Source organism: Python bivittatus, unplaced genomic scaffold (assembly GCF_059951505.1).
Source record: "Python bivittatus isolate LINGU-HERP-01145 unplaced genomic scaffold, Pbiv_v1 ctg000350_np1212, whole genome shotgun sequence".
Classification (NCBI taxonomy): Eukaryota; Metazoa; Chordata; class Lepidosauria; order Squamata; family Pythonidae; genus Python; species Python bivittatus.
Window position 1 is genome coordinate 24,658,838 of NW_028277074.1, and position 72,089 is coordinate 24,730,926.

General features: G+C 38.1%; 1 protein-coding gene and 1 long non-coding RNA gene across 4 annotated transcripts; one reads left to right on the forward strand and one right to left on the reverse strand.

Moving 5' to 3' along the window:
• Positions 1 to 412: 412 nt before the first annotated feature.
• On the reverse strand, positions 413 to 47,791 carry LOC103052968 (amine oxidase [flavin-containing] A-like). 3 transcript variants are annotated; one of them, XM_088144743.1, is made up of 16 exons: positions 47,625 to 47,772; positions 41,095 to 41,259; positions 29,932 to 30,026; positions 25,308 to 25,445; positions 22,317 to 22,421; positions 21,460 to 21,551; positions 18,547 to 18,688; positions 14,651 to 14,800; positions 13,830 to 13,989; positions 13,251 to 13,347; positions 10,997 to 11,050; positions 10,401 to 10,458; positions 8,048 to 8,145; positions 7,006 to 7,117; positions 5,789 to 5,851; positions 413 to 4,146 (listed from the first exon to the last, which is right to left on the reverse strand). In XM_088144743.1, exons 3-16 carry the CDS (start codon positions 30,022 to 30,024, stop codon positions 3,973 to 3,975), a joined length of 1,536 nt encoding a protein of 511 aa, XP_088000869.1. In that variant the 5' UTR covers positions 30,025 to 30,026; positions 41,095 to 41,259; positions 47,625 to 47,772; the 3' UTR covers positions 413 to 3,972. The 3 variants fall into 3 exon arrangements, with proteins under 3 accessions (XP_088000869.1, XP_088000868.1, XP_088000870.1); XM_088144742.1 differs by lacking the exon at positions 41,095 to 41,259 and having other exon boundaries at positions 47,625 to 47,790; XM_088144744.1 differs by lacking the exons at positions 22,317 to 22,421; positions 41,095 to 41,259 and having other exon boundaries at positions 47,625 to 47,791.
• LOC148215145 (uncharacterized) lies at positions 11,362 to 17,921 on the forward strand. The gene is made up of 4 exons (XR_015796811.1): positions 11,362 to 11,454; positions 13,162 to 13,263; positions 16,227 to 16,513; positions 17,361 to 17,921. It is a non-coding gene; the product is annotated as an uncharacterized LOC148215145 (long non-coding RNA).
• Positions 47,792 to 72,089: the final 24,298 nt, after the last annotated feature.

Genomic DNA, 72,089 nt, shown 5'->3' on the forward strand with positions numbered 1-72,089 from the left:
ACTTAAAAGCTTTCAGAAATGCCAGCAATTATCATTATGCGCAAACCCTACATGGGCATCATATATGCACAGATATCAGTTTCTCCACAGGTGTATACTGTTAAGCCTTCCAACAACTCCATAAGAGAAATTAGTGATTTTATAGATTAATGGGGATATGAAACACTCTTCTATCAAATCAAGCATTGCTCCCTCTCATTTAAGGTATTATCTGTAAGGACTGGTATTGTCTCCAAGATTTCTGGCTGGGCTCCTTTTTTTGGCCTACCTGGAAAAGTCAGATTTGAAAATGAGTGTGTGTTTTCGTACAGAGTAGCTTATCATTCCGATATTTGTTGACCCATCAGATAGTTAGGCTGTGATAAGAGAGGTAGGAAGAGCACTGTACTGATTTATATTAGTTTGTGCTATATGGTAATTTATTAAGGGGAATAGGAAGTTAGAGGTGGGAATGGGGGATGTGGTATGAAAGATAGCAGGTCAGCTGGAATTGGTAGGCTGGCTAGAGTGGCTTGCCACACTGCTGATAGACCAGGTTGTAAATGTTAACTAGCTGTAATGGGATAGGTTTGTCGAAGAGAGGTAGTATGGCTCAAGGTAGTTAGGTTCCTACAGTCAGCCGACTACCCTCAGCTGACTGTAGGGTTGACTTCAAAAGTGGGGGATACAGCAGGAATTGGGGATGGGGGTGAGCAAGCCATTCCAGGAGAAGGAAAATAAGCAATTTAGTGCCAGTTCTTTCTTCCTGCCCCATGTCTTTAATCTGGGTCCATGGGGCTGGATTCTTGGTGACCTTGGTCTCCAGTTGCTGCTGGTAAATGCCAAGTTTGTCTGGAATAAGACTGTGTTCATTCATGAATTGATAGTGGTCATTCATGAATAGACAGACATGGCAACTATTTCCAAGACCTAGTTAAGTGAGGAGGAGGATGTGACCCTCTTAGAAATTTGTCCTCCCAGATTTTGGATCTTGTAGCAGCTACAACATTGAGGAAGGAGAGGAGCAGGTGTGAAACAGTATTGTATCTTTGAGAATGGAGAAATCTGTGACTCCTGGACATTTTCCAACCAAAAATTGAACACTTTTGAGGCTGTAACCAGTGCATGTTTATTTGGAAAGTGGTCCTCCTATGCTCACAGGATCATACTACTGAATAAATCTGCACTGGATCAGGTAGATTTTCATGGAGGACATCCTTCACTTTCTCTTGCAATCCAGTGGGATTGAATGACTCTGAACAAAACTGTATTGTGACCCCAGCTTGAACAGTCCACCTACGCAAGATACTAAGCCTGGAGAACAGAAATGCCAAGTATTCTGTTGCTAGTTCTGAAGATAGCCAAGCATATCTAAGTGGTTGATTTGAATCCTTGCCAGAATGCTTTCCTTCAGTATCACCTGTCCCATTTCACTTCCGGATTTACAGAGATGGATACATCTCTCACCCCACACCCTCCATTAGGGGACAGTGTTGCTTATTTGAGCAGGGAAGAAATTCCTCTAATATTTGCTTACATATGTATGTCTTTGTACATATGTAAAAGGTTACATAAAGAGATACAAAGCATGTTATGAACAATAGGACTGTACAAAGGGTTGACTTGGAGATTTGTTCAAATTGTCTATGCAGGCCAGAGCCATGAATCAAAATGAAGACCTGATTTGGATCAATGGATTGAATTGGATAGCTTCAAATCTACCTGGAACTTTCCAGATTGAATTGTAACGGCTTTCTCAGATCCTGGCAAAGTGGATAGTGACTTGCAAAATATTACAGGGCTGGAACATTTGCACATTTATCCCATGCTTCTACAAGAGATAGTCAGCAAGAAGTTCAAATAACCTGCCCTGATGAATCTACTGTACCCTATCCTTTTCCCTTTCAATAACTCTGGTTAAAAAGACCGTGTTAGAATTTAAGTTGTGACTGGCTATGAGGGGCTTTATCTTAATTTTGTATGTGCTGGCTCAAATATTTACTTCTTTTAATAAGGGAGAAGAGGATTGGCTATGAATGCCATTTGTTCTGTGCAAAGCTCTTTCTCTCTAACCCACCTAGCTCTAACACTGTAGTTCACTGTGCTAGTCTTCTGCTGCGGCCTCAACATTAAACTGCCTGCAAGCCAGAACTCTATCCTGGGGGTGAAAATGTTGAGAGCATTTTTTCCTAGAGGAACCAAGCTTGCAATTTAATTTGGGGGGGGGGGGACTTGCAGTCAGTGTTGACTCATGGTGACTGCCTGGTCAAGTCCCTGCAGTTTTCTTGGCAACATTTCAGAAGTGCTTTGCCATTGCCTCCTTCCCAGGGCTGAGAGAGAGGGACTAGCCAAAGGTCATCCAGCTGGCTTCGTGCCTAAGGTGGGACCAGAACTCACAGTCTCCTGGTTTCTAGCCTCATGACCTAACTGCTACACCAAACTGGCTCTCTAATGTAACTATGCCACGCCAGAAAACCTGGGCATCAGAGGCAGCAAGGCACAAACTTACAGCACTCTAGAAAACCAAGTGAAAAGATAAGAACTTATTTTAAAAAACAAGTTCAAAGGTTTAGGTTTTAAAAGAGTTTTTGAAATTGATTCAGCCACCTTCTCTATAGGTTCTATGGTACACATTAGACAGTTGGGAGATTCAGGGCTTCTACAACCTAGTGAGCAAATTGTGCACTGCACAAATATGCTACATTGGAGGCGGTGCCAGTTCCAAGTAAAACAAAGGAAGCGTGTCACAATGAAAACTCCTTAATTTCACAACACATGGACTGTGATGGACTGGAATTGTGGGGGCCAGAATCGGGGAGTAAAGAATGCTCTTTCATCTCCTGAAGCGCTGGGAAGAGATAAGCGGATGAGGCTGCCACCTCCCTGAGGGATTCACTCTGTTTTGACTGGCTGACTTTGAGAACTGAGGTTTCAGTCTGGGAAGATTTTTGATAGAGGTTGCAGCTAATAAACCTTGTTGGATTGAATCTGTATGGTCTCCTGGAGTTCCCTGGGCTAAACCTGACATCAATCTTCCCAATTCTTTACTCCCCGATTCCACAATTCCAGTCCATCACATGGACAGACTTAACCATAGTTTCAACTGGGAAACTGTCAGCATCTTAGATCAAGCAAAATGCGAGGGAATTCCTGGAAGCTTGGTATTCAGACAAGGCAGCCATCAACAAGCACATAGAGATAAACAACATCTACACACTATTCAAAGGAGACAATAAAAAGGAAAACAAAAAGACCAGAACATCTCCTCACCAGCAACCATCACCCAGATAAGCAGAGATTAACACCAAGATTACCACCAGACATACAGTTAAGCAGTAAACAATACCCTAATCAAGGAACTAGCAGAGGAAAAAATAAAACAAAACAAACCCCCCACCAACACTGGCAGGGCATGCCACAGTATATAAACAGAGAGCAAACCCCATTCCATTCTAGCACTGAAGGTGTTACCTAGCTGGGTAACGAAACGTTTGCAAGCAAACAAGCAAGCTTAGAGAACCCCCAAGGACTCTGCAAAAGAAAAGAGAAGGAGATAAAATAGCAACAATGCAAGCTTGCTGACTTTGTACATTTGCACTTACCCACCAAGACCAGTGATGGAAACTCTACATGCAATCCAGCAGGCCCTCACATAATTCTTGTTAGGTAATTATACTTAATAAATTTTGAATATTAAAAAAAATGTTTTCTAGGGAGAATGCTAAGTGGAATTCTGTACAAGAGTGCCTTGTATACCAACAGCAACCCTTGAGAGATTTCTCCTGTTGAAAAGTTAAATAACCCACACGGTTCTATTAAAAAAGGCAAAAATGCATGTCAGGCAAGGGTTGTCAAACTCCCTAAGTCATTGTCTTAAACTTTTGTCATTCGACTTCCTTAAAACATTTTTAAATTAATTAACAAAATTAAAATGTTGGCCCATGAACAAAAAACTTACTGGGATAATAATAGGTTGTAATTTTATGTGAGAATTTAATTGGCCACTCTAGAACATGGTCGGGAAAGAAGTCCCTTTTTATAGGCAAAGAATCCAGTTATAGCCAATGAGGTGATGAAAGTAGACCATCCAAGGAAGAGCAGCAGTCCGGGAACAGATGGCAAATTTCTTTCCGAAAATGTAGTGGTAATTGGGAGCGCCGGAACCTCCTAGGAGGGAACACATTGTTAGAGCAGGGCAATCTGAGCAACTTAAGCTGCAAAATAGTGCAGTTTTATCAGGAAGCTTCCCTACCTCAGTTGAATCCTATTTAATTCTATGCAAATGCACACTCAGATACACTTCATTTTTAGAAACTGCAGAAATGCAATTGAGCATCTATTGTCTACTTCTGAACTGATGCCACATAAGAAATTGGTTCCCAATTCCTATTATTAGCTACTTGGTTTATTACTGCAAAACACTGGAAAATTAAAATACACATTTCACTGGATCGTATTTATAGGTATGGCACATCTTCCTCCTCATCAAAAAACAGTGAGTTTTGGAATACTTACAGTTAAAGATAAATAAATTCACATCTGGTTACCACTAATTAGGTCTATTACAGCCACTCCTCATTTAGCAGCTACCTCGTTTAGCAACTGATCACAAATTTCATTTTCCGACCAATGCACACACTTACAACCAAATTTCATGTGCCTGACAACAACGCACGCCAGAATAAGAGTAAGACTGGCATAGCTGTGCCAGAGAACTTTATTTGAATGAGATGGTAGCAACCAGTGATCTTGACAGTGTCTCTCTGTTACATATTTGCTTAGTGACTATTACGCTTCTGAAATATCACGAATATTTGTCCTGATTGGTCTGTACAAATGTCATTCTGGACAGTAATACTTCATATGGATTGATTAAAAAGCTTCTATTTCTCCTTAAGATCATATATCTATTAATATATTTATATGTGTTTCTGAGTTTGTAGCCTTAAGTTTCTATTCCCCCTCACCCTTTTTTTCTTTTAACTTTTTTAGTTCTTATTTTGTTTTTTCAATCTGAAAACAAAGAAAATGAAAGAGGCAAAAAGGAGTGTGACCAGTTCAAATTTTGATTCCTCAAAACACTGTTTTAACATGTGCTGAATAATGGCCCAAAAAAAAAAAAATGCTAAGAGACTTTCTGGGAGAACATAAATGAACTTAGGAAAAGGAAATAGCTATATAGTGAGAGTACAGGTACTGGTGGGCAATATGAAAAGCAGGGTAGGAAAAAGGTGAAGTACTCCTGCCTTGAACTTAACTCAGATATTCATATTCATAGCTAGAGGAAGGAAAGAGAAAAGAGATTTTGTCGTTTTATATGAACCAGCCCATATATTTCTTTAGTAGAACTCATTGTGTCCATCTATTAAATGCACATCTGAGGATGCTTCCTATCAGTAGCAGCAATGGACAAAAAACCCCTTCTATTTCTTTGATATCTACTCTCCATCTTCCTACCATAATACCTCTGCACCAAGTTGCAATGGTATCATAAACACTTAGAGTACCTTCAAAGCTATGTATTTATATTCATTTTCTATGTATGTGTGAGATGGTGGAAAAAGTAAAATGCTGCCAGAAATAGAAAGATTTTCAACTGTGGCTGTCTCTGTTCATAATAAATGCATTCTATAAATACATTCTCTACAAACTGGGTTAATATATCTGTTCTTAAGTCCACAGTCAATTTTCCATTAGGCATCTTCATCTTCCGTTAGGCTTAAAAATTAGAGTGCTACAGTCATATATACAGGCAATATATGAAGAAAGTATTCAGAGTTCTTAGAAGATCATTTGTGAGAACACTTGCCTTTGATTCTGGTTCTGGTACCCAAATTTCATCCTTTGAAATTTTTCCCATGATGTACAATATCTGGAAGAGAAAAGTTGCATTCCGGTAACAATAATCCTTTTTATATCACACACATCATGCAATTGGAATGGAAGAGATAAAAATATTGCCAAGAGAACATTTATCTACTGTATGTGCAATACAGATGCTATTTGTTTATGCTGAATTCCCAAACGACAAAAGTAATGTCTGAAACAGGGAAAGCAAATAGCATTGACTTCTGGGGAAGTAAAGCACTCATGTGGTAAGTATCTCATTTTCTGACCTTTCCATATAATTCCCAGATTCAAATATCACCAGTATGGCTGTGATGGGAGACTAGACAGCCTGGAAAAGTGGTAACACCACAAGAGGTAACCCATCACCCCTTAGGAGAAAGACACATAAGAACCAGTTCCAAGTTCACCATCCTATATCCAGGTCTTCCAGATCAGTCCAAATACAGTGTGTTCATAGTAGTCATGGTATTTACAAAATAAGTCCAGATGAAACTGGGGGCACATCCATCATATTTGCTACCTTCCTCCTGTTCTAGATCTGAGAGGGACTCCTTTGACCCTAAGCTTTGCTACCTCCACAGCCTAGTATCATGCAATTATTTTGGCACTGTTCCGTTAATACTGATGGCTACTCCATTTCTTCTATGGTCTTCTTGTCCACAGTAATAGATCTGTTACTCCTTTGATGGTAAATGACCCATTCCAGTCCATTTTAGTTTGCTGTCTTTCAGAATATCAGTGTTCAGTCTTGACATTTCTGCTCTAACAACTTCAACTTTGCCTTTGCTCATGGTATGCATGAACTACATCCCATCTACCAAGGATATACATATCCTTGCAGAAAACAGGTGGTATAGAAGACTGCAAAAGCTTTAAATTAAATAGCCTCTTCATATCATTCAAGTTGTTCAGGCTTACTAAATTAGCACTCTGGTTGAAAAATTAAGCTAGGCATGAAAAAATGCTTTGTCTTAGCAATTTTAGTAATGTATGAAAAAACTGTCACAGTATCTTGTTGTATATTTCATTGGCCTTTGGTCCTTCTAATTTGAAATGTCTTTTTCTTTAGTACAGCAATATTGAAAATATCAGTGCCAAGTTACCAATCTCCTTTCAAATAAAACTAGTTTAGTTGGGTCCTTAATGAAGGTGGTAAATAGTAGTGGTTCTGTTTACCTCTCTAGCAGCTCTCTCTCCAGCCTGCACAGCTCCTTCCATATAGCCACTCCACTGGGTTGCTGTCTCAGTGCCAGCAAAGTAGATTCTACCAGCTGGCTCACGTATTATTCTTTAAAGAAAACACATACAAATAAAATGGAGATAGTAAGCTCACTTGTAGCTAGTATGCTTTTATGAACAAAAACAGGTGCTAGTGCTATCTTAAATTTTCCATGAACTTTGACTAAAGTTTTGTTTCAAGGAACATGAACATTTTGCAACACCCTTTCTGTGATTGATTGATTGATTGATTGATTGATTGATTGATAGATTGTGGTGACTTTCTCATACTTAATCAAAATGAACACCCAGTATGCTGGGTTTTCAAGAGTAGAAGGGAAGTGGTACATCTTTGCTACCCATTTGTCTTATCATGCTGCTATATGCACCAAGCAGTAAGACTTTTTCCACAACTCAAATCTGTCATGAATAAACCTTTAATCCCAGCTACATCTGGGATGCTGGCAGACCTAGATTGGGAAGAATACTGGTATTGCCTTATACTTCAAGATCTACTTCATTCAAAGGCTGTCTTTTTCACAAATCAGTGAAGACAAAAGGAATGCATGGAGCAAAGCATCTGCTTATTTTGCAATGGCACTATTAAGTACCTGAATTTTAAATGTAGCCCAACTCCATCTGAAAGAAAGTGAAGCCATTCATTTATTTATCTTTCTTCCTTCCCACCTTTATTTTCCCAGAACAGCAAATACACTATCCTAAGGCATTACCACTTCAGCAATTTCCATATGATTCCAAGTGCATATCCACAAATAATCTGTAGTTAAACCCTGTTTTTGTATTTGAGTTTCTTCTATTCAACAGCACTAAAGTCAAAAGCACTAGCTGTAACTTTATTATTGCCAAATATGTAATATTTTTTATAAACCTTTCTTTCAAATGTGAGATTAGCTCACTTTTCTGGTAGCTGTAAAAATCCAAGATTTGGGTAACAATGCCGAGAGAGAGCGAGAGAGGGAACACTATTATCTTGTTTTACCTTCCATATTGGGACATAATGCCTGGTGGAAAGTACGCTGTATAACAGCCTCCAGAATACTGTTCTGTACTCCAGTTCTTTTCTTCATAATGCACTGGCTGTAAGAATAAACCAAGATGAAAAGTAAAGCAAATTTTAAAAACAAAAAAAAATGATGGCAGAGTTAAAATTAGGATTACTAGATATTTTCTCAGTTTGACTACATAGAAGCGGAGTCATACAAACTGAACAGTACTGGGTTAAACTTCACAGCCTACATGCCGATAGAGCTCTGACTCAACAATTTGGAAGCTAGATGTCATGCTTCCTGGCTAGTGAATAAACAATTGTGCAGCACAAAGCTTTGTTTTTCCAAGAACTGGTAGATAATGTTTATTGTTGCAACTTTTTAATGAAGAGAATCTGTAATTTCCAGAACTCATACTCTTTTCACATATTATAGTCCCATGGTGAGGAATCAGAAGTTATGTCCTATAGGTTCCAGCATAATATTCAGGAGAGAAGTGCAATTTTTCCCATTGGGAAAGAAAGTGAGTATTTTGATGAAAATAGAACATCAACCTGTTGTTTAATCTGTTGTAATCTTAATCATATCAATTTTAGAAGTTAGTTAGTCTTGTTCACTGAGTTCAAAAGCACCAGGTGGTTCTAGTGAGTTCCCATAAATGTGAGAAATTGTGGAGAGGCTGGGAATGTAACAAAAGAGAGTTTAGACATGAACAATCAAGAGAAAGAATACAAGTCTATTGGTAGCTTATCTTGTAAATACAGTACCAACTCAGGTTGCAAGGAAGAACTGTTTCAAATAATTCAAAGAGACTCCACCATAATGAAGTCACTAAAAATTAGATTGGAAATTCTTGGAATTTGCAAGATTTGGTACAGTATTTGCCCCAAGACTAGCAATAAAGATACCTTACTGTAATTCTTGTGTTCTTGCTCTTGCTCAGCTGTGTGGTGCTTGACACTAGTAAACAGCTTTAGGAGTTAAGAATAATTGTTCTTTTCTGCTGCCAAATGAAAGTGCAGAAACCCAAAAAGAGGAGAGGGGGCAGAAATGTATGGAACAGTGAGGACACAACTATGGGGAGAATGTAACTTTGGTACAATTCATAGCTTTGAAACTGGCAGTTGAATATTACATTTGTTCAACCACAAAATATTGCCCCACATTCTTAAGTTTGCAGTAAGTATTGCAAAGTCCAAGAACACTGCTGTAGCATTTAGCTGCCTTTAGAAAAGCAGGCAAACTATATTTGATTTGTTGATAAATCTTTGCAGAACACGATGATTCACCCAATTTAACTCAGTCAGTTGTCGTACAGAAAACTGGTGAAACTACTAATCCAGACAACATCAGGGACAATCAAGAAGCAGTTTTAACCCAAAACTGTATCAGAGCAATTTTGACTCAAACTGCTATTCTCTAGTCAGTGTGTCATGTGAGATGTAGTCAATTGTGGGGCAGTGACCAAATTTTGCAAACCAAACCTCCAGGAAATGAGATGGAAATGTATAATGAACTCTCCATTACAAAATGTGCTGTTGAGGCCTGACAACAAAGAAAATGCCTGACAACAAAGAAAATGCCTCCCAAACATCTTGATGCAATGCTGTGCAATAGGGAAGGGACAATTTATATAATAAGTGTTGGCGCAAGACTTCATAGGATATTAGGTAGGAATGGAGGAAGTGAATATGGCCTGCATATTTCCCAAAATAACACCCTTTGACCCAGCTAGCATGGTTATATATTGCTGGGTCCAAAGACAAAGCTATGAAAAAGCTAGTGGCTGACTGGTTTAAATGTGCTGTGTGAATCCAGCCAATGGATGCAAAAAGACTCCTCCAGCAAACAGCAAAATGATCAGATAGATCTCCAAGCCCAAATCCTATCTCCCAAGGCCGCATCTCATTTTCAGCAGTCCAGCCAAAGCTCACAGTTTTTTGTCAAACTCCTGTCTCTAAGAGATTCTAGAAATCACAAGGCATTACGCTTCTTCTGTTAAGCCATCATTTTGTTGCAGGTGGACTTACTCACAGTTATCAAAAGGGTTAACTTCATAATAAAAGACTATTCTTTCTAGTTACCCAAAAGTACCAGTACTTCAAATTTCCCGCCCTGCAGCATGATCTTCAAATCCTTCCCCCACTTCTCTATCAGCCCAAATGTACCTTCCACTGTGTACCTGAAATGCTTGGGAAAAAGCATCATTGCGTTGATCCTTCAGGATTTTATTCAAGAAGCTGTATTAAATAATTTTAATATGAGCATATACCCCAAATGTTCACATGGCCTGATCATAACGTTGTAACAATCAACACTCCACCAATTTTAGATGTTCTTCCTTACATGTAAAGCTTCTTCTGATCCCAGCACTTTAGCGTACAGTTCACAGATTTTTCTCTTTCTACGTAAAGAATGACAATGTTTAAAACTAACCTAAATTCATCATTAGCTTTTAAATTAACATCACAAGGCATTCAGTTTTGGCAGTATAGAAATGAGATGAATAAATAGATAAGTAAATAATACAGTTAAGCCACAATAGAAGTCAACTTTTGATACATAAATGCGTAATTCCAGAAATATTTATTCTACACTACACTGAAATTCACACACAAAAGTAGCAGATTTCCCCATCATCTTCAGTACTGCAGTACTGTTGGGGAGGGGTGCATCAGGAGCACTTCCATTTTCTCCTCTATCCCTTTACTATAACCCTCTGGTTATATGGTGAAATTCAAGATACCAGCTTTCCTCCTCCGAAATAAGTTCCCACATATGGGAAATCTGGATTAATAGCTTGTTATGTGAAGTTATTCTCTTGCAGCAGCAAGGGTGGAAAGCAATATTGTAGTTGCAGATTAATACAGAATTTATTATTGTTAGAGAATAAAAAACAAACTTTTAAATTAGAAAAGCTTCCAAAAGCTGCTGCTTCTTACCTCTCTTCTTTGCTAACATTTGCTAGTCTAAAGGCTTTTCTTGTAAGGATAAATCTAAATAGAAAAAGAATTGTCCATCAGTATTGCATAAATGAGCATATCTCAATGCAACTCACATGAACAATATTTGTCTTCCAAGAAAATACATACATACATACATACATACATACATACATACAACCAATGTAGTTTTTGCATGGCACTTGTTCAGCCACAAATATAGCAGAAAGTTAAATGCATAGCTGGCATTCTCAAACTGTAGATTGAGACTCCCTCTCTTTCCAGGACCAAAGGCAAATGTGAAGGCCTCAGAGTTTTTTTGGGCTTGCCCAAACTAGATCCCTGTGAGACCTTTGTTCCTGCTCTTGGGCAAAGGGAAAAGCTCCATGCCCAGCTAAGAGCAGATCAGGGCAGCAGCAGTGGGAAGAGAAGAATCACTTCAACATCCATGGTAAAAGGTAGTTTCCAGCTGCACCATCCCATCCTTGCCAAGCAGCTGCAGAAGGCCAGTGGGCTGTGCACATTGCTTTCAAAAGTAGGCATAGAGCTGTGAGAGTGAAGGGCCACTGCCAGGAGCACCAGTCCTTCATTACCAGCTGAAAGTTTAACCTCTTTGCCTCACAGTGGAGCAGCTTGGTGGATTATGGCTATCCCAATGCTTCTTAACTGAACTCCCACCTTAGCTTTGGCACCCATGTCTTCCTCCCTCAGCCTGTTATCATTTTATCCAGTGAAGATTTGGTTGCGGTCTGAGTCATGCTCCCATTTTGGGTTCAAGGCCAGTGGAGAGCTTCCAGAAACTTGACTGCACTGAGTCACAAGACAAGCCAGCTAGATTCTGCACGTAATCAGAGGAAATGCACTTGTTCTCCCCCACCATAAACACCTCTGAGCCATGCAGTGACAACCAGCAAGGGACTGGCAATGTAGCCAGAGATGGAGAAGAGCTTGGGCCAGGCTCAGCTGGACTTCTTCTTGGTGGCTGGTCTATGAAGAATGTTCTGCGTGCAGTTTGCATGGGGTACTGACACTATGCAATAAAGCAGGGACACCTCTTTTTTTGTGCGGAGGGATGCACATGTGATAGGAAAGAAAGGGAGTAGGAGGGGTCTAAGGGGAAGGAAGGGCATACGGAAGCAGTAGGCTCTGTATCCAGAGGCAATGGTGTGGCTGACTTACAGAGAGTCTCTGGAAGCTTCCATCTTTTCCCCATCCCTCCCTTTTGAGGGCCCATAATCCCAGGAGCAGAGAATCATAAGAAGGTGTTGCTATTTTGCATGGAGTTTAAAATGCATGGTGATCCAGTGCAAGATTGTGGAGTTAAAAGATGTAAAATACACGGTAAAGGCTTGAATTTCTTATTAAACCAACATACTCATTCTGAAAGGATTGTAACATTAGCACACATATCTTTCCTCACTTCTTGTGAGATAGATACAAAGACTGAGGCATTTGAAAGCTTTTGTATCTATTTCAGTTAAATATATCCTATCGTGTCTTCTAAACCCAATGAATGGTAGCTTAACTGTGGTTTGGAACAAGCAAGTTCAAACCATGAATTACGATGCTGAGTAGTTTCGACAAACTACAATTAAGGTTAGCCACATCTTAAGAGTCGACCACTCTTAATCAAGGATAGAAGGAAAGCAATTGGTTGATCTTCTCCACATGGAAAAACTAGAGTGGAAAGAGAAGCACATGAGCCCTCGGGAGGCTTGGTATTTCTCAAAAGATTATGCATGCTTGAATCTAGCTTTTGCTTCCGCACATCATGTCTATCATCATGAAATAAATTCCAGGACCCTGCATGATCAATTTAAACATATATAGGGAAGTTTTACTTGGACAATGTCTATTGCCTATGCAGTAGGCTGTTCTCCAAAAGTGGTGGGAACCTGAGGTATTCAGTACATGCCACAATAATGTCATGGCATGACATTATTGTGCAGCGTGACATGAAACAGATACACATTTCCCTAGCAGTGCTAGGAATGGAAGTAAGGACATTTCTTGCAGGCAACAGGACAGGTGTTCTATGTTCCATGCAGAGTTCAATGAGCCTAACCACAAGTGGTAAAAGGTCATGTTACATGAAGGAAAGAGGACAGAACTGAGAACATACATGTGGGAACTAATATGACACAAATCTGATTTTTTTTTGACAGGTTCTCTCAAGGCACATTCCTATGAGCAAATATTCAATAAAACTTTATTCATGTTTGGCAGCCAAAGACATAAATGCTGGATTTCCTACCCCATAAGAGCAGGTATGGATCCATCTGGTTTAGTATCATCTAATGTTACTGAAATGGGAGCCTCATCATCCACAATGATTGTGGCACCACACAAACCTGACAGGAAAAATAAAAGTAGGATGACCACCAGAAAAATGCAAACCAGAGCATAATTTCCTGGCAAATATTTTCAATGATCCTTTGCAAACTTTTACATTCCTTGTTAGCAAATAAACATTTAGAGATATCCTGCCAAATCTTCCTGTTTCTAACCTTCCAAGGGATTTGTGAAAGCAAATGGAACCCTTTAATCTGATAAAGTGTAACTAACTCTTACACTACAATTCACTATGTCTTGTGTAAAGAAAGAGTATATCAATGCTGGTGTTTGTAACACATCCATAAACCAGGCCAGGCCTATGCAAGGCAATCTCAGCCCCCTAGCCATATATTACAGCCTGTCAGATGGTTGCTGCGTAACCCCCCCCCATTTTGTTTTGCAGCAAAATCCGTTTTTCTGTGGTCGTTCATATTATGTGAAGTTTGGTCTGAAGGTATTAGAACATTCTTAACTGCCCTTAAACAGATTCCACACGTACCCAACTTCCTCCAGAAGGCTTCTTTATAGTACATCATGCATTTAATAACAGAACCCATGGGGAGGCGCTGGATTAATTGGTTTCTTATTGTTGGCAGTTCTGGCGTGAAATGAATCTTTTCAGTCAATATTGGTGGAATGGCGCTAATGATATACTTGCCCTGTTAAATACAACACAGGCAAACATTGGACACATTTTGAAAACCATTTCTATATTTTAATTTATTTTGATCCTTTTCAGAGTCTCTGGTGTTTCTAAAAGACTTTAAAACAATGAAAATACAATTGCAGTTCAAAGAGCTTCTTCTCCTTCACCTTCTCCTTTACTACAGCTCATTCTGGGATGAACTCATGTCTCTTTCAGGATGTATTTTCCAGAAGATTAATCACAGAAGTCAAAGATTAGCATTTCTTGCAATATGTTAAAGACATATCTACTGTGGCATAAGTACTTCATTCAAATTAGAAATACTGATGTGTATATAGCATGTTACAGCCTTCTAGATACATTCATTCGGTATTTCATTAATCCAATATTTATACTGGCATAAATGAAAGCTACAACTACTGTACTGATAGTCCAGTGATGCAATCAAAACAAGAAAACAAGACACATGGAAGACAGTGAAATGTCAGGAGCCAATTACAGTATCACATGAGAAGAATCTCTTATAAATATATCAGTAAAACCAACTTGAAAAGCTTCTTGAGTAATACGAAATGCAGAGCTACATACAATAGTGGGGCTAATTACATTGGGCTAAAAGCTGTATCAGGCATGTTCCCTTTTAAATGCATACTATTTTAATTTTATTTAATTACCTTATATATCTCATGGTTCAGTGTCTCCACAATGACATTATCACCTGACTGGTCAACGTGGACTACAGGACTCTCAAGTTTTACTTTATCTCCAAGTAGTTCCATTATCTTTTCTGTAATTTGTCCAGAACCTCCAATAAACTTCCTCTCCTAGGAACAACAAACACGTCAGCAAAATGAGAAGACAGTGTTAAGATACATAATTGGTACAGTGTAGCTCAGTTCAGCTTAGAGTAGGCTATCCACTAAGATTTTCAAGTAATCATAACAAATTAATATCGCAAAATATTTTGAGGAACTGGACTGCAAAATAAAAAGGCTTTTGCTAGAGGAATGACATCAAAGAAGTCCCAGCTGACTGAGGGCGGTTACCTTGGGTTTTATCTTTGCTTCTATGTGGTTATGATTGTTTTTTGATATTGGTCTGATTTCACTTTTTTTTTTTAACTTCTTTTCGCCTGACGTTATACACCAACTAAAGTCCTTTGGAAGTGGAGCAGGTTATAAGTATGGTTGGCAAGTAAATAAATAAATGTCAGCTAAATTCATCTACAACTACAAATCAAACTATTCCTGTGAATACTATATTCCTCTCTAGGAATATACATACGTAAGTTAGGCTTCCTTAACTTAGTGATCTGTCAGTGTGATGCGGCTACAATTCCCAGAATACTCAATCAGTATGTTACCCTAACTAGAAATTCTGGAAGTAAAAGTCTCAATACACCTGCAGGGCATCAGGTTGGGGAAGGCTACCTTCGGGTAAAAGGCCATAAATGATGCTGAACATGAAGGAAGAGTTTCATCATGATCACCTCATATAGCTGATGATCTGAAAAATAACCAGGGAAGAAGCTTGCTACAAAAAGACATGCACTGATGTTAGCTCTGATAACTCTGCTTATCAAAAGAGAGATGGGGATAAAACAGAGTGGCATCTGCCCAATCTTGCTGGGTGGCCAGCAAGGTTCATCAGTTGGGGTTCTAAGCACAACCCAGATCCTGATCCTCTAAAACCCAAGTCCAGGAACTATGTCTTATGTTTCTGATGCCTACGTTACTGGAAGGGCAATCCTTCTACAGAAAACCATGTCCTCCTACAGATTTATATCTCCAAGTGTGGGCTGCTAACAATCTGCTACAGTTGCTCTGGCCCTCATAGCAATAAATTGCAGGACAAATTTTGGGGTATGAATTTGGAAGAAACAACACAGGCTTCAGTGTTGTGTTTATCCGAGCTCTCCAACAGGTTTTTAGTTAAAAGAAGAGAAGGTCCGACTGCTTATCAGGAAATACGGTTGTATTGAGCATGGGAAGTAGCTAAAAGAATCATATTGAGAAATTGGAAATGTGTTATTATTCCACATGTCAAGGAATAGTTGTCAAAAATGTGTGATCTATTTTGGAAAAGGCAATATCCTCTATCAATCAAAGGATGCACCAATACGTGTTACCTTGGCAAAGATTTTGTGATATTTCACAATAATATTTTGAATTGATTGTATTATAGTAGGATATTCATTACTAAACAAGTGACTATTGATAAGTATAAAATATATTCCCTTTTCTTTCTTAGTTTGTATTTTTAGTTTGTGTCATGATAAGCACAAAGCTGAACTCCATAAAGCAGAAGACTCAGAACTCTGTGCCCTGAATAATTGCAGCAGGGACAAAATTGACCCTATGGCTACCAAATTGAATGATGGCGCTGGAAGCCCTCCCTCCTTGAACTCTGATTTCTTTGTTTGCTTCTTCCAAGCAGTGGGTGATGGAAAGAAAACTCCTAAATATTTAAAGTCCTTAACTTGTTCAATGTGAATACCAAGTGTTTTCTATTTCTGAAATAAGTTAACATGCCTCTTGGTAAGTATGAGCAACATTTTGGACTGCTTTTTCTCCTTGGGGGGATGCTGGGGGGTTCTCCTCCAATTTTCTACACTAACTTTTTGTTTGTTGATCGCTGAAAAAGAGCAGGAATTGTTCTGCAATGTTCCCTGGTTGGTCACCCAATTTTAAATGAAATTTAAAATTATGGGAGTTTTTACAATGACTTTTGACCAGCAATGAATTTATTATCTCCTAAGTTAGAAGCAGTGTGGTTTGGGGCTGCTGGAAATTATATTCATGAAAATGGGTCCTTCCTGAATTGCATACTTCTTTGTCTGACTCTGAGCATCCTCACAGAGAAGACTCGCTGGCCTAATAAAGATAATGTCTCTCTTATTTTTTAAATTAATTTTCTTATGGCTAAATTGCTCCCGTTGTGTTTTATTTGCTAAATTACCTTCAGTGTTACAGAAGTCTTTCTTGTGAACTCTTATTTCTATAAAACCCATTTACGAAACCGATTTGTTTCACTACATCAATAAGCAGTAGGAACTGAAAGATAAGAAAGCCAGAAGAGGCTAAGAATAAACAATGAGAAAGGTCTATTCCTAACAGGACAACACTTAATCAGGAATTAATGTGCTATAAAATTCTGACAAGCAACAAAAACATCAGCAAGCTCTGTAACAGTCAGAGGCATAATTTAATGGAGCTCATGAGAAAACAGACAGTAGAGAGTAGCATTTCTGCATGTCATTTTACCTAATGCAAGCAAAGAAAAAAAAAGATTTCATTTTAAACAAATGAAATATTAATGCTATTCAGGGTTGGCAGTAGCACTGTCTGTAAAATTCTCATCCTTTTCATTTTCTTATAAATATAGGGACTAAATTGAAGGATATGTCTAAAAGATAGGAACGACAGATGTGGAACAAATTTAATCGGACAAGGCAGAGAAAGTACCGAAAGGCCAAATGACAGGACAAGAGAAGGATTTGGAAAAGGACTCTTTACTGGATATACAAAAGAAGCTGGCTGAGGTTTTAAAAATTAAAAGGGAAATACAAATGATAAACCAAGAGAATGACCTGGAAAATGTTTTCTTACTGGATTTATGAAAGAGGCTTGTTAAAGCCTTGAAGAAAACTGTGTGATGGGACAGAGAAGAAATTAAGAGAAATCAAATCTTATGACAATATTCGAATGAACTAAAGATTAAGACTGTTAGAAGTAAAAGGAAGGAATATGAAGTTGGTTTATTGCATAAGACTTTTTTGCAATGTTCTGGCAATCTTTTATGGACTTTTTGCTGATACCAGGGTCGAAAAGTTGATGTTTTATGGATTTGCTTATAGATTAGGGATGGGATATGGGAGGACGAGATATCTGTTTAACCTTATAGGGGGTGAAGATTTATTAAATTTGTTTATACTTGTTGTGATGAAGGTTGGAAGTCACTTCTTCATAAATTTCTTTTCTTTTTCTTTATTATATTCTTTCTTTTATTTTTCTTCTTCTTTTTCCTATACTTTCTATTCTTTCTTTCCATTCTATTTTCTTTCTCTAAGTTTAGCTCATATTGGTTTTTACTATTGTAATTAAATTTCTTAATAAAAATTATATTTTAAAAAAAGAGATTCTGGTTGTATATGGGATTTTCAAGCATATAGTCACTGGCTAGTAACAACGGCAATTAAACAATGTAATTATTACAGTGCCACAGCCATATTGTACTGAACTTACTATGGGGTGAATGGTAGAAGGGTTGGCATAATATTCATCTAATTTCAGGAGAAATCAACATGCAGCCAATAAATAAAAACTTTATTTAGTTATTCCAGATGGAGGTGTCTGCAGGGGGAAGCCCATGAAACTCAGGATAGCAGCTGCCATCTTGACTTTTTTGATCTCCCACAATGGATACCCGTTTCCAGAACTGAAAAGCTTTTTTTTTTTTTGGTAAAGTATTCTTTGTTATGCTTCAAAACTCTTCCTATTACAAAAATGCAACATCCCATTCATTCATTCTGAACTCTCAAAAGGAAGGACAAATGAATCACTTGCTCTACCTGCCCTCCGTTGGTTACGGAAAAGATCCTGGTGGTTCCTCCACACAGCTTCACATACCACAGGAACCAGAGAGCAGAGACTTCATGTGTCTCTGAAGTGACATTGATGTTGACAAAGACTGTAGCAAAGTCCCTGACAGTTCTGTATACAATCCAAAGGCAGGGACAACATATATTAATTTTATTTTGCTAACAAATGAAATAGAACAGAAAACCACAAAAAGTATATTTCCTGCATTTGACAAGGAGAGATACGTTGCATAAATGACAGTTTCCTTTACCCATTACTTGTGTAATGTGTAATTGTGTAATGGACACTTCAAGATTTATTGCTGTTATTATATCCCCAGATGTTCCCATGCTACTAAACGTAAAAGGATCCAAGGCTTCTCTTTGTTGAGCCTTAGAGACATTTAAATTGCAAAAGCACAGAACACCATGCAGGCCTGGGTGGCATCTCCTCTAAACAGATGATTTACGTAGTAGCAAGAACCCAGAAACAATGGATTCTGCATACATATTCAGTAGCTGAAATACTCAATGTTCTTTGCTTTGGGGAACATTCTGTTTTATACTTGGTACCATTATTCTTCTTTTTCCAAATGAAGTCTTATTAAGCTTATCATGAATATCATTAACATGTGAAAACAATTCTTGGCTTTTTCTTTAACGGGCAAAAGAATGCCAGTAAGAAGTCTGCCATTTTCCTTGCTGAGAATGCCCAATGTGAGTAATGCGACACAGCCCCATGCTATAAGCTTTCTGGATCTCTTAAAAACCAAGTGGCCGGACTTCACAGTGAAATTTTGGAAATGAGGCAGGGAAGGGTTAGTAGTGAACTGACCCTGATCAGGAAACCTCAGGCTATTATGAACTGAATACACAACCAGGTTTAATATTTATTCTAGTCCCGTCCACTTCTTGGTCTCAATGACTTTTTGAACACATCTCTATCATGCCATTCAAAGGTCAAGTACAGCCTTCACCCCTCACCAAAAGCTCAACAACCTAATTTAGATCAATCCTCCAAATGTGATTATGACTGTTGATGATAAATTGCTAGTTTTCATTTTCATTCTGTTTTCTTTTCCTAGCTTTACCAGGTTGCAAGATGAAAAGGAGATATCAGCTTACAGTTCTTGACTCTCTAATAAAAATGTGTGAGTACATTCAGACCCCATAATGGAAAGCGCACAATGTGGGAAATGTAGCTTTTTATTTCTACTTTGAGCATGTTTCAAAGTCCTCAAGACTACAGCCTGGAGAAACACTCAGTTTTTGCAAGCACTATCTTTTCCCTTCTTCACATCATCCACAATTTGGAATCTTTTGGCAAAACAAAATACAGATCATGGAAGAAAATGAAAAACCACATGTGACTATCAGGGGAAGGCTGCCTCAGATAGAGCATGTCTCCTCCATGCTGAGAAAAGTGAAGCGTTTCAGAACAAAAACTTAATCCTCCTATTTTACAAAGGACCATAGAGTGGATATGTACAGAATGTGCAGAGCACCAGTACAAGTTATTAAGTAATACTGATATTTCCAATCAAAGGTTTGGCATTAGCAAGAGCAGTCTTAAACTCAGTAGCTAGATGGGTATATACGAAATCCAATCTCTTTTACTGAATAAAGCTATATTACAAGTTAGTAAGTACTGTTTCGTTAATCAGGGGTTTTCTTTCTTCAAAGGAAGACCAATACAGTTCCAATGTTATCATTAGTGCTTTTTTGCTTTTTGTTTCTTAGTATTTCTATAACCACACAAGCCCTACTTATGCATTCAACTGAAGATGTGCAGGCTTCATTTAACCTGGAAGTAGTCTGGAGGTTGAGTCATGGCAACTGGACTTCTTTTCTTTTTGGTTAGAGACGTTTTGCTACTTGTCCAACCAGCTTCCTCAGTCTAAAAAAGTTGGTTAGGGGGACCCCATAAAAGTCTTCCAGGGTGGCTGTGTTTCTTACTAGCATGATAGGCTTGTTGAAGGGACAATAGGAGATGTGATTAGTAGAGTCTTTGAGATGTAGATGCCTTACTCCTAATCCCTTACTCATCCCAGGGGGATGTTAAGTGTTGCCTTCCTGCTGAACTTTTGAACTGTTCTTAATCTTCCTGGGGACTGTTGAAAGGGCAGCCTGGAAAATGGGAGACAAGTTGTGTCTGAGGCCTCCACCTCTATTGAGGGAAGAATTTTCCACTTTGGCATAAATGGATTCCTTCACTCCTCTCTCAAACCACCTATCTTCTCTGTCCAAAATGTGAACATTATTGTTCTCAGATGACTGTCCTTTTTCTTTTAGATGAAGGTAAACTGCTGATTCTGGCCTTTGTTGTTGCTCTTCCTGTGCTGGGCCATCCTCTTGTGTAAAGGCTGTTTGGTTTCCCCAGTGTAGAGCTGTGAGCATTCCTCACTGCACTGGATTGCATATACTACATTGCTCTTCTTATGTTTTGGTGTTCAACGAGCCTATCATGCTAGTAAGAAACACAGCCACCCTGGAAGACTTTTATGGGGTCCCCCTAACCAACGTTTTTAAACTGAAGAAGCTGCTTGGACAAGTAGCGAAACGTCTCTAACCAAAAAGAAAAGAAGTCCAGTTGCCATGACTCAACCTCCAGACAATTCCACCTGGATGACTGAGAATCTTCATAAACAATCTGGAAGTAGAGCTGACAAGTGTGGGAATGCTAAGCTCGTCTGATTTTCCCCAACCTCCATTTAAATCTATATATGTTCGTTCTAACATACGATTGGAGATAAGGTTCTTATACAATTGGTTATCTCCCACTTGAGAAAAAAGAGAACATGGATAATCCAATGAAGCATGTAGTACAGTACAGTACAGTACAGTACAGTACAGTACAGTACAGGCATATAGTAATAATATTTCAACCAAAGTTGGATCGCTTACTTTGTCCAGCAATGTCTGTCAATGAACTGTTTCATAGTAATTTTGTCCCACTCTTTGGCATGTGGTGCATCCCATGGTGCTTCAGCAGGAATCTAAAAATAAACAAAGTGTTGCAAATATAACATAGTTTGTTTATTTGCTCATTGGGATCAGAACTGATTTTATTTTCATGTATTAATAGCCTTAACCCATTGTCCTTGCAATATGGTCATGAAAATAAAACAAGCACAATCATGTTGCAAAATTAAATTGGCCTTGTTTTTTTTTTAAAATGGACATGAGAGAGAGAAAGAGAGAGAGAAAGAGAGAGAGAGAATTAATTCCTTCCTTCCTTCCTTCCTTCCTTCCTTCCTTCCTTCCTTCCTTCCTTCCTTCCTTCCTTCCTTCCTTCCTTCCTTCCTTCCTTATATATATATATTTCAAGTGTAATCCACACTTGTAAGCAGCTTGTTCATGAGTGCGACTGCTTTGCTTAGCGATGGAGTTGCTGGTCCCAATTGTGGTCACTAATGAGGACTACCTATTTAATCATCTAACAAGCTTCCTATTTAAAAAGTAAAAGAATGAAAGTGCTATATCCTGCAGGGAAGGAAAGACTGATGTATGTCTCTGACATTTTTTTTTTCCAGAAATTTGTATGGCACACTGTAATATGCCTGTTAAACAAGCCCCTTTCACTTTACAATCAGAGATTTCAATATTTACATTATAGTTTGGTAAAAGTATTTCTGCTTCTTGAATACTTTTTGTCATTATACTGCGATTTAATAATTTTCCATGTAAGCTTTGATGAAACATTGCAAATTTTTATTTATTGCCCCAGTCAGTTGCATATATGTTCATTATTCCCAATATACCTCTTTTCCCAGTTTATCTACTGTTCTCCAGAAATTGTTGTAATCCAGATATATGAAAGGGTTCCACGAGGAAGGAAAGATATCATGCATTATATGGGGTTTTCCCTAAAAAAGAAGAAATTAACAAGATGTAAAAGAATAGTCAATGTTTTCCTCTGATATTAGTCTTAAGTCTCCATATGTAATAATTACTGTGTAATTATAGTAATTGCAGTCAAATGTCTATTAGAAATATATTCGGTAGCATTGAATATGCAAATCTAGAACTGAATAACACTTGCATACTAAAAAAGATGAAATGCAAATCTTGGCTTCTTCATTATCTTTCTTTTCCATATTGAGAAATACAAATTTAAGCTAAAGCACAAAAAAACCCTTCAACATCAGATTCTTCTTTTTACTGGTGTCTTTTTAATTACTTTCAGTTTATCAGTTTGCTTATGTATTGGTCTTGGAGGGAGGGACATAAATTGGGAAAAAAGCATCTAACTTCACATTGTTGTTATAGGAATTAAAATAAGAGTGGCCCTTTGAATGTTACCTTGAGCTTTAGAGAAAATCAGTGCATTACTTTAGCTGGAAACAAATAAATAGCTATCAAACTATTTTAGTTGAAACATGAATCATATAATCATGATGTTTTCCTTTGTGATCACACATATATGTACATTATAGAAAGTAGACTTTGCCATCCCCACCCAACAATTACTAGGGAATTGGAGGGGGAAGATCATCCTACATTTGCTGTTGAGTAGAAAGGAGCAAAGGAATGGTCAGAAATACAAATGGCTTGAGACAGAACTGCTGAAAAGCAAAGCAGAGTTGTCTCTGAAGATTAGCCAGTTGCATAAGAGAAGTTACTTTCCTGATGAATTTAAATCTTTTTGTAAAATCTAAGCAGAATTTCTGTCTTTCTTTTCTTCTCTCTGTACTTTCCAGTTTACTTTCTTCATCCATTTTTTTTCTCCTTTCCTCTTCTTTTCTCTTCCTTTTTCAGGGCAACTCCCTTTTACTTTTTTCCTTCCTTCCTTCCTTCCTTCCTTCCTTCCTTCCTTCCTTCCTTCCTTCCTTCCTTCCTTCCTTCCTTCCTTCCTTCCTTCCTTCCTTCCTTCCTCTCTCTTTCTGTCTTTTCTTCTCCCTTCTCCTTTTGCTTTGCTGTTTCTGCTGGAAGATGCAAGGCAAAAGTGACCATGTGTACTTGGCTGCGTGTGAGCAATATGTCCATAAATATGACAGAGAATATTTGTTACATGAAAATGGTACATCAACTGATTTTATTTTATAGGCAATTGAATTTAATAATACTAATTTCAGGGAGCTTACTCTGCCATATTTGGGAATGTGACACACTCAGACAGATATACATCCATACACATATATGACACATGACCACATTTGTTGGGGGGAAGATGGTTCTCCACAACTGGCTCTATCTCGAGTTGGCAACTAATTATATACAGAACTCAGCAATTCAGAACTGGAGCATTCTGTCCCCTTCTGGATTATGCCAGGCCTCCTCTAAATCATGACATTTGGAGTGTAGTTTGATGACTTCCAAAAGTTAATCCTCTAAACTGGAAGTAGTTCCTGATGTTCCAGGGATTCTCTAGCCCCGAAATAGTCATGTATGCCCAGAACGGATGAGTTATGTAAATACCTATTGGCAACCCTATGTTGACCTGATACAAAGTTGCACAGCACAGGATTTTTGTTTATAATTTTCTTCTAGCTTCTTTCTTTGCTGAAGGAATTGAATTAAATGTGTGGCTGTCTTCCTTTCAGATAAAGAGATACTCAAATGATGTTCCTTTGAAACAAAGGCTGTGCTGGAGGCTGCTTCTCTCATGTGGTCAGAATCCTTTAAAGAGTGGTCATCACCACACTGGAAGATAATATAAGAGCCATTCCAACATCCTTATGACATAAAAGTTCACCCAGCAGAGCAGAAGGGTATTCTAACTAGGGAAGCTGACAAATATTGCATAAACTATGCCAAAAGTCCATTTTCTCTTTACTCTATGTCTATCTTTTTTTATTAGGTGAATGTCTAACAGCTATAAGATTTTTATAGATGCTCATATAATTCATTTTGTTCAAATGTGAACACTTTTCTCCTGAGACAAGTTCAGCTGCACGCAGGGACTAGAAATCCATCAAAACTCTGCCTTCACTCGTAACATCAATCTAGCTTAGCCTTTCCCAAACCAGTGCTTTCCAGAAATGTTGGAGTATAATTCCCATCATAGTGAAAATTATAATCCAACAGATCTGTCATAGCTGCATAAATGTATTAGCAAAATAAATAAGGATCCACTTATTCTAAGGAGATAAAGATTATTGGTAGAACCTTCATATAGGCTTTTATTCAAAGTAGTTCGGTCACTTTTAGATATTCATCCAGCTGGAATAAGCAACAACTAATACTATTAATACAAACAAGTCTCCTGATTATATTTTAGCCCATAATGAGTTTAACCAATGGTGGTATCTATCATGTTGCAGTTAAGTAGAATTACTGTATCTGGCCTGCAAAAATCTGGAAGAATTTTCTGTATCTTTTCAATGCCGTCAAGTGGTCTTCTGGATTTTTACAGCCCAGATACAAGAGCCCTAATTTAACCCCTCTGCCTTTTTCTCCTCACAAATAAGTCTATGAGCCCCAATTCATAATGGGATCATGTATACAGGATGAGTCTTAACTTTGACTATGGTTGCTCGTGAGGGACACTAATCACACAACAGAAATCCAGATCAGCGACTATCAAAATATAATATTTTATCAGAAATGGCCTATTTCAACATAGTTTCTTTTGTTAAAACACCAGTGCATCCCTTCCACACTGTTTATTATCATTCCGTATCACAGGAAGCTAAATACAACATACAATCAGAATAAATGAAGTCCTGCCTAGGACCTAGATCCCCTACAACATAATCCATTCATTTATGTATAATGTTTCCAGAAGTAATCAGAGCAAATAAAATTCTTACCTTTGTATATAGGAGGGTAGCCTCACGTACATTCACTTTGTAAGTTTCTATGCCAAGTTCTTTAGCCAGTCGCAGGATCCGATTCTGTGTAGGTCCCACATAGGCTCCACCAACATCTACATACTTCACTTGGTGGTTCTGTCAAAACAAGAAACATCAGAAGAAATAATAATATATAAGTGATGTTCCAACAGCAGAAAAAGAACAAAAATGCTTAAGTTTATTAGTTTAAAAAATAGCTGAAAGTTACATCTAATTCACACTGGACAGTCTTCAAAGCATGACCTGTGTTCCATATTATTAAATTAACTTAACCATATGGTTAAATGCCCCCAGGTCCTGCTTTGCTGCCTCATTATGGAAGGGGTGTTCCTGGGAGAGATGAGCGAAGAACGTTGGGAGTGTATACCAAGAGTATATGTTTCCAGCAGGGTCACCCAAGGAGTGAAGGTCACCCCAGCTGGCCAGGTAAAGCAGGTAGGCACTATATTGGGCAGCAGCGAATATAGGAAGATGCTGGAGGCAGACAATCACTTTACTGACCACGGTAAAGGCATCAATTCATACTGTGTGGGAGAAGGCAATGGTAATGGTACTCCTGTCTTTTTCCCAAGGAAACCACATACATAAAAAATATAAAATGGTTGATGATATAGTGCCAGATGACTGGACCCTCAGATCAGATGGCATTCAACATACTACCCGAGGAAGAGCTAAGGATCTTTCGGAGTACTAATGGTGTTTATGACATGGCTAGATAAAGCCTTTGGGACATCTAGTTGCTGAGGTTGCCATATAGGAAAAGAAAATCTGAACCTGCAAAGATAGAATTACAGTACAGGTAGTCCTCACTTACCAACAGTAATTGTGACTGGGAATTCTGTCACTAAGTCGCTAAGTAGTGATTATGCCAACTTACAACCACAGTTCTGGTAGTCCCAGTTGCTGTTGTGAGGTGAATCCTGCATGCGCAGAGTCCCGCAGTCATGTGATCACCATTTGCAACTTCTTGCTGGCTTCCCCATTCCAACACCATTTGTCAAAAGCCGACAATGAAGGTCACAAATGGCAATCACGTGACCGTGGGATCTTGCAACATCATAATTACAAGCTGGTTTCCAAATGCCCGAGTAGGGATCACATGACCATGGGGATGCTGCAACAGCTGCAACTACAAGGACCAGATGTAAGTAATTTTGAATGGTCACTGAACGAGTGGATGTTAAATAAGGACTACTTGTAGGAACATGGAATATAAGAAGCATGAACACAGGAGAGCTCAGCATAGTAAAAGATGACTGAAGCAACTACAAATTGACATCTTAGGCATCAATGAATTGAGATGGACCGGAACTGGACACTTTCAGATCACACTGTTCACATGAAAAACAAAGGAGCAGCAGCATTGCTGTTATAGTAAGGAAGAGTATAGCAAGAATAGTACTTGGCTACAATGAACTCAATGACCAAATAATATTGATTAGACTTTGTAGACAACCCTTTAATATGACAATCATTCAAGTTTATGCTTCAACAACTAATGCAGAAGAAGATGAGGTTTACAAGTTTTATGATCAATTTGAAATCGACAGAAGATCAAGCAAGATGTGCTGCTTGTGATTGGAGACTAGAATGCCAAAGTTCGAAACATTAAAGAGGGAAATGTAGGTGGATTGAATGGCTTAGGAAACTGAAATGAAGCAGGAGACCAACTTACAGATTTCTGCTACTCCAATAATTTCTTCATAACTAATACAGTGGTACCTCTACTTACGAACGCCCCTACTTACGAATTTTTCGAGATACGATCAGCTCCGGCCCCAAAAATTTACCTCTACTTACGAACTCGCCTCGACTTACGAACCGGATCCGCGGCCATTTTCCACCCGTTCCACGTGGTCCGCGGCCATTTTCCCGCCCATTCCACGTGGTCTGCGGCCATTTTTCCGCCCGTACCACGTTGTCCGCGGCCATTTTTCCGCCCATCCCACGTGGTCCGTGGCTATTTTCCGCCCATCCCACGTGGTCCGCGGCCATTTCTACGCCCATTCCACGTGGTCCGTGGCCATTTTTCTGCCCGTTCCACGTGGTCCGTGGCCATTTTTCTGCCCGTTCCACGTGGTCCACGGCCATTTTTCCGCCCGTTCCACATGGTCCACGGCCATTTACCTGCCCCTGACACATGGTCCACGGCCATTTTTCCGCCCTGCCGTGTGGTCAGTGGCCGTTTTTCTGCCCCTGACGCATGGTCCACGGACGCCGGAATGGATTAACAGTAATTACATTGGACCTTATGGGAAAATTTACTTCGACTTGCGACCAACTCGACTTGCGATCAGAGTCACGGAACAGATTAAGTTCGTAAGTAGAGGTACCACTGTACTGTCTTCAAACAAAATGATGCCTGTATAATTGGATATCACGAGATGGAATATATAGAAATCAGATTGACTATATTATTGCTAAAATGAGGTGGAGGAGCTCAATTATAGCATCAAAGACACGGCCAGGTACTGACTGTGGAACAAATCACAAACTACTCATGTGTAAGCTCCAAGAAGAATAAGAAAGCCAGTCAGTTTCCACAATATGATCTTGAATACATACCCACCATTTTCAAGAGGAATCTGAATCATCAAGAATCACTTTGAAGTGCTGAACTCCATTGACAGAGAACCTGAGGAATTACGGAATAAACTTAAAGAAGTTATTAAGGATGTATGTGAAAAGAGACTGCCAAAAATTAAGCAAGAGAAGAAAGCAAACTGGATAAAAGAACAAACTATGGAAATTGCCTAGAAGAGAAGAGAAGGCCAGAGCCAAGCCAGACAAAAATCTCAGGAAGGGACTTAACAAAGAGTTTCCAAGAGCTGTTAGAAGAGACAAGAAGCAGTATTACAACATCTGTAGGATGGAAACTGACATGGAAAAACAAGGAAAGTCGTTCAAAAGATCTCTGAACTCAGAACCTCAAATTGGTATGCTGAAGGACTCCAATGGACAGATAGTACCCAATTCAAAGGAGATCAAACAAAAAAGGAAGGAATATACAGAAATACTGTGCAGTAGAGAAGTCAACATCCAAGATACCTTAGCAGATATTCCTTACTTACAAGAACTTTTAGAACTAGAAGATGAAGTTAGATCAGAACTCTGGTCATTACCAAGTCGGAAGGCTACAGGAACTGACCAAATATCCACTGAAATATGGCAAGCAACAGAAGAAGAATCAGTCAAGGTTCTAACTAAGCTATGCCAGAAAATCTGGAAAATGACATAGCATGCAACAGATTGGAAGAGGTCAATCTACATTCCAATAACTAAAAGAGCAGACTTAACGGAGTGTGCAAACTATTGCACAATATTCTTATTTTCACATGCTAGAAAAATAATGCTTAAGATCATCCAATGCAGGTTAGAGCCTACATGGAAAAAGAGATGCCATATGTTCAAGCAAGCTTCAGAAAAGGCCAAGGAACATGAAATGTTATTGCTGATGCACACTAGTTAATTAAGAACACCAAAGAATATCAAAAAGAAGTCATGATGTACTTCATTGATTATCGAAAGGCCTTTGATTGTGCTGATCACATCAAGCTGTGGAAAGTGCTCAGAAAAATGGGAATCCTAGAACATCTTATTGTCCTCATAAGAAACTTACACTGAATTCTGATTCTGAATATATATTAAGGGAAGCAGGATTTGAAGATGATGAGCATGGTTTTAGGAAGAAACATCAATAACCTGTGCCATATTGATGACAATACCCTGACAGCCAAAAATCCAAAGGATGTGCAAGCTCTAGTAATAAAACTTAAGGAGCAAACTGAAAAAATGGGACTAAAATTAAATATAAAGAAGACCAAACTAATGACAGCAGGTAAAACAACAAGCCTTAGAATTGGCAATGAAAATATCAAAGTGGTGGATAGCTTCTGCCTTGTAGGCTCAAACATCAATAGTAAAAGAACCAGTGGTCAAGAAATATGCCGCAGATTAGCACTTGGCAAAGCAAACATGAAGGCTTTGGAAAAGGTATTCAAATGCTATGATGCGTCTATACCTACAAAGAACAGAATAGTGCAAGCCATGGTATTCCCTGTGACACTCTATGGAAGCAAAAGCTGGACTTAGAAGAAGCAAGATAGGAGGTGTAGTGATGGTTTTGAACTTAGGGTTGGAGAAGACTCTTGAGAATACTGTAGACAGCCAAGAAAACAAAGCAATGGATCATCGAACAAATCAACCCAAAGTTCTCACTCAAGGCACAAATGATCAAACTCAAATATCCTACTTTGGACACATTATGCAAAGACATAGACCTTTGGAGAAGGCTCTAATGCTGGGAAAGGTGGAAGGAAAGATAAGAAGAGGACAACCAGCAGCCAGGTGAACAGATGAAGTTACGGTACTGATGAGTGCACCAATAGAAATGCTGAAGGACCAGGTTAGGGACAGGTCATCACAGAGAAAATCTATCTATGTGGTCTCTAAGAGTTGACAATTATTTGATGGCACATAATCATAAATCATATAGTTAAATAGAACTTTCCCAGGAATTAGCATCTCCTTCCAAAAAACGTAGCGATTAGTGTTTGTACATTTGTTTAAAAAAGTTACTTACCCTAACGGTGAAAGTCCGTCCCCCAACTCTGTCACGAGCTTCTAAAACCACTACACTAAGTCCAGATTCAAACAACAATTTAGCTGCTGACATGCCTAAAACAAAAATAAAATAATTTTGTCATTTGTTTTATTGTCAAGAATATCACCTTAAACATTTATTAACAGATAAGCAGAACTTTCAAATTCAATATACCACTAATATCCAATCTGTGGTACACTGATATAAGACAATGTTTTGCTTATACATTTCAATTTTTTTAATCTTTTCAACTTAAAGATTTCTACTGTTTTTAAATACAGGTAGTCCTTGTTTAGCAACCACAATTGGGACCAGCAAGGCAGTAGTTAAGCAAAGTGGTTGCTAAGTGAAACATCATGATTTTATGATTTTACTTCACCTTTCCTTTGCTTTACAGACCTGTGAAGGTCATAAATCCAAGGGCTGGTTGCAAAGTTACTTTTTCATCACTGTCGTAACTGAATGGTCACTAAATGAGTCAGTCACTAAATGAGGACTACCTGTACAGCATATTAAAGCCTGAATACATATGAACATTTTATTAATGTATTTATTTATTTAACCAATTTATCTACTCATAGGCAGGTTTCATATATTAAAATAGCAATAATTACATTTTAAAATTTCAATAACAAAATTATAAGCAGTCAAATTATTTATATATACAGAATTATATATACACCCAGAATATACATAAATAATATATATATATTATATGTATGTATGTATGTATGTATGTATGTATATACATTTCCTTTTATTTTTCTCACGGCTTTAATTTCGTGGGCATACTCTCTTTCTTCACTTTGCACAATGTTGCTTACTCGAAAAGGTATCATGTGATGGTTATATGTGTACACATGAAAGTTATAAAATCTATGCTTCAAGAAAGTATGGTTTAACAAGAACAATCAACAGAAGTCTCAAACATCTTGCTTTTAAAATGGAACTAAATTAGGGTCCCAACCTCAGCAAAGTCAACATTTTAAATGACTTATCGCCCCATTCAGAGACCAACTTCTCCCTGCATCAGCTCTCTCCACCATACTGTTGTTTTATACAGCCACTCCTTCTTTAGTGACCATTCTCAAATATGGTAATAATAAACCTAACCCCCAAAAAATCATTTTCCGATCAACGCGCACACTTACAACCAAATTTTTGTGCCTGACAGCAATACACACCAGAGTGAGAATAGCACTGGCGTTGCTGCATAAGAGAACTTTATCTAAATGAGGTGATCAACCAGCGATTTTTGCAGTCTCTCTCAATCTCAGTCACATAGTTCGCTTAGCGATTTCACTTCCGAATTAGGGAATGAATTGCAGTTGCTAACAAGGAGAGGGTGTACAACTCTAGAGATCATGGGGGTGGGGAAAATCTCTAAAATCCATATTATATAAGAACATGGCATTCAAATTATTTTGTGCTCATATTTTAATCCATCAGACATCAAATTACCTATCCAAACATACTAGTTTTGCAATGAGGAACTAACATACAAAGCATTTCCACATATACCCCATACATACATACATACATACATACATACATACGTATCTGGGTGGATATATGTCCTATGAAGAATTGATACAGTTAATATCTGTCCTCACTTGAGAATGAGACAGTTATAGAGATTTGTGGAATACAATATCAACAGAATAATTAAATGAGAAATAAATTACAAAAAGTTATATTTTATAATAGGTTTAGAGCATGTTCAACAAAGACAGGAAAACTGGTTCAAATTCTTTGGGAGTAACTGAAAACAGTGCTGAAAACAATGATAGGAAAAATAAGGTTTTGGCTATCAACATATCTGCTGGTAAAATAGAAGATATCATGTACTTTAGGAGAATTTCTTAGCAATTAAAAATATATCCAAACTCCTAACAATTAGAGGAAGGAAGCAGGGTTATTTTCAACCTTCTTTACAGCAATGGAAACATGATCCAGCCCTTGGCTCTTTTTGCTAGCTACTAGCACTGAGGAAGGATGGAAAAAAGTCTTTGGAGCTGTGTGTCTGGCCTAGATTTAAAACCCTGGAGAAGATCTCAGAATCATCCTATACAACACAGCATACAACAACAGCATGGAGGAAAATATCTGTATTTTCACCCATCACCTATTTCCCTCTATTCCACGCTCTCATTAGGACTTGGTAACTCCAGGAGGTGGAGTTAGGGTCTGGGAGAAGAGGTGAGAGAGCTTCAACCTTTTATCCCAGGGCTGAACTGTGCCACTACATACATACATACATACGTACATGCATACGTTTATTGATTGATTGATTGATTGATTGATTGATTGATTGATTATATTTATGTGCCACCCATCTCACAGAAACGTGACTCTCAGCAGTGACATATTCAGATTGTCAGCACTGTTGTGTGGAATTCAGCTATATTCCTTTGTTCTTTCCAATGTAACTCAAATTTTCAAGAGTCTTTATGCATTTATAATTTATTTGACACTTCAATGCCTCCAGAAGAAATTAGGACCCTTTTTCCATTATGTCAGTGAGTCATTCCTACTACAAACTTCACTAATTTTCAAGCTCTTAACATATTGTAGCTTTATTATTTGTTCAGCCTAAATAAGACAAAGCCCCTTTAACAGTCTCCTCAGGAGCTGAGGCAAAACAAAACTGTGCCCTAAATTAATTTTACCATACTATTAAAATCAGAGGGTGGAAAGAGACCGGTTAAGCCAGTAAAGCTCAATTCACTATTCGTGACTTCTAATTAAAGCATCATTAGCAAATAGGTATCTGGTCTCTGCTTCAAAATCTCCAGCAACAGGGATCTCATCACTTCCCTCACTAATTGCTAAAGTCTACACTGTTGAACTTTCTTACAACTTGGATGGTTTTCCTACAGTCAGCAGAAGCCTTCTTTCCTATAACTTAAGGTTATTTCACATTCTATACTTTGGGTAGATAAATTTATTTGTTACATCTATATATTGTGCCTTTCCTCCAGGAGCTCACACTCCTGTGGGGTGGACTGGACTAAGATATAGTGACTGGCCAAAATTCACCTAATGTCAGGCTTCATGCCAGACTTTGGCATTAAATCACAGCTGTCTAGACCTTAGCTGTTGTTCAGCACTTGACTTGGCAGAGGACTTACAGACATGACTGAGTTGGAATAGTTTTATTGAAGGTAGGAATGAAGTCTTAACACAGTAGTTGATTGCCCACTGCAGAGCAAAGAAAATTAGAGCTTTAATATATATATCTATGCTCCTGAATTCAAACTCTAGTACTCTTTTTCATAGTACCCTTCCAAATTCATGGATACTTGGTTGGTCTTTTGATAGCCTTGGGAGGCAGTGGTGATATATTTATCTAACAGTTCTTTCTAGCCTGGGGACTTTTGGTTCCTGCCTTGCCAGCCATGACACTAAGCAAGTATCAAAGGCTGAATCTCCCAGATCCTAGCTTAACACCTTAACCACTGCATCACAAAAAGAGGCTTTGCCTTTTTTTTTTTTTTGCTGATACTCCTTCAAGTATCTGACTAGTACTCCCATAACTTCATTCACTCATATTTTCTCAAAGCTAAATAGACTCATTTATCTCAATTTCTTCTTACAGGACTCTTTTTTTTTTTTCAGTTTCCTGAGTACTCCTTCCTCTTTCAATTCTTCTTAAAGTATGTCCAGAATAGAATACAGTCCTCATCTGGTTTAACCCATGAAGGATTACTTCCATCGATTTGCAAACAATACTCCTATTCATGCAGGCTAAAACTTCATTTCTCTTTTTGGCAGCTATGTCAAACTCAAACAGCATCTTAAAATGTTACATCATTTTAAGAGCCCTCACATTATTCATATGAAAATACATGATAGAATGATCAAATCACTTTCAAAACTAGGCTTCTACTATCAAATACAGACATTTTAAAAATCAGTAGGTAATTTGTATTCAGTGCTACTTCCCTAAATATTCAGCTTGTGTTCCACTACAATTCAAGTTCCTTTTCACATGTACAGTTCCTAAGTATCCTCATCCTATTCTTCTCCATTTGATTAGATGTGTGCATTTTATTTCATTCTTCCATTTCAATTGCTACTGTTCATTCTGAATGAGTTGCATCCTGTAACTACTGTTTTCCAATTATGATCTCACTAAGTCTCAGTTGTATCTAATATATCATATTTATTTTCTTCTATTAACAGTTCAAAGTTTTTTTAATATAACTTATTTCAATATTCAAAGCATTAGCACATAGACAACAAAGGTCATGAACTTTATGAAACAAAGTTCTTCCTGATTTTCACTGAGCACTGTAATATCAGGCTAAAGTTTCCAAAGTGCTCTTAGCAGCTGTTTAACAATTGTGACTAGTAGTCAGATGTTGAGAATTAATCTGTTTGAAAGTAAGGTCAGAATCACAACATTTGCAAATGCTATAAAAGTTATTAAGTCTATGAAAAATGGTGTCATGTACAAAAACAAACGAAAAAGAACTATTCATTTGGGCTGCACTTTGTAGCAATCCCAAATTGAGTGGATTTCCCTTAGATAAATACATTTGGGCCTTTATTATGACCTTGTTTTAAACATTGTGCATAGATTGTAAATGTAATGTGTTCCATGGGCAAGGAACCTACTATATGCAATTTGGGGTCCTGTTGCAACCCTTTCCCCCAAATTTATTCATATTAATTAAATAATAAATATTTTTTCTTATACATTATATATGTGGAATACTATCCCAATATTATCCAAGGAAGCCAAGGTTTAAGTAAGAATTTTTTATCCTTTTGATAGATAAGACTTCAAATTCTTAGCATGACAAACAGATTGGAAGAAAAAAAAAAATAAAGGAAAAGCCCACCAGATTTCAACCAATTTTAAGCATTACTAACAACAAACTTAATTATCAGTTCTAAAAAAAGAAAGGAGGTACCTTGATTTGCCTAGGGAGGAATTCATTTCTTTATACCACTTTTTCAGTCTATTGCTAATTAGCAAGATAAACAGGAACTAAAAGAACTCATGAATATGAATCATACTTTTCAGGAGATGATGCTTAATAGAGGGTATTAAAACATTATCAGGTGATTAAAGCATTGCCTGGCTAGCAGACCCTCAGCAATAGGTACTGAAAAATCTCTTACAGTCTTGTCTTTTTCTTACTCCCAGGCCACAACTGTTGCTTAATGTTTTACTTTTGTACTTCTTGAATGTCTCAAAGCACTCAGAGCAAAGTAAATGGCAGTGCAAGCTGGTCATCAATGTATCTATTACATTAAAGATCTACCATAGCAATGCACTTTTACTGTGATTTACTTATCCTGCTTCACTAATGGGAAATCTAATTACTTCTGTGCTCCACAGAGAAATGACATCTGGCAGTAGCCATCTTCATCTCAGCTCTCATTAGTCAAATAGGAATCTCTTGTGCAGAGAAGTTAATGCAGAGCTGCCAAAATAAGCCAGATAACATTTCTTCTATGCCCTTAGGGATAAATGTTCCAGCCCATGATTTCCTTTTCCAATATACAGTTGACTTTTACTGCTATTTTGTTAACAACAACAAATAACCCAAGTACGCTAGCCTGGTTCTTTTCCCAAGATTTCTTCAGGCATCAGCCCAGTTCTCAATACCTCCTTATTCTCAGAATTATAATTCCCAAGAGCATATTATGCATGAGGACTTAAGGATGCTGTGAAGAACACAGTGACTATCTGCAGAACTTTTGTGTAATATGGCATAATTACCGACTGCCTAGTGCAGCAACCATTCATGATGGTGCTGAAAAAATAACTGTGTGACCAAGGCGTGCATTTACAACTTTCACAGAGTCTCTCTCTGTCACGTGTTCACCATTACAGTCAGTTAGTACGTGTTGTCCTATGCCTGATCCATTTTTTTTTCTTTTTCCTTCCTCACAGAGCAAAGAGATTGCTGAAACAAGTGATCACTTCCTGAGCTGCTTTTCTCTGCAGTGGTTCCCCAAAAAGTGCTAACCTCAAGTTAACAAGCTCAGCTCCCTGACCCAGCAGCTGCCTGTAACTGACAAATCTTTAATCACTTTCACACCTTTGGCTTTTGTTTGCCTCCTAAATTGCTAGGAGCTCTGAGCACATTAGGCAAACAGCTGGCACTAGGGCATTCCTTTCAATGTGTATTCCTCACTGTGTCCCTGCATACTCTCTTGTAATCCCTTCCTCTCCAATGAATGCAAATGCAAACATTAATTCGCTTCTTGCTAATTATCCCAGTGCCAGGGTGAACACTCAAAGGGGCAGGGGAGTGGGAAAAAGAAAAGCTGAAATAAAATCATAAGCACTGTCACAGTCATGTGATTTTCCACTTAGTGACTACATCATTTAGTGACTCAATTGCCAGTCCTAATTGTGGTTTCTAAATGAAGACTACCTGTATAAACAGTCACAAAGTTAAACAAGTATAGAGTATATAATTATTTCAGAAGAGATTGTTGCTTATCACACAGCAATAAATCAGGGCCAAACTAGATTTGATCTTTAACATGCACACTTCAAAAACTGTGAGGGAGTGATTATTAAACCTCTTTTCTACCTGTGGCAATCCTAATGGCACTCTTCCTGGTGATAATTGGCATTTAGTAACATACAAACATACATTTGACAAGAGTTTTGGCTTGGACATGAAGTGGCCACTGATAAATAGACGGGATTATAAACTTAGTAAACATAGACATAAGATAAGGCTTTCCAAACACTTGGGGCAGGGTTTAGGCCCATATATGTTATTATACTGAAATTATTTCCTTCCCACATTTCCAGTTCTGAGGATAGTACTGCAAGCAGTAGACATCACGAAGAAAAACCACATACACTAAGAAACATCAAATAACAGCAAATGTAAATCAAATCTTTAAAACAGAAGAATAAATAGTTTCAATTTCTTTCTTTAGCTGCTTACTACATCTTTTTGTAACAACTATGATATTGGTATTTAAAGATTGACAATAAACGTCAGAAGGCTGATAATAATAATAATAAAAATCTTTATACTTGTTTATCTGCCTCTGACAAGTCCCTTAAAAACTCCAAATGTGATTATTTTTCTTATTTGTGGAGGTAAAAGAAAACAAGGAGCTGTGCTAATAGCTTATACAACAATGTGGGAAACTAGGACTTTTGGTTTCTAATAAGGAATTATATTGCAGGTAGTCCTCGCTTAGCAGCCACAATTGGGACTGGCAACATGGTCACTAAGCAATGCGGTTGCTAAGTAGAAAACATATGACCACAACTGGGCTTACGACCTTACCCCTTACCTTATCCCTTCAGTCATTAAGTGAAGCGACACAGTTGCTAAGTGAAAAATCACATCATGGTGACGATTTTACTTCTGCTTTCCATTCTATACAGTATTAATACTACTTGTCGCAAGTGAAAATGTGCACCGGTTGTGAAGTACTTGATCACAATCACATGACTGAGGGATGCTGCAACAGTTGTAAATGTGAGGATTGGTCACAATGTTTTTTTTTTTTTAGCACTGTCATAACTTCAAATGGCCACTACATGAGGCACTCAGTAAGCAAGGACTACCTATATTAAAATATATTATTGAAGCTAGCTGGTTCTTTATGTCTGGCTTAGTGTGCTATGAAACTCATAAACTAACCCACAATTGTAGGCTTTCTGCAAATATCAACTTCCTTTCAGAGTATATTTCTTAGCTTACCTAAAGTCAAATAGGTTTGATCTGAAATGAACAGATTTGAAATGAACACAAGATTCCAGTCATAAATATTTAACTGTCTACTTTAATCCTATTTGTTTAAGCCTTAGATCCAAGTTTTACTGAAGTATATCCAATATTTGATACATTGGCTGTTGAAATCAAAAAGATTGCTTTTCCTATGCTCTGGGCAGAAGCAAAACCTGTCCCCAAAACTATCCTGTAAACCATCAATAAATATGTGCAATACTAATGGGCAACTATCAGATATATGCAGATGTGTTTCCTGTGATCATCCCCAGACACATCAATACTTTCTGGAATAAAAATAATTCTCTTTCTCCTTAACCATTTTGGCCTTTGGTAGAGAAAGATGGCAGGAACCACTTTTATTTCTCACTGTCACCAGCAAATCTGAGTAGCCACTTGCCTTGACAGCAGGATGCCTTTGAATAGAGCAGTAAGTGGTTATTTGGAACATCAAAGTTGTCTTCATCAAATGAAAGGATTATCAATACTAATTATGAACACAGCTGAGAGTTTGTGTACCTGAGACTGACTGAGAGAGATATGAATTCAAAGTTCTTTTTGATGTTTCCAACCCCTAGTGCACAGAAAAGATCACAGCATCTTGGCCATTATCAAAATTGCCTATGATTGAACTCAGATCCTTCTTCACTAGCATTAGTCAAAAAGTATCTTTATTAGGTTCCTCTCTACCTGAGACAAGGGCTAGTTCTTAGATATTAAGCGCAGCAGAGAAGGAGAAAGAGGGGGAACTAAAGGAACGTTATTAGGAAATACATTTGAATACATCTTCTGCAATAATAAAAATGAAAGTTTCCTTTTATCTTTCCTTCTCAAAATGTTACAGCTTAAAACTATAACTCTGAGTTGTGCTAACCATGCTTCTAAGAACAATGCAGAATCAGAACTAAGCAAAGTATTGAGTCCCAACCTGATTTGTCCTGTGATAGTAACCACTAGCATAACTCATAGTGGAACACACTTATGAAATGACAGATCTACTTTAATATCCAATTAGAAAACACACAATCATTTCAATTAATTCATTTTATTAAGAATGCTAGTATGTCAAGGGAAGAATGTGGAGAAGCCCCAGGTCCAATGTTATTTCAGCTACAAGCCACACTTCCTGTTCATCTGCAATAGCCTTACTAGGCTGTTGTAGAGATTATGAAGAAAATATATGGGAACCTGAAATACTTTGAGCTCTCAGAAAGCACCATATAACTAAATGTAATCCCACTTGTTATTAATAGGGATGCTCCTTATCTTCTAGTACCGCTTTCTTAGCCTTTAAAATATGTAATACTGGACACAGGGATTATTATTCGTATTAATGTAGCACCTCAGCCAACTGCAATTTCCTTTGAGGAACTGATACACCTGTGATAGGGAATGGTAGGTGAGGCTGCTCTCTGTCTCATGGAAATCTGAAACGGTCTTCCTGTTCCCAATTCTAAGACTCTGGAGCTCAGAGATTTAAAATGCTGAAGCAATGGAAAAAATCATTTTCTTCCAATTCAGTTTTCCTTAATATATATTCATCCTATATGTTGAATAAGGGGAGAGTATATAGCCTTGTCTCACTCCTTTATCAACCTGCAGCTGTTTCACCATGCTCAGTTGTGGTGGGCTTTTCCCCCCAGAAAAGATAAACTTTTTGAGAAAACTGGAATACTGGCAAACTATTTTTTGATAAATAGATAGATAAATAAATGGATGCTGCTGCCAATATCTTCCTCACTTCCAATGTTTTGAGAAACAGATTTGCAAATTTCTGGATGAAAAGTCAACAAGTAGAAGTAAGCCCACAAAGGAAGAAGGTCAGAATCCTACTTTCTTTTTAAAAAATAAATGTCATTGTTTCCTGGAGGGAAAAATAAGAATATATGTTTTTATGTTTAAGAGCTGAATTTGTGTAGCTTGTCCTCTCTATGCAGGAACTGTAATGCTCTGATGTAGTGAGTCTTATATAAAAGTATTCCTATTATAGTTTTTAGAAGTCATGTTGGGGTGTATAGGCTAGATAGCAACATTTTTCTTAATTCCTGTATATATTATTTTAATATAAAATATTGGGAAACATTTCCCAATCTCTTTTCCTTCATTTTTCACATCACAAACAAAATAAGGCATAAAAATGTTTTCCCCTAATTCTTCTGTTTTCTTTTCCTATATCTTCATATCTTACTTTTGATGAGGTGACATGGGACATTTAGTGCATACTGAGCTTACATTCATATGAAATTCTCACTGTAAAATAATTGTTAATCAGTGCCTTTTATTAATGGTGTGTACATCTGTTTAGGAAAACAGTGCTTAGGAACATCCAAGATAGATTAGAGCCTACATGGAAAGAGAGATGGCTTTAGAAAAGGCCAAGAAACAAGAATTATTGCTCATGCAGGCTGGATAATTGAGAAAGTCAAAGAATAACAAAAATAACTCAATACTATAGAAGAGCAGAGCCTTTGATTGGGTCAACAATATCAAGCTGTGGAATGTGCTTAGGAAAATGAGAATCCCAGCACCTCTCATTTTCCTCATGCAAAACTTACACACAGGTCAGGAAGCTACACTCTGAACAGAGCATGGTGAAACAGCTGCAGGTTGATAAAGGAGTGAGACAAGGCTATATACTCTCCCCTTATTCAACATATAGGATGAATATATATTAAGGAAAACTGAATTAGAAGAAAATTATCAGGGTTTTAAAACGGAAAGAAGAAACATTAATAACCTTAAAAAGTACTGACACTTTTGAACTTTAGAATTGGAGAAGACTCCTAAGAATACCATGGATAGCTAAGGGAAAAAAAAAATGGATCACTCAACAAGTCAACCCAGAGTTTCATTCGATGTACAAGTGACCAGTCTTAAATTACCATACTTTGTATATATTATGCTCTTGGAGAAGGATCTAATGTTGGAAAAGGTAGAAGGAAAGAAAAGACAAGGACAACCAGGGGGATGGACTTAATTGCAGTGGTGATGAGTGCACTGTTGGAAGACCTCAAGCACAAGGTTAGGGACAAGACATCATGGAGAAAATCTATCTATGTGGTCGTTAAGAGTTAACACTGATCTGATGGTACATAATCAATCAATCAATTTAGGCAAATGCTAGTCTTCTGTTTTGCCACTATAAAATGACTGTGACCGATTTTCAGTATTGTCAATGATATTGCAGCTTTTGTCTCTGTTATTTTACACTGTTGTATCTACACCAGTGTTGGGAAAAGTCCAATTTTTCTGAAGAAAGAAATAAAAATGGCACTTTAATGGTCCTTTAAAAATAAGAATTCTGAGTATTCCTTTCTAAAGTTGGTTATTTGTTTAGTGCTAAGAGCATGATTTTCTAAAGAATAATCTCTCTTAAACATATACGAGGCAAAACAAAAAGTAGAACAATATGGGTGCTCACCAGATTACAGTTATCTCAGTTGCACAGTGATGGGCACTGATGGAACACAGACCTGAGCCTATGTTCAACCAAAGGGGGGGGGGGGAGGGAAGAAGGAAGGAAGGAAGGGAAGTGTATCTATGCTCATGATATTGTACTACTGTTGCACCTTTCTCACTGGTCTTTCTGCAGAGACAAAAATGAAAATTCTGGAGAAATAACAAAATAATAATATCACATTAATCCTACTTCTAAAATGTGAGCAAGTGTGATACGGCAATTCTACATTGAACATTTAGTGGAAAACAATCCTTGTTTTCTTTTTTTTAAAGAGTGAATAATAGCTATAACTCTGCTTAAAAAGTGCTGAAAGAAGCTCCTAATATGCTTTTGTAAAATACTGTACGAAGACTACAGCATAGCCCAATCTTTCTTTAACTAGTACCATATAACCCTTAATTCTTGGGAAGCGAATATGGTAAACAAGATACAAATAAAAAGAAATGTCTGAGTTATTTTTTACTGCTCTATAGTAATATCCCACATGGGCACATTCAGCTCTGTTCCACTGCAAGAAAATTAAATCATTTCTTGTGTTGGCAGCTGTACAAATCCCAAGCATGCTCAAGACAACAAAGGGCATTGCAACTTGTTCACATTTGTTCTGCAATGAGCTCTTGTTTTGGTTCACCACATTTTATCTGATGCATACTCTGAACCTTGCATTCTTATAACTGCACATTTCTATTAAGCGCTTTTAAAAAAAAAATAGATTGGACATTCTTAAAAAGATGCTTTCTGACCATACCCAAAAGCTAGAGGATAGATCCTGACTAAGTTATGACCTGTCTGAAAGCTGGTTGTGGTTATGACTGAGCATTATTCAGAAGCCATTCTACATCAGAAGTATTATTGGCATCATAAACTGATTCAGGAACCACATCTAAATTGAATTTATGACTGGCTTCCATTACTGTTAGAGAGCCTAACTGTTAAAATAAAATATCACTTTTTCTCTGAATAGTACATCTGATTCCCAGAAGTTTACTGAGATACAGAATTGGAGGATGGTCTTCCACATTCACTAGCTGTGGCAAGCTTTCAGAAAGCAATATGATGCTTCTGTCATGCTATTAAAAAGGTTGACAGTAATTTTGGTGCATAGGCTAATAAAGCCATTCTTTTGTGATCTGAAAGACTTGTGGAAAATAATAAAAACTGAAAGTGAAATGGATTAGTTAACTGAAAAAAATATTTACAGCCCAAAAAACATACTTAGGACCATTAATTCAATTTCATTGTTTTATTACTTTTTTCTTGGAGGTTAAAACAATGTTAGTAATTTAAATTAATTTTTAAATTAAATTGAAAATACTATTAATTTTTAAAAAATAACTGTTTGATTAGTGGGTGGATTACAAGCACAATTAATACATATAGGTACCTGGAATGCAAGATCTATGAACCAAGGCAAGCTGGATGTGGTCAAACATGAGATGACAAGATTGAACATTGACATCTTGGGAATCAGCGAATTGAAATGGACGGGAATGGGTGAATTTAATTCAGGTGACCATTATATCTACTACTGTGGGCAAGAAACCCTTATGAGAAATGGAGTTGCACTCATAGTCAATAAGAGAGTGGGAAAGGCAGTAATGGGGTACAACCTCAAAAACGACAGAATGATCTCAGTGCATATCCAATGCAAACCATTCAACATCACAGTAATCATAGTCTATCCCCCAACCACTGATGCCGAAAAGCTGAAGTTGACCGCTTCTATGAAGACCTACAACACCTTCTAGAACTAGCACCAAAAAAAGATGTCCTTTTCATCATAGGGGATTGGAATGCTAAAGTAGGAAGTCAAGGAGTAATCGGAATAACAGGTAAGTTTGGCCTTGGAGTACAAAATGAAGCAGGGCAAAGGCTAATAAAGTTTTGTCAAGAGAACAAGCTAGTCATAGCAAACACGCTTTTCCAACAACACAAGAGACGACTCTACACATGGACATCACCAGATGGTCAATACCGAAACCAGATTGATTATATACTTTGCAGCCAAAGATGGAGAAGCTCTATACAGACAGCAAAAACAAGACCAGGAGCTGACTGTGGCTCAGATCATGAGCTTCTTGCTGCTGCAAAATTTAGGCTTAAATTGAAGAATGTAGGGAAAACCACTAGACCACTCAGGTATGACTTAGATCATATTCCTTGTGAGTACACAGTGAAGGTGATGAATAGATTTAGAGGATTAGATTTGGTAGACAGAGTGCCTGAAGAACTATGGACGGAGGTCCATAACATTGTATAGGAGGTAGCAACTAAAACCATCCCAAAGAAAAAGAAATGCAAGAAAGCAAAATGGCTGTCTGATGAGGCTTTACAAATAGCTGTGGAAAGAAGGAATGAGAAAAACAAGGGTGAACGGGAAAGATATAAGCAACTGAATGCAGATTTTGAGAGAATAGCAAGGAGACATAAGAAGGCCTTCTTAAATGAACAATGCAAAGAAATCAAGGAAAACAATAGAATGGGGAAGACTAGAGATCTCTTCAAGAAAATTGGAGATATCAAAGGAATGTTTAGTGCAAAGATGGGCATGATAAAGGACAAAAAAGGCAGGGACCTAAAAGAAGCAGAAGAGATTAAGAAGAGGTGGCAAGAATACACAGAAGAGCTATACAAGAAAGATCTTACTGTCCCTGATGTCCATGCTGGTGTGGTCACTGACCTTGAGCCAGACATCCTAGACAGTGAAGTCAAGTGGGCCTTAGGAAGCATTGCTAACAACAAAGCTAGTGGAGATGACAGTATTCCAGCTGAGTTATTTAAAATACTAAAAGACGATGCTGTTAAAGTGCCGCACTCAATATGTCAGCAAGTTTGGAAAACGCAACAGTGGCCACGGGATTGGAAAAGGTCAGTTTACGTTCCAATTCCAAAGAAGGGCAATGCCAAAGAATGCTCAAACTATCGCACAATTGCACTCATTTCACATGCTAGCAAGGTTATGCTGAAGATCCTACAAGCTAGGCTTCAGCAGTACGTGAACCGAGAACTACCGGATATACAAGCTGGGTTTCGAAGAGGCAGAGAAACTAGAGATCAAATCGCCAACATTCGCTGGATCATGGAGAAAGCACGAGAGTTCCAGAAAAACATCTACTTCTGCTTTATTGACTATGCAAAAGTCTTTGATTGTGTGGATCACAACAAACTGTGGCAAATTCTTAAAGAGATGGGCGTACCAGACCATTTTACCTGTCTCCTGAGAAATCTGTATGTAGGCCAAGAAGCAACAGTTAGAACCGGTCATGGAACAACCGATTGGTTGGAAATAAGGAAAGGAGTACGACAAGGCTGTATACTGTCACCCTGCTTATTTAACCTATATGCAAAGTACATAATGAGAAATGCCAGGCTGGAAGAATCACAAGCTGGAATTAAGATTGCAGGGAGAACCATCAATAACCTCAGATATGCAGACGATACCACCCTAATGGCAGAAAGTGAAGAACTAAAGAGCCTCTCGATGAGGGTGAAAGAGGAGAGTGCGAAAGCTGGCTTGAAACTCAACATTACAAAAACTAAGATCATGGCATCTGGACCCATCAATTCCTGGCAAATAGAAGGGGTAGAAATGGAAGCAGTAACAGACTTCATTTATTTGGGCTCCAAGATCACCGCAGACGGAGACTGCAGCCATGAAATTAAAAGACGCTTGCTCCTTGGGAGGAAAGCTATGGCAAACGTAGATAGTATATTAAAAAGCAGAGACGTCACCTTGCCGACAAAGATCCGCATAGTCAAAGCTATGGTTTTTCCAGTAGTAATGAATGGCTGTGACAGCTGGACCATAAAGAAGGCTGAGCGCCGAAGAATTGATGCCTTTGAACTGTGGTGCTGGAGAAGACTCTTAAGAGTCCCCTGGACTGTTAGGAGGTCAAACCAGTCAATCTTAAAGGAAATCAACCCTGATTGCTCATTGGAAGGATTGATAATGAAGCTCAAGCTCAGATACTTTGGTCACCTAATGCGAAGAGAGGACTCTTTGGAAAAGACCCTGATGCTGGGAAAGATTGAAGGCAAAAGGAGAAGAGGACGGCAGAGGATGAGATGGTTAGATAGCATCACTGAAGCAACGAGCATGGAACTGAGCAAACTCAGGGAGGCAGTGAAGGACAGGAAGGCCTGGCGCGATATCGTTCATGGGGTCACGAAGAGTCGGACACGACTTAACGACTGAACAACAACAATAACAACAAGATGGGCTCTCTTTAAAAACAGTGCGTCCAAGACTGTAAACAGTACATTCTTGGAATTTATTTATTTATTTAAGACTGCTTTTATATTGCATTTTAATTGATTTTATCTTCACTGTAACCCGTCCAGAGTCGCTTTTTAATGAGATGGGCAGTGACAAATTTAATATATAAATAAATAAATAATTCTATGCAACTCAGAGGCAAGTTCTGGCAAGTTCAAGTGGATGTACTCCTACAATGCACAGTAGCCTTCCCAGGTCTGCTGCCTTCTAGATGCAATGCAATTCGATTTTGGAATTTCCAGCTAGCACAATTTTTGAAGCTGAAGTCCAACACATCTGGATTGGAGTACTCCACATTAATTGCCAATGTCTTTCCCTTTCATTGCTCTTTTAACAGTTTGCTGCCATTTTAATATTATCACTGCTATTGAAATATCTGATTGTAAATGTTTTGACAGCGGCTAGAATTGTATTTGCTAAGAATTGGAAGAATGAAAAAGTACCTATGCAGGAGGAAGTTATTAAGAAAATTATGGAATGTGCTGAGGTGAGTAAATTGACATTTGAAATTAGAGAGCAAGAAAACAAACAATTTTATATGATATGGGATTTGTTTTATCAATGGTTGGACGAAAAGATATAGTAATGTAATAGATTAGGAAATTATATAACAGAAACTCGATAAACTGATATAAATTACTATATATATATATATATATATATATATATATATAATCAATGGACAAAAATGATACAAATCTTATAATGAAAGCTGGTGTTATAGATAGACTAGTCACAAATGAATAATAATTGATAACTGATAAATATATAAATATATGTTGGATAGATAATATGAGATTCTATATAAATGGTGAGTGAAGACTATGAAAGGATGGCACAAATGATTGGTAACTGGCTGACACACGGTTTAAGATGGAAGATGGTTTTTATGTTTTTTATGTTCTTGTTTGTTTATGTACGTTTGTGTTTGTTGTAAAAAATAAAAAACTTTTAAAAAAAAGAATATTATCACTGCTGACTTTAGGAAAGCTAAATAATAAATATAAATAAATAAATGGAAAATTCATTTCACTTGTTTGAACAGTTCTTCAATAAAAACGTTCAGAGTGCCCCAGAAAACAACAAATATTTAAATAACCCATGAGGTCTGAATGGCATATGGGTTTTCTTTGTTGCAACTCTCATGTTTGAACATCTTTGAAAACAGAATATAAGAGCAAGATTAACATATCTGGGAAGAGACAAGCTGAGAACAGAACTCTTAGTGCCTACAGTGAGTCTTTGTGATCAAAGGTAGAGGTTACTCAGGTCTGACAGTATATATCCAAATGACATTTGTGATTCTCCGGAGTGTTTCGTGCATTTGATATGGACAAAAGGACAACTCCAGAAGAGCATAGGATTTATTAAATGTATTTGTAGAGAGAGATCTGGTAACGAAATACATGTTAGCCTACATGTTTTGTAAAATATTCAGAATCAAAATGCAAGAGTGTGTCTTATATATGCTATTCTTGGATAAAGACAAAAGATGCTCTATAGCTTTCCTAGGGGGAAAAAAACCCCAAACCAATATATTTTAATTTAAAATCCTGAATGTATTGCTTTTTGCTACATCTCAGGAAAAGGAATCAGAAAGAGGCCAAGGTAAGGAAGTAAATGAAATCAAATGGGCACAGTAGGCAATTTACACTTTGTATTCTCTCAGTCTGAAAGAACTATAACCTTGGGAGGGGTGTGTGTGTGGGTGTGGGTGGGTGTGTGGGTGTGTTTTGGTGCCTTCTGGCAACTTCCCTGCAGTTTTCTTGGCACGGTTTTTCAGAAGTGGTTTGCCATTGCCTCCCTCCTAGGGCTGAGAGAGAGGGACTGGCCCAAGGTGACCCAGCTGATTCCTGACTAGGGAGAACTAGAACTCAGGGTCTCCTGGTTTCTAGCCTGATGCCTTAACCACTCCGCCAAACTGGCTCTCAACGGTGGCAGTCCAGCAGCCGGAAAGCCTGTCCCTGCGATCTCCTCCTGAGACCTATCCCCCTTTGTCGTCCTGACCAGAGCTTAAAGCAGACAGAAACAAAACAACACGTAACGAAACAACACGAGCGCCCGAGCAAAGTTCCCGGCCGGGAGAGCGCCCGGGAGTTCCAGATCTGCTCGCCTGAGCCAGTCGCACGACTTGAGGGAGAAGTTTGCCGCTTGCTGAGGCAGGGAGCAAGAGGGGCGCCGCGGTTTACGGAAGGTGCCGCGGACGCTCACTGACCTGAGATGCCTCCCCCAATCACGATCACGTCGTAGCTGAAACTCATAGCTGCGCTCTTGGCGGTGGCGACTACCGTTTCTTCCATGCCCCCTGGCTAACTCTGCCGCCACTTTCGCGCGTCCGACGGCGAAGGCGCTACTTTCTCTATGGCCAGCTGGGCGCGGCAGGACGCTTCCCAGCTGGGTCTCCTGCTGAGACGCCCCGCCCCCCGTCGCCCCGCCAATCACGACCGGTAGAGATGGGGACGCCGGCTGAGAGACAGACCGTGCCCGCCCGGGCGAGGCGAAGGGTGGAACGGGAGTAGATGTGCGCAACTCGGGAATGGCGGGTTGTTGTGCAATCAGGTGCCGGGGAGAAGAAAGCGATGAAACCCAGATACATCCTATCGAGAGGCGGCCCTGCTTCTTCCTGCTCGCACTGGGCAGGTATGGGCAGGAGACAGGTCGCCTGGGAGAACAGATTGCGTGGGAATTAATTCTTCCGTCTTGAATCTTCCGAAATCACCTCCGGCCGAACGCCTTCATAAAATGGGTCATATCACAGGCACTGGGGGTCAAAGTCACTGGGGGAACAAGTGATATGCATTGGGGGTCTCTGGCTTTACTTTAAAGTCTAGATAAATCTATTTCTTTGATCAGTGGCTGGAAAATCGAATGCATATGGCAAGCTGAGCTCAGCTTCACACTAAGTAGTTGTGGTTTGATGGAGAAATCACCTTTGGTTTGGATTTGCGGAACACACGAAGCAAAAACCAAGTGAACCCCTGTATAGTTCAGCAATGTCTTCCCCATGATCATAATGACCACTCCAAGAGGCAGCTTCTTCTAGGGGGATATTGATGTAGCAGCTCCTACTGAGGAATGTCTGAAATGTGATGGAAGTGGACTGAGAATCAAGGGGAAGTGGGGGATTTTTTGTTTGCCTAAACTAAAAATCAAAATATTAATAATTTTTTAACCATTTAACCAGAGTCTTTTTTAGAAAACCACTTTAATTTTTAGTAGAGAAAAGGAAGGTAAACCAAAGACAGTTGTTTTAATTTCACAAGAATGGACTTCAATAAAAGCGGTGTAAGATTTGAAAGCAACTAAGGCATCAGCTGCTTACTTGAGTAATGCTGCTTGGCATATGGCATTTGAAAAGATAATCTACTGTATTTGATGATCAGTAAATTATAGCAGCAACTATATTGTTCTGGGTTATCAACTATAGGATGTTCCTTCTGGCTATCCTCTGATATGTGCATAGAAAAGGTCAGTGGGAACTCTTTGCAAAGCTGCTACCTTTTCATTTGGTTAAGCTTGGTGACTGCTGGCCTTTTGCTTCAGTGAGAAGGTAGGATATAATTCAAATGAAGTAAATCAATAAAATAAACATCCAAAGAGCTGTTCACCCTTTCCCTCAAAGGTAGGGACCTTTGGCCGTATGATTCAGAAACTTTCCAAATTAAGAAGACTGCTATATGGTGACCTGTCAGTAAGGCTGGGCTGCATGTTAACTGTCTGTCCTGATAAGTTTTGGAAACTCTGCATATCGCCTTTGCTTGGTCTTCAGTTGTAGCCCCATTTTTGCCACCATGCACCAGCTCCTGGAGTAAAGAGACAGAGGTAATCGTGGTGATTGGCTCATAGATCTGGATCTTTTAATAATACCTGCAGACGGATAGTTCAAGTATCCGTCTGAGCCTTTGAAGACATAAGAACAATTTTTAATACCATGATCAAAGTCTACTTGGAAAAGTACAGTCAACAGATCTTTGATCCCAAGAAATGCCAGTTATATATATGGCGTTTCCTTGGGAATGGTTCTGACGGGATTATACTGTCTGGTACCAAGCAAAATTAAATTATTTAAAGCAGTTTTTTTTTCTTTTACTTACTGGCTTGGTTGCTTTATGCTGGTTCCATCAACTTATTTGATTTGATCTTAACATTGTATACACTTAATAACTTTTATAAACTTTTTGGACATGTTGATAGATGCACGAAAGGTAAGTAAATATATCAGATGCAAGTTGTACCATTGTAGGATATCCATGGATTAATGGTAGCACAGTGGCTTGGGTAGAAGGCTCATCATAGTTCTATGAAGGACCTCAACTCAAGCATAGAGATTTTCTTTAAGGCATCCTTTTTTTCAAGGCAACTGATGTGATGTCTATGTGTGCACTTTTGATTGTTCAACTCCTTGTTCTTAAAAAAGTTTTCACTGTTAATACTGTCCTTCATTTCTCCTCCTTTTGTACCAAAGAAATCAAGTCTTTACTAAAGACTGCTGAACAGGAAAACAACACTTATGTGTTTTAATTTTTTATTCCTTTATTTATACCCAGATCAGGATGATTATAGGAGCTAATATCACCAAAAGTTTTGTAAATAAAAGAAAGCAGATTAAACTGGACACATTTAAAATGCATACACACATTACAATTATTTACAGCTGAAAGACTTTGTTAAAAAGATAAGTTTGCTCCTTTCTTAAAGGGATGGAATACAGTTTATGTTTCACTTAGACATCTGTAGTGTTGTGTGTCTCTGTGTGTGCATTTAAACAAATGTATGAGTGTTAAATATGCATATTAGTGTAGATGCATAGGAGTCATCTACACCATACAGCGTAAGGACTATACAGCCACTATGTAGGACCGACAGGCAGAAGACTAGCAGAGCACATCCATGAACACCAACTAGCATTCAAAAGATGTGATGAAAACTCCTTAATCTCACAACACATGGACAGACTCAACCATAGTTTCAACTGGGAAATTGTGAGCATCCTAGACCAAGCTAAGGCCAAAAACGCTAGGGAATTCTTGGGAGCTTGGCATTCAGACAAATCAGCCATCAATAGACACATAGAAATAAACCATATTTATACCCCGTTCAAAACAGACAATAAAAAAGCTAAGAAGGAAACAAAAAGACCAGAACACATCCTTTCCAGTAGCCAACACCCAGATAGCATGGATTAACACCAGGCAAACAATTGAGCAGAAAACAATACCCTAATCAAGGAACTACCAAGGAGAAAAACCACACCCCCACCAACACTGGCAGGGCAAGCTACTGCATATAAACAGGGAGCAAACCCTACACCCACTCACACTGATGATGTTACCTAGTTGGGTAATGAAACATCTGCAAGCAAACAACCAAGCTCAGAGAACAACAAGGAACCCATAATGCATACTACTGGATTGCAGAAGTTCTGTATCCATTTAGTGACTTTTTTCTATTAAATGATTAAAGCTATAGATGCATTGCTAAGACATTTTCTATGTTATTTAGCAAGCAATTTCTAGGCTCCCTACCTTTCTTACTTTGTGATAGTTAACATCAATCAAGTGATAACACCTTTTCTGGTACAGACTGTACTAAGAAGTAAAAAGTACCTTAAATATGTTCAAAGTTCTTTCAAATAGCTACAAGTAAATTGATAAGCTGTTTTCCCTAAAGTAACTTTATTATACTTAAGAGAATGAGTTCAAGCTTCATTCATAAGTAATGTATGTGTCAGCATAAATGCCCTTTGTGCAATCTGAAAAGGGATGCAAAGTGGCTTAGCAGCAAAGAACAATGGTTTTCTCCTAGATTGGTTTAGATAGACATTCTAAGATAACATAGCAGCTAGATGTCAACCTGGTGGGAGGCTTACGGGGGCTAGCTTGCTAGCCTGTTGGTTGTAAGGTTTTCTCTGTTTTGGGAAAGTGGGACGTGTTTGTTTGTTTCCTAGTTTCATTGCAAGGCCTTTGAATTGCAATGAGGATACACTTAAAAGAACCATAGTTATTCTTGCTACCCTTTAGATTTCATTAAACATTGCTGGAATTGGTTTAGATACCAGTGCCTGTTTTATGCTTGCAATCTAAAGCTAGCTAGAGTGCAGGACAGGGGGAGCCCAGTGATGTTTTTCCCCTTCAAAGTACAAAGCTCTAGGACATTTCACAAACTACACGTATACAGTAAAAGATTATCTGTTCTAAAAGAAGTATGTCATGTGACAGTGGATGAAGGAAGGAGACTATTTGAAAAATGCTTGTCCAAGTCTTTTGAGTGCACAGCACTGATTGTGTACTTCTTTGGATCCCAGCCAGTTAAACTGCTGGTCATGCCAGTGATTCAAAATGCAACCATACAGCAGGAAATGCTACAGTGCCAACTTGAAAGGCAAATGTTTTAATTCAAAAACTGGCACCTTGAACATTTAGGGAAAGAAAGCAGACACAGATCAAACAGTCTGTTCTAAGAAAGAAAAGCATAGTTAGACTAGAAGCTGCAAACTAACACTGCAAATTTGGGTATGCTTTTTTGATAGTTGTTTCTGTTTGCAAGTGCAGAGTTATTATGCAGAAAAAAGGCGTCATTCTTAAAAGAACTTCCCTTTCATTGTGCTTTGCTCTCCTTATGTGCCAATCAATATTTTAGGCCATTTAAACCCATCTACGGGAAAGCAATGTAGTTCCTTGTTCTGTTGGACATAATATTTATGCAATGTTATTTTGGAACAAATAGGCTATATAAAAGCTTAGTATGCTCAAGAGTATTAGAAGAATAGCATGGCAGGGAACCCAAGTTAGAAATTTTTTTTGTACAATTATAAGCAGATGCTATACATAAAAGCAATGAAATGGTTTTGTTGAACTATTTAAAACAAAGTCATCACTTTTCCCATGGACACTAAATGTACCATTTAAAATAGAAACCTGGTGCATACCAGGGATTGGAAATACTATGCTCTTTGCATAGCCCACACTCTGTTATCCACAAAATGTATGATTTCCCCTCTCCTAGTGTTCTCCTTGTTGCTTATTTGGTAATTTTATTACTACGCTTTCTTACTTACTGATTCTTCTTCTTGATGTTAGAAATACGTATTGACCTGTGTATCACGAACTTGGTAAATTGGGTGCAAAATATTCTGTCCTGAAAAATATTTGCAATATAATCAAAACATGCATCATTTATATATTCCCCATTTTGAAATAGCCATTTCTCTAGTTTTTTATAGTATGCATGCATGATCTTCTGTTTGCACATTGTACCTCCGGAAAAGAGCATCTTGTCTCTGTATTTTTCAGATATGAGTTCATATGTATGTACAAGTGAGAATACATCGTAACAATGTTCAAGGGATAGTTGAGTCTAAAACATGTTGTATGGAGCAGGAAAACTTTTAACTAACAACTAGCCAACCTCAGACCCATTGGGTCATCCTATGAGAGGACGATAGTGTAGTCTAGTGTGACCAGAAAGAAGATTAAATTTTCCTGAATCATAAGAAGACAATACATCATAAATAGAAGAAAAATTGTAGTGGCAAATGAACTTCAATAGTAAGTCAGAATTTACTGTGGCAAACAAACTTCAACAATGAGTTAAAATTGACTTACCTAAAGAGATCAACAGAATGACCAAGGATGGGCAAAAAACCAGTGGGAGTGGTTTCCAAGTTCCTGCCAGCTTCCCCACTGATTTTGCTTGTGGGAAGCTGGCAGGGAGCATCGGAAATTATGATCACATGACCGCAGCTGACCAAGGCAGTACAATGGTGCTGCAGCAGCCACAACTTTGCCAATACAACTGGTGTGAAGATCTTTGAAATTTCAGTTACACAGGAGTAATGGGTCCTGGATGTTTTACGCATTCTTTAAGTTAGCTGATTTGAGGTACCTTCGTTCAAAAATGGTTGCACTATGATGCACTGTTTTGGCTAACTGAAGGTTACAAACAGACCAACAGGAGAGTTTTAGTAGTATATAGATCATAAGATATATGAAATTAATCTGGACTTTATAAGAGGATAGCCATTCCATTCCTGTGGAAGCATTCCCAGAGATGTAAAGCCAGTACCATGTGACCAGAATGTTGAACTTAACCTCAGGAGTTCACACCCTTGTTAAACAATTAGCTCTCAAATATTCAGCCTCTTCTACCTTCCAGGGTAACTGTATTGGACTTCAGTATGCCTGTGAGTGATGAATCTCTTTAGAGGCAGGAAGTGAATGCAAGTGATAAAGATACCCCGAATTAAAATTGGTGCCTTAAGGGAATTGTGCTCTTTTAATAGAAAAGGATGGGTTTGCTAGCCAATTTTTATGGAAGAAAATGACAAGTAAAGTTCCGAAATTGCACCAATGTATCAGAATGAGAAATCAGAGTCATTAGCATTCTGGATAGCTCTCTGCCCTTCTTGACCTCTTAAATTTGTTTGAGGACAGAACTCCTTGGTTAATGTGTAAAACAAAACAGAAGTCCATAATAAAGTTCTGGAGTAAAGTCTCATCATTTAACTGTGGTATTACCTATATATTTCCTAGGGGTGGAAATATATAGGTAATACCACAGTTGCTCCAGACTATGTATCATTAGTGCTGAAGCAGAAGGTTGTGTATACAGTGGTACCTCGAGTTACGAACGCCCCTCACGAATTTTTCGAGATACGACCAGCTCCGGCCCCAAAAATTTGCCTCGACTTGCAAACTCCGCCTCGAGTTACATACTGGATCCGCGGCCATTTTCCCTGCTGCCACACAGTCACGGCTTCCTGTGGGCGAGATCATGGTAGCAAGGAGACGGTCGGTGAGGCTTGTGGTGTGTTTTGTGGCATTTGGAAGGTGTTTGGTGTGCTTGTCAGCATGGCTCCAAAGAAAATGCAGAGCAGGCTTGGCAAGAATAAGGCTTTGAAGAAAAAAGTGACGATCGAACTTAAGAAGGACATTATAGAAAAGCATGATCGTGGTATTCGTGTGACTGATCTGGCCTTGGAGTACAAGATGGCGAAGTCAACCATCTCGACTATTTTCATGTTTTTGTGGTTTAAAAATAAAATGCATATGTTTCAGAACTGTTTAACCGTATATATTTACATTGAAACTTATGGGGGAAATTTGCCTCGTGGTGCAACCAAATTCGGAGGGCGGAACGGATTAACCGTATTTACATTGAACCTTATGGGAAAATTTACCTCGAGTTGCAACCAACTCGAGTTGCAACCAGAGTCACGGAACGGATTAAGTTCGTAACTAGAGGTACCACTGTATTTCTTTTTTTTTTAATCATTTTAACTAAGACGTAAAAGCTTTCAGAAATGCCAGCAATTATCATTATGCACAAACCCTACATGGGCATCATATATGCACAGATATCAGTTTCTCCACAGGTGTATACTGTTAAGCCTTCCAACAACTCCATAAGAGAAATTAGTGATTTTATAGATTAATGGGGATATGAAACACTCTTCTATCAAATCAAGCATTGCTCCCTCTCATTTAAGGTATTATCTGTAAGGACTGGTATTGTCTCCAAGATTTCTGGCTGGGCTCCTTTTTTTGGCCTACCTGGAAAAGTCAGATTTGAAAATGAGTTTGTGTTTTCGTACAGAGTAGCTTATCATTCCGATATTTGTTGACCCATCAGATAGTTAGGCTGTGATAAGAGAGGTAGGAAGAGCACTGTACTGATTTATATTAGTTTGTGCTATATGGTAATTTATTAAGGGGAATAGGAAGTTAGAGGTGGGAATGGGGGATGTGGTATGAAAGATAGCAGGTCAGCTGGAATTGGTAGGCTGGCTAGAGTGGCTTGCCACACTGCTGATAGACCAGGTTGTAAATGTTAACTAGCTGTAATGGGATAGGTTTGTCGAAGAGAGGTAGTATGGCTCAAGGTAGTTAGATTCCTACAGTCAGCCTCAGCTGACTGTAGGGTTGACTTCAAAAGTGGGGGATACAGCAGGAATTGGGGATGGGGGTGAGCAAGCCATTCCAGGAGAAGGAAAATAAGCAATTTAGTGCCAGTTCTTTCTTCCTGCCCCATGTCTTTAATCTGGGTCCATGGGGCTGGATTCTTGGTGACCTTGGTCTCTAGTTGCTGCTGGTAAATGCCAAGTTTGTCTGGAATAAGACTGTGTTCATTCATGAATTGATAGTGTTCATTCATGAATAGACAGACATGGCAACTATTTCCAAGACCTAGTTAAGTGAGGAGGAGGATGTGACCCTCTTAGAAATTTGTCCTCCCAGATTTTGGATCTTGTAGCAGCTACAACATTGAGGAAGGAGAGGAGCAGGTGTGAAACAGTATTGTATCTTTGAGAATGGAGAAATCTGTGACTCCTGGACATTTTCCAACCAAAAATTGAACACTTTTGAGGCTGTAACCAGTGCATGTTTATTTGGAAAGTGGTCCTCCTATGCTCACAGGATCATACTACTGAATAAATCTGCACTGGATCAGGTAGATTTTCATGGAGGACATCCTTCACTTTCTCTTGCAATCCAGTGGGATTGAATGACTCTGAACAAAACTGTATTGTGACCCCAGCTTGAACAGTCCACCTACGCAAGATACTAAGCCTGGAGAACAGAAATGCCAAGTATTCTGTTGCTAGTTCTGAAGATAGCCAAGTATATCTAAGTGGTTGATTTGAATCCTTGCCAGAATGCTTTCCTTCAGTATCACCTGTCCCATTTCACTTCCGGATTTACAGAGATGGATACATCTCTCACCCCACACCCTCCATTAGGGGACAGTGTTGCTTATTTGAGCAGGGAAGAAATTCCTCTAATATTTGCTTACATATGTATGTCTTTGTACATATGTAAAAGGTTACATAAAGAGATACAAAGCATGTTATGAACAATAGGACTGTACAAAGGGTTGACTTGGAGATTTGTTCAAATTGTCTATGCAGGCCAGAGCCATGAATCAAAATGAAGACCTGATTTGGATTAATGGATTGAATTGGATAGCTTCAAATCTACCTGGAACTTTCCAGATTGAATTGTAACGGCTTTCTCAGATCCTGGCAAAGTGGATAGTGACTTGCAAAATATTACAGGGCTGGAACATTTGCACATTTATCCCATGCTTCTACAAGAGATAGTCAGCAAGAAGTTCAAATAACCTGCCCTGATGAATCTACTGTACCCTATCCTTTTCCCTTTCAATAACTCTGGTTAAAAAGACCGTGTTAGAATTTAAGTTGTGACTGGCTATGAGGGGCTTTATCTTAATTTTGTATGTGCTGGCTCAAATATTTACTTCTTTTAATAAGGGAGAAGAGGATTGGCTATGAATGCCATTTGTTCTGTGCAAAGCTCTTTCTCTCTAACCCACCTAGCTGTAGCACTGTAGCTCACCGTGCTAGTCTTCTGCTGCGGCCTCAACATTAAACTGCCTGCAAGCCAGAACTCTATCCTGGGGGTGAAAATGTTGAGAGCATTTTTTCCTAGAGGAACCAAGCTTGCAATTTAATTTGGGGGGGGGGGGACTTGCAGTCAGTGTTGACTCATGGTGACTGCCTGGTCAAGTCCCTGCAGTTTTCTTGGCAACATTTCAGAAGTGCTTTGCCATTGCCTCCTTCCCAGGGCTGAGAGAGAGGGACTAGCCAAAGGTCATCCAGCTGGCTTCGTGCCTAAGGTGGGACCAGAACTCACAGTCTCCTGGTTTCTAGCCTCATGACCTAACTGCTACACCAAACTGGCTCTCTAATGTAACTATGCCATGCCAGAAAACCTGGGCATCAGAGGCAGCAAGGCACAAACTTACAGCACTCTAGAAAACCAAGTGAAAAGATAAGAACTTATTTTAAAAAACAAGTTCAAAGGTTTAGGTTTTAAAAGAGTTTTTGAAATTGATTCAGCCACCTTCTCTATAGGTTCTATGGTACACATTAGACAGTTGGGAGATTCAGGGCTTCTACAACCTAGTGAGCAAATTGTGCACTGCACAAATATGCTACATTGGAGGCGGTGCCAGTTCCAAGTAAAACAAAGGAAGCGTGTCACAATGAAAACTCCTTAATTTCACAACACATGGACTGTGATGGACTGGAATTGTGGGGGCCAGAATCGGGGAGTAAAGAATGCTCTTTCATCTCCTGAAGCGCTGGGAAGAGATAAGCGGATGAGGCTGCCACCTCCCTGAGGGATTCACTCTGTTTTGACTGGCTGACGTTGGGAACTGAGGTTTCAGTCTGGGAAGATTTTTGATAGAGGTTGCAGCTAATAAACCTTGTTGGATTGAATCTGTATGGTCTCCTGGAGTTCCCTGGGCTAAACCTGACATCAATCTTCCCAATTCTTTACTCCCCGATTCTGGTCCCCACAATTCCAGTCCATCACATGGACAGACTTAACCATAGTTTCAACTGGGAAACTGTCAGCATCTTAGATCAAGCAAAATGCGAGGGAATTCCTGGAAGCTTGGTATTCAGACAAGGCAGCCATCAACAAGCACATAGAGATAAACAACATCTACACACTATTCAAAGGAGACAATAAAAAGGAAAACAAAAAGACCAGAACATCTCCTCACCAGCAACCATCACCCAGATAAGCAGAGATTAACACCAAGATTACCACCAGACATACAGTTAAGCAGTAAACAATACCCTAATCAAGGAACTAGCAGAGGAAAAAAATAAAACAAAACAAAACCCCCACCAACACTGGCAGGGCATGCCACAGTATATAAACAGAGAGCAAACCCCATTCCATTCTAGCACTGAAGGTGTTACCTAGCCGGGTAACGAAACGTTTGCAAGCAAACAAGCAAGCTTAGAGAACCCCCAAGGACTCCGCAAAAGAAAAGAGAAGGAGATAAAATAGCAACAATGCAAGCTTGCTGACTTTGTACATTTGCACTTACCCACCAAGACCAGTGATGGAAACTCTACATGCAATCCAGCAGGCCCTCACATAATTCTTGTTAGGTAATTATACTTAATAAATTTTGAATATTAAAAAAAATGTTTTCTAGGGAGAATGCTAAGTGGAATTCTGTACAAGAGTGCCTTGTATACCAACAGCAACCCTTGAGAGATTTCTCCTGTTGAAAAGTTAAATAACCCATACGGTTCTAATAAAAAAGGCAAAAATGCACGTCAGGCAAGGGTTGTCAAACTCTCTAAGTCATTGTCTTAAACTTTTGTCAATCGACTTTCTTAAAACATTTTTAAATTAATTAACAAAATTAAAATGTTGGCCCATGAACAAAAAACTTACTGGGATAATAATAGGTTGTACTTTTATGTGTGAATTTAATTGGCCACTCTAGAATTTGTGAGAACAGCTTAACCTTTAAAACTATTGCCAAGTAAGCATTTAGCTATTTAACATGAGAATATTCTTCCTGCAGGTATTCCATAGCTGTAATTGTTGGTTGGTTGATTAAAAACTCATTGAGTCTTCACATAATAGTGATTCACTTTTCAGTCTGGTAGTTCTTCTAACTCTTCTTCCAGAATTGTTATGATTTCAGCTAGCAAGAAATCCTTAACACCCTTCTCTTCTCCCTCTCAGTCACACAGGTGATCGGTACAGTAGAAGGAAGAAATTTGGAATATTAAAGAAAATATCTAGGACATTGACCTAGATTCTTAAGCTCTAAAACACACTTAACCAAAATAAATATTACAAATAACTCTTAAAAAGGCAGGTGCCTGAACCCTAATTCAACTGTTCTGGTTCTTCCCAGTATATGAAGGTAAAAATATCATGAGGCTTGACTCCATGTCTTTTGAAGCTAACAACTTGTTTCTTCTCAGCAGCAAATACTTAAGCTTGTACTCTGACTTTCTATAATAATTTGAAGAAATAAAGATTTGGTCCAGTTTGCATCCAGGTTTGGAGAGTGTGCAGGCATAATAGAAAAGAATCAAATTCAATCAAACTTGAACCCATAACTAGACAGAGTCGACATCCTTTCTCGTATTTGAAGGCCCAAACAATGACATCATTCTCAGGCTCATAAAGTATGATGAATTAATTTGTGTACTTGATCAGAAACAGACGCATCCACTGAGTAAAGCTTAAGCTTTGTAGAGCAGTGATGTCATAGCTATAGCTTTCTAAATGCTTGATAAAGACAAGATACTGAATCTTTTCCAGTTTACTAAACTATCAAAGAAAAAAAAGAATATTATAGCATGTCCTCAGGATCTCTGGTTTATGTATGTTAGTTGATACATTCTGCATTTTAAGCCTATTAAAATCCCAATGGTATTCAAGAGCTAAACCAAATGAAATAATATTTTACTTCTGTGTATATTTGGCTAAGCGGTGAAGTTGCACAGATTTCTAACTTTCAGTAAACTTAACAATTATGAATCTTAGATCTTGGAAATAATACTTCAGAAATAATACTTCTAGTATCCAAGGAACCATAATCAAAACAAGATAAACTTTCAGTAATTGTAAACTGTTGTTCATTGCTTAAATAAACAGTTTACATCAGCAGTCATTTGTGATTTATACTTTTGTGTGCATAAGAGCCAAATGGATAACTTAAAAGTAAATGTCAACTTGGCTCCTTGTTTATTAATACGAATCAACTGAGCAAAATCAACTGAGCAAAATAGGACAGTGTTATAACTACAAGTATGTTATTTAGAACAAAAAAATGAGGGTTTTATTACTTACTGGTAGTCTTTAACACAGGAAAATAACCTGATTGTTAAAGATTCATTTACATTTTGCTGCTTATATTTCTCATATTATTAACAATTAGTGGTTAATAATATCCAAGTATAACAGTGGACAAGAAACCTTCTGTAAAAGCAATTACTACCAAATTTCTTTGTTTGCTTGTTTCCAGAAGTAACATTTTACTTAAATCTTCTTTAACATAAACAGGTACAGTACATCTATAGCCATATTGTTTGTTGCAATTATGCTATTATTATTATGACATTGCAATTAGGAGCACTTTTAATCAGGTGCTTTAATCTTTTAAGATCAGTTTTCTGTTACTGAATCAGAGCTTTTTGTTGATTAAGGCTTGTTCCGACATTAGCCATTGCAAAACTCCAAGCAGGAACTAGGAATTTTTGAAGGAGATGATTAAAATGATTTGCATATATTCACTAAGTAGATACAAGGATATAGAACAAGTTGTTGGGGCAGGTGTTACAATATAGTTCAAAAGTAAACTAGCAGAGAAAGGGAGGTAAAGGTGTTTGTGGGTTATTACAGACGCTTGGGAAGAACAGTTAGTAAGCCTTTAATTGCTCTGTTAGAATTTTCCTTAATAAAATACCACTTTTTTCTCAAGTTAGGAATTGTTCTGTTCATTATCAAAGCTGAAATAGAAAGACAAATTGAAATGGAAGGATGCAATGATCAGGAGAGTTAAAATATATTGTGTAATTGTATAGGAAGCCGTAGCATAACTCTAACCCAAATCTAAAGGAGGTCTCCAATAGTTTTTTAAGATTGTAAACCTAAATCTAACTCAATACAGTGGTACCTCTACTTACGAACTTAATCCGTTCCGTGACTCTGATCGCAAGTCGAGTTGGTCACAAGTCGAAGTAAATTTTCCCATAAGGTTCAATGTAATTACCGTTAATCTGTTCCGGCGTCCGCGGACCACGCGTCAGGGGCGGAAAAATGGCCGCTGACCATGTGGCAGGGCGGAAAAATGGCTGCAGACCACGTGTCAGGGGCAGAAAAATGGCCGCGGACCACGTGGAATGGGCAGAAAATGGCCGCGGACCACGTGGAACAGGCAGAAAATGGCCGCGGATCCGGTTCGTAAGTCGATGCGAGTTCATAAGTAGAGGTAAATTTTTGGGGCCGGAGCTGATTGTATCTCGAAAAATTCGTAAGTAGGGGCATTCGTAAGTAGAGGTACCACTGTAAAACTTACTTCTGTATAGATAGGTTTGCATTCTAACGATTCATATAATTTTATAGGTTCAAGCCTTTTCCGCAAAATTATATTATCATGATTTTTCATGGACTTTTAAATAAATGGGTCAGATGTTCATAACCTACATTAGCAGCAGATAACTTGCTGAAGAGAATATACATAGATGCTCTAAAAAGCATATAACATAGAGATAAGAGTTTTTTGCCAGCTCACAAATTAAACTGTAACAGTTTATATAAACCCATTCTCTGAAAAGCTTTCACATTTTCACTGAGCCATCACGAGGAGCATAGAACAAAATATAGAACAACTAATCGTATTCTCAGTTCTTCTCTCATCTTTCTCTACACTTTCTTATTCCTTGTTTAATGAATTTGGACAGCTGTTACAGCAGTCAATAGAAACCTAATCTGAGGAAAAGGGTCATTTGTAAAGGTCCTTGAATGTATTTAGTGCTACGGAAAAAACGCGAAATTCCCATACAAAATTTTCTAATCTGCTTTGCTGGCCATGTAGGTACAGTACTTGAATAATGTGCACTTTTACTCATATTTCTATCAAATGACTTGAAAGTACACAGTAGTTTACACATGGGAATTCTCAGCTCGATCCCACAGAAGTTCAGCTGAGCTGAAGATTTCCTACAGCATCAACCTTTTATACTATCCACCCATAACATAAAGTTGCAATATGCAGTAGTAGGTTTTACTCCTTAGAATTTTAAAGGCCATTTGTTAAAAAGAGTAAAGTGCCTGTTTCTGGGCAGTACATATTTACATTATTATTACTGCGAAGCAGCAGGTTTCAAATATTTAATTCACCATTACATAGTTGGTACTATAAATGAAACAAAAAAGACAGAGTAGATTATTGCTTGGAATACTCATCCTGGAAGGATGTTCTGAGTCTTTTTTTTCCCAGACAGTGTATATTTTCCTTGTTAGTTTTCAGGAATAGCTGGATTTGCCAGCTGCTGTTGTCCAATGGAAACACATGAAGGAATTCCACCAGAGGGCGACAAAAGCTCAGGAAAGAATGATTTTGCACAGTACGAGTTAAAGGAGGAAATCGAATAACATTTTTACATACAGTAGCAGAGGTTGGCAGACTTACTAACATCAGTGTGCATTGGGGACCACGGTGACAGCAAGACAGGTGTTTTAAATTTCTCCATTTCAAGAACTGAGCAGATCTTGGCATGAATCTGCGTTCCTCCTTCCATTCTGGCCCCTGCTCACATACACACATACAGATATCATTATTAGACCTGGCAGGTCCCCTCTAAGTGTGGCTTTGAATGCTAATCCTATCTATTACTACCAGTACGTGATGTATGTTTCTGAATGCCCTCTCTCCACCATGAGGAAGTGTGGCTGTTCCTTCGACAAGTATAATAACTTTCTGCGCTCAAGGGATGGCAAATCCTCATTGCAGATGTTATTGTCATGCACAAATACAGAACTGTGGTTGAATATTTTGTATATCATTACTATGAGTCTTGACAAGTTTCTGTCACTCTTTGTGTTAAAAAAAGACCCTTCCTGAATTAACAAATCATAAATTAACAAGTCCATTAGGAGAATTTGCTCTGAACCACAATATACTGTAAATGAGCAGGGTTAAAAGAAATCAATCTCCATTTCATAAGTTATTAACAGAACGCATCTTTACAGGTATTTGTTTGAAGGCTACTCCTGCCAAATTGCATTCAGCGTGTATGATTTACACACCAGAAAGCAGATCTCTAGCTCAATCTTCTCTCTCAAGTCTAAACATTCTATCTCTGTCCTTCCTAGCTCACTTTGGACTCCAGATCACATACTTTCTTCCCATTCTGCATCAGGCTCCCCTCTGCCACCTAAATGAAGTTAGGTAGAACTAACCCGTCCAGTCTGAGAGAATCCAGATGGCCACAAGATAGTAGCAGAGGTAGAGTTTTTTAAAATCTTTTTGCTGCCATTTATCAGTTGCCTGAGTTTAGCAGCCCAGATCTGGTAACCCTAAATTAGGGCAAGGGCTGAATTTAAGTTTAGAACTGGACTTACCCACCTCTGAAATGGAGAACTTTAGCATCCAACTGTATAAAATATAATTGCTTTTATTCTACCCGCAGGAAGAAAAAGTAGGATTGAAGATATTGTACAGTTGAGTTATTTTTCTTGTGTCTTATGTTAATTTAACTAATTTGATTTTCCACAAAAAGTATTTTGTTTTGCCAGTATTATGAAATGCATATGCTCTCCAACGCTGCGGGCATTCTTCAGAAAAAAAAAAATGAGGAATCTGGGCTACCATGATTTTACAGCTAAAATCATTATTGTGTTAATGTTTTAAAAGAATTGATTGAGGTATCAGAACTAAAAGCTCAAGTTCAAGTCAACCATTTGTTTCCCTTTTCTAAATTTAGATGGAAGAATGGCACGAGTTTGCTAGAAGTAATATTTTATGCAGATAATATCAGGCACTGTGTGTTCTGAAAATGAATTTGATAGGCCTTGCTGATTCTATGCCTTCTGAAAACCCTGTATTTATTCTAGTACAGCTGGTTGAATGGCAATAAATCATTCTTCTTTTTGTTTTTAAAGAAGGCAGAAGTCTAGAAGCTGTGCTTTAGTCTACTTACAAAATCTTTGTGTTTTGTGTTATCAGAAATCAGGCTTCGCTCTACTAATACCTGGGTCTGGCAAGCAACAAAGCCTGCTTCAAGCTCGACAAATATTCTGTGTTAGCTACCAAAGATTGTAGAATGCCAACACCAATGATTATGGGAATCCTGCTACACTATCCTGCCCAAGAAAGAAAAGTCTTATGACCTTGAGCATACTCACAAAATGCAAACCACTGGCAATGAAACACTATTTGTACTTTTCATTTTTGGTTTGACTCCTGCAACTAAACAGACAAGTCCATGCAAAGTTCTCAGAAGTGGTTTGCCACTGCCTTGTTCCTAGGGCTGAGAGAGAATCACTAGCCTAGTCACCTAGCTGGTTTTTATGTCTAAGGTTTCCCCCCTCCTTGTCTAACACCTTAATAACTGGATCAAAAGTCTTCTATTTTAATAATAATTTAATAAATAATTTATTAAATTTATATGCCACCTAACACCCAGCACCTCTTGCTTTTGATATTGCTTTTCATATTGGTTATCTCTTTCCATAGATAACCTTAATTCCATTCAGCCATGCTGAGGGGTGAATTGAGGGAATCTATTTACCTTAATGTAAATCTTTCCAAAAATTGGACTTTGGGGAGTCAATTTATAACATTTGCAGGTTGCATGGCTCACAAGGATCCCTTCAGAATAGGTGCAGGTGTAAGAAGAGAGGGAATGGAATGTTTGAACAGTAGAGGTTGAGTTGTAAAGGTAGAGAGTATAAATAGGTACTAGACTACATATATGATTGCAGGTAAGTAAGACTGTGCCTTTGAACTGTGGTGCTGGAGAAGACTCTTAAGAGTTCCCTGGACTGCTAGGAGGTCAAACCAGTCAGTCTTAAAGGAAATCAACCCTGATTGCTCATTGGAAGGACTGATAATGAAGCTCAAGCTCAGATACTTTGGTCACCTAATGCAAAGAGAAGACTCCTTGGAAAAGACCCTGATGCTGGGAAAGATTGAAGGCAAAAGGAGAAGAGGACGGCAGAGAATGAGATGCTTAGATAGCATCACTGAAGCAATGAGCATGAAACTGAGCAAACTCAGGGAGGCAGTGAAGGACAGGAAGATATGACAAGGATGATTCAGGAACCTCATATTGTGCCTTTGAGGACAGGTTGAAGGAACTGGGAATGTTCAATCTGGAGAAAAGAACTAATGGTATCTTTCCTTGGGATTTAAGTGAAGGAAACCACCAGAGCAGCTATAAATTGCTAGAATGACGACTGTAGAATTGAAGATAGAAATCCACCTTCCTCCACCACACACATGCACACACACTGCTTTGCCACTTCATACCTCAATAAGTTCAAGAACACCATGCTTTAAGAATTTTCCTCTCCTTTGAAACAGATTCTGAAAGCATTATTTTTTTATTCAAAATAAATGAGAACTACAAAAAAGAATTATCCTGCGTGGCAAGATTTGTTACTAAATAGACATTAACACATAAAGATGTAGTATATCCACACATTACCAATGGTGGGGTTAAGTTAAAAGGCAGCAGCTTATTCAAAGCAACTAAGTATGACTGAATATTTCACAAGCTGTTGAAAGCTATGCTAGTTTTGTGATGATATTTCACAATCATATCCAAATATGTATTTATTATCCATTGAAACTTTTAGGGGGGGGGAGGAATTAAACCTTTTCACTGTTTCATGAATCACTGCTCTGTCTTTCTGAATTGTCAGAATGCCACATTTACAGTGCACAAAAAATGTTCCATACCCTGCCATACCCTTCGGTCTTATTATCCATCTCTGTGTAATCATCTCTCCTCCAGACCATCACCTCTCTCCCCAAATGAATCACTGTCTGAGCATCTGAGCTGTTTATAAGAGATAATTCATTATTATCCCAAGATGTAGTTGATGCCTGCTTTTATAAATTCATAGATTGAGGCAAGGGGTTTCAGAATTATTTTGCAAAAACTCTGCCTGAATTTGAATGGAATCAACATTTCCCATGTAGAACTATGACACAGCTGAAGCCATCAGTTGAAGGAACTAGATAATTTCCCAGCGTTGGCTTACAAAACTGAAGTTGGTAGGTAAAAAACTCAAATATGATAGATCAATGTCTGCAATGTAGAAATTATTCCTATTATAATAGTGATTCCATAGCATCTGATAGCATAGAGATGTTTTATCATGTGAATAACCTCCATCATATAAATACTTTCCACATTAATGCTTCCCCTTCTAGGGTGCTACCGGTAGCATGAGTAAAGTCAAATCCAGTGTAGCCACAGAAAAAACAAAATCAAGAGAGCAGGATATGAATTAATTAGCTTTGCAATAGCAGCCATACTACAAAAGTAAGCTCTGAACAAACAGTTTCATGTTTACTGTCGGTATTATCAGTTTCAGTCTAAAAGTAGGTTAGATAATATGCTGAGCCAGCTGGCATAAAACTGTCAGGCCATTTAAAATTGCTAAGCCACAGCAATTATTTGAATTCCATGACGTGGAAAGAAGGAAGCAGAGGCAACCATGAAAATGATCTGCAAAAAGGATTAGTATGATAATACATTAAATCAGTTCTGCTAGCAAATAATTCAATATGTTTTGTTTTATGATTGAAATAATTTGGAAATCAAAATGACAACACTGGACACCCAAAGGTAGAATTTATTCTGGCAATGAAATGTTTTGATCTGTTTTCAAGAATGCTGTTGCATGAAAAATAATGTCCCTGGCTTACCCTAATTATGGGGACTCTGGCAAATATCAAACCACTTTTTCTAAGTGAAACATTGTGAGAGACATTTAGGTAAATCATGAATATTATCTAATGTATGTCCTAAAACAAAGGTAATACATTTCACTTTCAAAAATATTCTATCGTGTATTCATTAGGGCTAAAACATTTAGGTGGTTGAACTTAATTTATTAGAAGGGGACCCTGAACAAATATGTTAATACATAATCTTACAAAAACTATCACTAACCAAACTCAGTGCACAAGAGACATTCCAGTATCCTATAAAAGGGAAAAATGCTTCTTCTAAATAAAGTGATTGTATGCATCATTATTTAGAATAAATACAACTTTCTCTAAACTATCGATTTTATTTATTTAAAACATTAATAAATTGCTATCATTCAGTTTTCTCCAAGCAATGTAGAGGTGAAGTCTCCCTTGACACCTGATGACACATTCATGTTGTTTTCTTGGCAAAAATATGGAAGTGTTTTCCTTTTTTTTTCTCTCTGATTTTTAATTCATATTCAGTCTAGTCTAAAGTCCTGGAATTTCCAGGTGCTTTCCCACCCAAGTATTAACCAGGTCTATTTCTGCTTAGTATTTCCAAGTTAGCCAGGAGATCAGGAGATACTAGCATCTGATATGGTACCAGAAATGTGTACTGTAGGTTGTATATTGTATAAACGCAGGCATGCATACAATAAAAACGGTAATAGAAAAGCAAGATATATTTTACATATGTTCTTTTATAATAATAAAAAGGACAGAGGCAGGATAAAGTATATTAGCAATTAATTAAAACTTACTATCTTTCTCATTTATAAAATTGATCCCCCATCTACATATACCAACTATTCTGACTTATATACAGGCAACACAAAAATATATTATGCACCCAGGTTTATACCCAGCATGGCTTCATTAAGGGAAAGTCCTGTCTAACTAATCTATTAGAGTTTTTTGAGGGTGTTAATAAATATATAGATAAGAGTGAGTCAGTAGACATCATCTACTTAGATTTTCAAAAAGCCTTTGATAAAGTCCCCCTTTAAAAGACTTCTCAGTAAACTTAACAGCTATGGAATAAAAAAGCAGGTCCTTTTATGGATAAGCACTGGCTGAAGAATAGAAAGTGTAGAAGTAAATGGACATTTCTCACCATGGAGGGATGCAACTAGTGGGGTCCCACAATGGTTCTGTTCTAGGACTGGTGCTTTTAGCATATTAATAAATTATGTGGAATTGGGTATGACTAGTGGAATAACCAAGTTTCCTGATGACACTCAATTGTTCAGAGTGATAAAAAACAATAAGGAACTGCAAAGAATTCCATAGGGGTCTCTGCACATTAGGGGAGTGTGTGTCGAAATGACTGATATCAGTCAATGTGAGCGAGTGTAAAGTGATACACATTGGTGCCCAAAATGCTAACTATCCATACAAACTAATGGGATCAGTATCCTTTTTTTTTTCTTCTGCTGAATGGATTATGAAAAATGACTCAGTAACAAAATAACACCTCTAACTTCATCAGTCACTTCATATTAAATTTTAATGGCTTGTGCCAAATTAATACATTGGATCTAAGGCAATTACAAGGCTGGTGACCATAACATACAAAGCTCATTTCTTTAAACGTTAGTTACTTCTTTAAATTGAGAGAGCAGTGGTAGCAGCAGTGGTCTCTGGGCTAGTGACCTGCTGTATCACCATTTGTTCCTTCCACTCATGTCTATTCTGACCCCAGGTTATCATAAGGGCTTCAGGGAGTGGGGTCAGGGAGAAGAGGCAGAAGCAAAACTTACAAAAAAGGCAGACAAACTCCACTAGAAATGTGTCATGGATAGAGGACAAATCTTTCAGGTTGTCTGTCATAATTCCAAAATTACTTCTTTATTGCAATGGAGCTGCAAAAAATCATTTTGAAACATAAACCACCCATCTTGGTTTAATTTAGTACAAGACAAGTAGTATAATTCTATCAGAGATGAGTGATAAAATAACAATTTACAAATTGTAAAATTGTAAAATTAGGGGAAAATAAATCCTTTGCTGGGTTCTGTCTTCTCTCTTTTACATACTTTTTTATACAACAAGGTTTTGCAGTAAAGAAAAAAATAACTACAGAAAGAATGCATTTCCACTGTAGAAATAGAAGTTATGGTGAAATTATATAATGGATACACCGACCTCCAGCAAGAGTCATCTGTCTTGCAATTATATAAGCAGGAGTTAATGAGGCCTTTCAACATAAACCCCCCAGATCAACATCTTTGGTCAATTAGGGTTAAATTTCCAATCTTTTATACAGTATACAAATCACTGCCTTAGATTTTTATGCACAATTAATTCTTAAAATGTTCCCATTACTTGGTCTGTCAGATTGTTAGTGGGATTATCAACCATAAAGAGTTTAATATCTGTGTTGATGGAGGTATAAGCAATTTTGGATTTGTATGACAGATTTTTTTTCCTTTTAATTCAAATATTTTAAGATTGAGTTCTGCAGACAATTCTAGGCTAAAATGTGGGTTGCTAAGGTATGCTTTCTGTGAGCCAGCTGGTATGGTTATTTTATATTTCCAGTGTGTTATGTGAAGCCAATTGTGAATTAATTCAGGAAACCATGATTAAGTATAAAATAGGCTGAGCATATTGTGCAAAGTCTTCTAGAAATGTTCGTTTTATTTTCATTCTATGATAAGGACACTTCCTGGTTTATGTTTATTGTTTAGCACTTTAACCCAAGGCAGCAATTCAATGCCCACATCACAAACAGAAAAAATATAAGTACAGTTCTCTACTTAAAATCTCAGAAACAAAGGGGCAGCATAAAGAAACCAAGGAGAATGAGGATACATTTCAAGGACACACGGATGTTATCCCAGCTAAAAACATATCAGCTCATCCAGCAGACTGCTTAAGCCCACATGGTGGAAGGCTGGAGTTTCAACTCTCCTCTCTCAGAAGCCCTCTGGAAATTCGCACCCTGCTGCTGGGGGGAGCACCCTGGCAGTTCCTGCTTCCACCACTGGTCTTCCAAGGAGTGCCTCACCCAGCATCCTCCCCTCCCCTTAGCAGTGGTGGGTGAGAGAGAGAAGGCTTCCACAAAATATGCTCCCTTTCTCATGCCTAACATTTAAAAAGGGAAAAAAAATGAAATGGTTGCATTGAGATAAGTAATTAAGTAAGTAAACTCCCCCTGACCCTGCTCAGAAATAAACTGTGAGCCATTGGTCCTGTACCTTCTGCAATGCAAGGCATTCATTTCGTATTTCTGAAACCTCCTTATCTTCCTTGAGCATCCCTTTACCCCATTACTATCTAACAATCCAACCACCCCAAGTAGTTTCTGTTCAAATATACAGGCAGTCCTCAGTTAAAAATGGTAATTGGGACTGGAATTTCCATCACTAAGTGACACAGTCATAAAGCACAACGTCATGTGACCACGCCACTTAACAACAGCAGTTCTGGCACTTCCGGTTGCTGTCATTAAGCAAATCTCATGCTGTCATTAAGCTGGCCATCACAAGGTTGCCATTTGCAACCTCCTGCCAGCTTCCCCATTGACTTTGCTTGCCAGAAGCTAACAGAGAAGGTTGCAATGCTGATCATGTGACTGTGGAATGTTGCGATGTCATAATTATGAGCTGGTCACCAAGTGCCCAGATGCCAATCACATGATCGCCAGGATGCTGCAATGGCTGCAACTATGAGGACCAGTCATAAGTACCACTCGTTCAGCACCATTGTAACTGCGAACAGTCACCGAAAAGTGGTTATTAAGCAATGACTATCTGTATTTAAAGTTCTTGTTTTTCCTTAATGTTTGTTAAACACTTCTCAAATTCTTTTCTTTTCTTTTATATTCGTTGCTCCACTGTATTTTTTCTGATGGAGTTTATCATCCTCTTTGTTCTCCTTGTTAGCACAGGCTTCCTTCCATTTCCCGAAGGAAGCCTTCTTAACTTTCACACTTTCCTGAACTTTACTAGAAAGTCATACTTCATTTTTCTGGACAAAGTTAACTCTTTCATTTCTAATGAAAAATATTTTAGCTGAGTTGGTATTTTTTAATAATTCCAAGCACCAGGAAGATATTTGCCCTCTTCCTTTCATTCTCTTTTTCACCAGTCCCATCATTTCTGGGAATTTTCCCATAGAATCAAATATGAGTTGTAATGAAATCTGCTGGCAGTTGTCAGTTTGCAAATACAAACTGGAAAAAGTGCTAGCAACATTAAAAAAACTGATTAAAATCATATTAGACAGGTTTGCCCAACCTTAGCTTAAACCTGGGACTGCCAAGAACAAAGCCTCTGCTCTGCTTCTTGAACATTTTGCCCTGACCTGAAATATCTGTGCTCAAGACTTTGGGTGATAAATTGAGGATTAAAGTCTGCTTCATTTGAAATCCAACACAGCTGAATTCAGACTCGATCAAACTGTATGGGGAAGGGAAGAGAAAAATAGTGATCTGTCTGAAATAGCTAATGGAGATTGCATGGACTAATCATGATTTAATGCAACTTATTAAAATAGGCTTACGAATAGGGAGTGGTTGTCTGAGCAGTCCTGTTTTGCTGGCAAAAACTAAAAATAAATGCATAATTAATAAGACATTATGTATAATTAATAATCATTAATATCCTTTTGTTAAAACCACAGGTGAGTTTTTATTGCTGGAGTACATCTTGTCCCAAGATGATTCCTTATATTTGTGAACTGGGAAATTAACTTTCATCTACATTGTGCTGAAGTCTGCAGTTTGTGAAAGAGAAGCAAACCATGCAAACATATCTATTTTGCTGTTTCCCTTTTTAAATTTCAACATCCCAGGTTAAGAAGGCTACAAGTAAAATTGCTTCCTAAAACAACGAAGTTGCTGATATGGAAACAATTTCCCATTAGAAATATTTTAGTAGACAGGACATCTCACTGAAGTTGCATTTCTTTATTTGTGGAATTAAATGTTATGGAACTTGAAAGCAAAGCTAAATATCCTAGATTTCTGCCAAGCAGAGTTCAGAACACCCCAAGGCAGTTGTATGAAAGAGCAAATGCACACACCAGGTCAATTCCTATCTGTAAAATGTGTCCATTACAAACATACAACTGAATTTGCAAGAACTGCAAACAGATAGGAACTACAGTGGCAATACTTCAACATCATTTTTTTCAGCCAGTTACAAAAGGGTACTTTTTTCTCTCTCTAGCAAAATGCAATTAATATTTTCCTCCCACCTCCACTCCATTATAGGTCATTATAGTATTCAGTCTAGTACTCTTCTGATATATTGGGAGTTCACACACATTAAAGAAAGCTGCCCTGGCAATTAGGCAAACTAGCATTTCTAAATGATCTTAATGCTAAACTCAGCACTTATTGATTGGAGGGGAGAAAACATAACAGTATGATCCCATTGTATCTTATCCACCTGCTTCT

Excerpts from the sequence above, each read along its gene's own strand:
- LOC103052968 (XM_088144742.1), bottom strand. The coding sequence starts at position 47,709 with ATGGAAGAAACGGTAGTCGCCACCGCCAAGAGCGCAGCTATGAGTTTC. Across the intron at positions 25,446-29,931 it reads GACGGACTTTCACCGTTAGG|AACCACCAAGTGAAGTATGT; the intron begins GTAAGTAACTTT and ends TTGTTTTGACAG. Across the intron at positions 14,801-18,546 it reads CCGTAACCAACGGAGGGCAG|GAGAGGAAGTTTATTGGAGG; the intron begins GTAGAGCAAGTG and ends TGTTGTTCCTAG.